Genomic DNA, 72,089 nt, shown 5'->3' on the forward strand with positions numbered 1-72,089 from the left:
CTTTTGTTTTGTAAGGAATTATGCACACTTTTGGTGCTCTTTAGTACTGTATGACTTATGCACACTTTTGGTGCTACTTTGTAATGTCTGGATTATGCACATTTGATGTGCTATTTTATAATGTCTGAGTTATGCACATTTTAGGTGTTATTATCAAATGAATGAATCATGCACACTTTTAGTACAATTATCAAATGATTAACAAGACTTGTTTGACAAAAATGAAAACCTTTCCATTAATACAAAGATGTTTCAAAATACATCATAATGCTAACATTGTTCATAAACCAAAAAAGTACAATTATTGAACCTACTTAAAATTACATAAAGTTACTGAAATTCTGGTATGACAGAACCCGAATGTCATCTATGATGTCGTGACATCTGGTCTATTATAAAACTACAAAATAGGATAGTATGATCTTTAGTATTAACACTAGCATGATAGAAGATCATAAGGATACTGGAACCATAATGATAGCACAGAGATTACAATCAGGTTTTAATATGGGTTGATTTGCTGAAGGCACATGCTTTGAAAGAATTCTTTGATGTCATAACCAATGTTATAACATCTTATACCAGATCAATAAACCAGTGCAAAAAATAGATAACACAAAGAATTTTTAACCCAATTCGGTTCAACCAACCTACTCTGAGGGCTACCAAGCCAGGGATAAATCCACTATGATAGTATCAATTCAAAGCTAAACTCCCCCGTTTACAACTTCTCACTTAATCACTACCCAAGTTAGATTTCTATCTAATACTCACCTAGATATGAGGCCCCCCTCAAATCCCTTCAATCGTAACCAGTGATAACAAACAGACGACAATAAGAACAGATTGAAGTCACACTTCAAACACACCTTGATCTTGCTTACCAGCTTCGATCAAGAGACACATATTACTCAACTCTTACCTACAGGATTCGAGTGAGGACAATACTTCTCTTACCTACAGGTTTTGAGAAGAACATGGCAACCATCCCACAGTTCGAGTGATCTACCTTAACAAACCCTAATGTTTACATCTTTTCAATACTCGGCTTGCCTAACAAACTAGGTTACAAAGCTTCCTATTTATAACCTATTCCCAACTGGACTTGGGCCTTCAGTCACAACTTTATTTGCTGTTACAAATCAGCAAAAAACTTTTGCTAAAAGAAAGGTCTTTAAATCATAAGTTTCCTAAATTGTCTCCATAATTAGAAACTACATAATTTTCAATATTCTGACTTGATTCTCTTGACCTTTAAAACTGCGCCACATATGATTGTATAATATTCCATAGAATATTCTGCATCTATTAATTACATCTGGAATCTTCATCTTTCAGCTTAGCAGGCGCGATGTCATGAGTTTCTGCATATGACATCTCATAAGACATGTTGTCACAGGACATGTCTTAACATTCCATAGAACATCTTGCTGTTGTACTTGTTTTGTTCATATTTATATTTGCAATTTCTATGTATCCTATTACATATTGTTGCTACTATATTTTAGCCAAACATAAATGCCAATCACAAAAATCAAGGTATTAATAGTTATACAATAGAACAATAAACAAGAAACACACAACAATTTCCACCTTGAGCTTCATATTAATCTTTCTCTGAGCTTCAAGCTTCATCTTCAACTTCTCCAATTTCTTTGTTATTATTTCAAAATTCACTTCAAGTATCTCACACTTTTTACAAAAATGTTTGAATAACACTATTCCCTTTCATAGAGTCTCCAATTTCATCATCCCATAAGAATAATTCACAACTATTCCCAACCTGCAATAAATATTTTATACATATGTTAACATGAATAAAAATCATATATTTCCTATCAAATTTTGCCACACATTCTTACCCCAGCATTGCGACATTTCCAGAACTTACTATTGCGGTTTTGAACTGTATTAGAGACCCACATCTTCATTGGTCTATCACAACCACATCTAGGTAAACATGGAAATCCAATAGAATCGCTGTTTCCAAAAGAGTGGCTTCCAACCATGCTTCTAATTGAAAGAATGGTGTATGAACGCAGAAGAAAGGGATGAATGGAGCAACATTGAAGACGAATCAGAAGACTGGAACAGTCGGGGAAGAAGAATTCGAAGGAAGGGGAAGAATGTGGAACGGAAGGGGAACAAAAATCCCAAAACAAGAGGATTTTATTCATGAAATACTTTTAATCAAGAATTAATACACAGTCAGCAAGAGAATTAATGCCACATGACCATAAGTTCAATACACAGTCAGCAGAACAAGTAAAAGGGTGTGGTGAAAGTGGAATCTTAATATTTATAAGGGTGCATTCAGACAAAAAAAATACTTCAGGGGGAAAACCAAATCTCACCTTAATGGTAGGGGAATCGTATATTTAACCCTATATATATTAAAAAAAATTGAAGACTTCACCTTGATATCTTGTGGTAAATACTTTCAGACTCTATTTGGTAAAATTAGTGGTTGGATGATAAGCTAGCTTATAGTTTATAGCTGATGGCTGATAGCTGATAGCTTATAGCTATTGGATGATGACTGATGGTTAATAAGCTAATGAAAATGTTTGGTAAAATTAACAATTTAACTAGCTGATAAATGTAAAATGACATAAAAAGATATTTTTTAATTACTAACTAAATGCACATTTAAAATAATTAAAATTTATAAGGGTATTAATGAAAGAAAAATGATAAGCTATAAGCTATAAATTAAAATACTATTTAAAATAGCGTCTAAAAAATAAACTATAAACTAGTAAAATTATAAGTTATAAGTCCGTGATGAAGAGTCTATTATTAAATAGGTCTTTTATTATCATACGAGCTTATAAACTATAAACTCAAATTATGGCTTGCCAAATATAACCTCAATATTATTCTTTGCTCAAAAGCTATTCAAGCTATCATCATGTTCCTCTAGTAAACTCTTTGTTAAATAAGGTAACATTTTAATCTTTTGCTTAGAAGACTAAATTGTTATCCTTAATTCAATTTATTTTCTAGTGACAAACCAATGAATATTTAGTACTTTATTTCTTGAAAAATAATTTGGATAATTTCTCTCCCAAATAAAATAAATTCAAATTTGAAAGACATTTAGCAATAATGCACAAAGTACAAATAAATAAGTTATACAGAACACACATGTACAAGTAGTGCACAACAATTTTTGTCTGGAGTACAAAGTTGTGATGCAACAAAAATAATGAATTTGTGATGCAACAAAAATGCATATCATGAGATATTTGTCTAATTTTATATACAACTAAAATTCATTTTAATAATTTTACATATTCAAAAGCAATTTTAATTCAAACTAACTAAATAGTACACCAACCAGTATTTTAAAAACCGAACTGAACGGGCCGGTCGGACCGAGAACCAGAGGGATCACCGGTTTAGTATGATTGTTGGACCATATATGCTATTGAACCGGTGAGAACCGGCCAAAAACAGTCAAAACTGGAAAAAAATCGATAAATCGACGGTTTTAAAAAACCGGTGGTTCAAATGCATATTCTTTTTTTTTTCCGCACAAGACAACGCCGTTTTCATGATTTTTTTTAATAAAAAATATAATTAAACTTTATTCAAACCTTATTTGGAACAACTTTTTTCCTGTTTGCAATTAGACTTGGTTTAAAATTTATTTAAATTTATATTTTGCATTATTTTGTTGGGAGTGATGATTATATTTAGAATTTGAATAAAAAATAAACATGTGAAATTATGATATTTTAAAATTGTAAAATTTTGTAGGTGTTGTGATATTTTTTTAAAGACTAAGTCATCCGGTTCGACCAATTTAATAAATATATAATATTGCAATAGATACCGGTTTATTTAATTGAGTTATCCGGTTTAATCCGATTTAGTCATGCGGTTCGATCAGTGACTCAGTGGTTCAACCAATAAACCAGTGATCCAGTACCCTCACCAGTTTGATGACCGATCCGGTTTTTAAAACACTGGTACCAACACATGAGAATCAATTTTACGGGAACATATTCAAATATAAATTAACTTATATTAAAATTTAATTAAATTAATAGTATAAAATAGTTTTACACCGTCAATAAATTATAACCGTTAAAATTTTATAAATATTTAACTTTTTCTTTAATTATAAAATATTTTACATAACAATTAATCTCTTTATAATAAATTCATTTTAATTAAAATTAATTATAAAAAAAATTATAAACACTTATGGTGTATTTGTTTTAAGGTGGTACAAGATATTTCCAGAAATATGATCAAGGAAATGCAACATTCCCCTATTTATTTTAAGTTTTTAAAAATTATTTCAAGAGCAATTCTTGCATGGACACGATCCTAAATCCTCGTATTTAGGAACAACCAATAAGAAGTGAGAGAATTTAAATTTGTTTAAAATTTAATCTCGTTTTTAATTGCCAACATGGAGGGTGGTTATGATAATGGAGGAGAGAGATAATTTTAATTTTATTATTTAATTAATAAAAAAATGTGATTGGTTGTGTGTAAATCCAGGTGGTATGACTGTGTCCATCTAAGTATTTTCCTTATTTCAAGGCATTTTTATTTTCAGGATTCTTATTTACCCATGATTTTTCTATTCTTATTCTAAAGTTTAAAGAGTGGGAATATAATATTCCCATAGAGTAAGTTCAACCAATTCTAACTTCCCACTATCACTAGCATTAACTATTTTTTTTATATTTTTAAATAAAATAAATTTTATCATTATTTTTAGGAAACTAAATTCTTACCCAACACGTAAGTTAAAATAATATTATCCTAAAATAAAATAATTTTTCTAACCTTAAAATAAACACACCCTTAACAAACGCGAATTTAAAGTGATTGCTTTAGATCATGTGGCTAAACTATTTAAGGAAGAATAAAGTTTGTAGAAACTACAAAATTTTCAGCCATTTTTATATAAAATTATATACTTAATTTATATAACTTTTTTAAATAAGAAAAAATGGAATAAAATAACTATTAATTCATTTATTTCCCAATTCATTTTTTAAACAAAAGAATAAGAACATGTTCCATCATAAAATTCCAAAACAATAGAAGTCTTGCTCTGTTTCACTTTATTCCGTTGCACTCTACTCCTTCATTCGTTTAAAAATATAACTTAGTTACACCATGGTAAATACTGGAATAATGGGTAATGATTTGCCAAAACAGGATTACAAAATTACAATTTAGACCCTGCTTAAGATTTGAAGTTCACAAAGCTGCTTCTGAGGTGTTCGATGAAATGCCGCAGTTAATAATCACTAATGATCATGTATTTTTGTAAGTACACCATGTACCTCTTTTTGCTTTGTTCAATTTCAATGTATTTTTAGTGCTTTTTGTATTCGTTGTAAATACCATTGGTCATTTTTATAGTTCACAAATCTGCTTTTGATGTGTTCGATGAAATGCAGCAGTTAAATAATCACTAATGATCATATGTTAGTTACATGACATGGAGAAATCACATTTATGACCTATGAAACTTAAATTGATTTAGAGTTGTATTTTATAAAATGTACCTATTCTATTGTGTATTTTCGGCTTTGGATGATTACAAGTTACTCATTTCTCTTTGATGGACATGTTTGTTTCTGAACTCATTTGTCTTACATTGACAAACAAGATTAGCATTGAGATGGTTTCAAGAAAAGGGGTAAAACAGATTATGCAAGAGATGCTCTGGCCTGTAGTGTTCTGGTGAGCTCTGATTTCTTTCAATTAGTGTGTTCAAATAGCGACAATTGTGGCACTATAGAGTCATAGCAGAATTCATAAAATTTTCTATTGTTTTGAAATACATGATTTAGTGCAAACTGTTGTCAATTTGCCGCTATAGCACTTTAGTGTAGCGGAATTTAAAGCAGATAGCAGAATTTTCCAATTTCAAATGGAAATTAGTGTGTACTGCTCAGTATAGATAATCATGATGGATTAGGTAATTATAAGAATGGAAATGGAATACGAGAAAAAAATGAATATGCCTTTTATGTAATTAACTTATTAAGTGATTTCAGATCCAAAAAACTTGATTATCCAATTACAAAATAAAATATCACTCATGAATCGTTGTAAAAATTGCATAAAATTGGATGAATGAAAACTCCTCAAGCTTGATAAGAGAAAAATAAGGATTGCTTTAGATTTAAAGTGATTTACAAGCCATACAGATTAAATACAATCAAGAAAACATGGTTAAGTTGCACAATCTTCATTTGTTTTAACTCTTATAGCTTTCAGTTTCCTCATGTGAATCTCACTTGACATTCAAAGGATGATAAACAAAAGGGATCAGTAAAAGATCATCTTTTCTTCCCACAGTAATTCCAAATTGCTCTGTCATGTCCAATTCTTCACTTTTGGTTCCGCTGGGTAGCTTCCAGTCAAAATGATACAACAACATTGCAAGGGTAAGGTCAACATTTCTCAAGCCAAATGTGCTCCCTGGGCATATTCTTCTTCCAGACCCAAAAGGAATGTACTCAAAATTACTCCCTTTATAGTCAATGTTGCTGTCAATGAATCTCTCTGGATAAAACCTCTCTGGTTCAGTCCAGTACTTTGGATCTCTTGCAATTGCCCAAGCATTGACTATCACCTTAGTCTTAATCGGTATGTGATAACCATTTATCTCACATGTCTGACCACATTCTCTTGGTAGCAAAAGTGGTACTGGCGGGTGTAACCTCAGGGTTTCTTTGACAACTGATTTCAAATAATTTAATTTGTTGATGTAATTTTCATCAACTCTTCCTTTCATTTTGAAAACCTCTCTCACCTCATCTTGTGCTTTCTTCATTATTCTTGGATCCCTTATCAATTCTGCCATTGCCCATTCTATGGTGCTTGATGATGTGTCACCTCTGTTGAAACTGCTGTTTTTAGCACTTCAGTTGGCGTAACCGGTTACGCCTGTTACCGTAACCGGTTACGAACCCGTAAAACAGATTTACTGTAGATGTTGCGTTTGCGTAACCGGTTACGCTGTTTGCCGTAACCGGTTACACTGAAGCCCAACTGTTTTTCTGTTTGTTTTAGGGTGCTTTAAATCATTCCAATCATTTTGTAACTTGTACTATATAAGGAGCTCACTACTCCTATGTTGTGGTTAATGCCAATTCACTATCTCACCCTCAATTACTCTCTCTCTATCTTTTCTCTTCATTCTTTAATCTTCATCTTCTTCAATTGATCATTTTCCCCATTAAAGAAACCTTAATTTGATTTGTATGTTCCAACATTTGGTATCAGAGCCTGGTTCTGATCCGATTCCGCTGCAACAATGAGTACCAATGATCGAATCCCATCCAATTTACCGATTCTTGATTCGAAGAATTACGACAAGTGGTCTAAGCAAATGAAGGTCTTGTTTGGATATCAAGAAGTTCTCGATATCGTCAACAATGGAGTCACACCTCTTGGGGCTGAACCTACAGCTGCACATCAAGCCACTTTCAGGGAAGAGAAGAAGAAAGATTACAAAGCTCTCTTCTTGATACACTCTTGCGTCGATGGTGATAACTTCGAAAAGGTCGGTGATTGCGAGTCCGCAAGGCAAGCTTGGTTAATTCTTGAGAAAGCATATGCTGGGGCTGCGAAGGCGAAGGTTGTGAGGTTACAAACTCACAAGAGGCAATTCGAGTTAACGCAAATGGAAGAGAAGGAAACGATCAACGATTATGTGACGCGCATTACGCGCTTAGTGAATCAAATCAAGTCGTGTGGGGAAACGATCTTAGAGCAGAATGTTGTGTCAAAAATCCTACGTTCGTTGACGTCAAGATTCGACAACATTGTGGTTGCTATTGAAGAGTCGAAGGACCTTACGTCGCTGAGCAAGGATGAGCTTCAAAGTTCCCTAGAAGCACATGAACAAAGAATGGACGAGAGAGGAAGCGATAAAGCAAAGGCGGAATTAGCTTTGCAAGCTCGTTTCAATGAAAGGAGTAAAGGTTCGAAAGGGAAATGGCCTTCGAAAGGGAAGCAAGGCGATGGTGAACCTAAACATTCGAAGGGACAAAAGGGTGAGAGCAGCAGCTCAAACGGTTATGGTGATCGAAGCAACGCGAGAGGTGGAAAACCAAGAGACATGAGCAAGGTACAATGCTGGAAATGCAGGAAACTTGGGCATTTTCAAGCAAAGTGTGGTGCTAAACAGCTTGAAACTAAAGGGGATGAAGCCAAGGTTGCTAGGCAAGAGGTGGATGATGAAGCCACACTCTTAATGATGATTACCGATGAGTGCGAAGGCATGACAGAGGTGCTGGACAGCAGCTGCAAGTCACGGGACAGCAGCTGCAGCAGTGCAGAAAAAGCGACAGTTTTGAGTTCGGAACAAAATGTGATGATTTCGGTTCGTGATGGAACTCAAGGCAAAGATGAGTGGTACTTAGACTCCGGATGTTCAACGCATATGACTGGAAGAAGAGATTGGTTTGTGCAAATCAATCAAGGGGCGAAAAACAAAGTGAAGTTTGCGGACGATTCCACTCTCATGGCCGAAGGTGTCGGTGATGTGTTGATTGAGAAAAAGGATGGTGGACATTCTATGATCAAGGATGTGCTGTATATTCCAGGTATTAAGTGTAATCTTTTGAGTATTGGTCAATTGCTCGAAAAAGGTTACAATATACGATTGGAAGATAAGATCTTGCGGGTTGTTGATGCTAGTGGAGTGCTGATCCTAAAGGCTCCCATGGCTACCAATAGGACTTTCAAAGTGGAGCTGAAAGTATTGGAGCATAGGTGCTTAGCTACAGCTGCAAGTAGAGAGGAGTGGTTATGGCATTATCGTCTCGGTCACTTGAATTTTCGTGATCTCAAAGCGTTGCAACAAGAGGGTATGGTTACCGGGCTGCCACACATTAACGTTCCAGCTGAGTTGTGTGAGGAATGTGTGAAAGGAAAACAACACAAAGGAAGTTTTAGCAAGGATGCGGGTCATAGGACCAATGCACACCTTGAGGTGGTGTATTCCGATGTTTGTGGACCTATGCAAGTGGACACATTTGGTGGCAATCGATATTTTGTCACGTTCATTGACGATTTTAGTAGAAAGTTGTGGACTTACGTCATCAAGAGAAAGGATGAGGTGTTTGATGTATTCAAAAGGTTTAAGTCCATGGCGGAGAGGCAATGCGGTCGCAAGTTGAAAGTTCTCAAAACGGACGGTGGAGGTGAGTATACCTCGGTTGCGTTTGGGAAGTATTGTGATGATGAGGGTATAGTGCGTGAGGTTGTGCCACCCTATACGCCGCAGCAAAATGGTATTGCCGAGAGGAAAAATCGTTCAATTATGAACATGGTTCGAAGCATGTTAAGCGGTAAAAGTCTACCGAAGGAACTATGGGGAGAAGCGGTCTCTACAGCCACATACTTATTGAATCGTTGTCCTACAAAGAAGCTTGAAAAGCTTACACCGGAAGAGGCTTGGTGTGGATTCAAACCGAATATAAGTCATTTGCGTGTATTCGGTTCGGTGGCTTATAAACATGTGCCGGGACAATTGAGAAAGAAGTTGGACGATAAAGGAGAAGAGATGATATTCGTTGGATATCACTCTACAGGCGGTTACAAACTGTTCGATGCGAGAAATCGGAAGATTCAAATTAGTCGAGATGTTATTTTTGAAGAAAATAACAGCAGCAGTCTCAGCGTAACCGGTTACGGCCAGCCAGTACAAACTGGCGTAACCGGTTACGGACAGGAAAAACAGAGTCAGAATTCTGCAGGGAACAGCGTAACCGGTTACGGCCAGGCAGTACATACAGGCGTAACCGGTTACGAGCAGAACAGAATCCCAACTGCTGTATTTTTTGATGATCCAGTCAGTCCCGAAACAGTTCCGCAGCCTCCGAATGATGTTCAAACTGAAGGACACCGTAGAAGATCAACAAGGCAAAGAGCGTTGCCTTCTAGACTCCAAGAATGTGAGAGATTCCAAGATAACGAAGTTAATAATGAAGGTGATTTCGTTCATTTTGCGCTTATGGCCGAATCCGAACCGGTGAATACGGAGGAGGCTCTAAGGGATCCAAAATGGATTTGTGCAATGAAAGAGGAGCTGGAATCAATCGAGAAAAACGGTACTTGGGAGTTAGTTGATCTACCTCATGGTAAGAAGCCAATTGGTGTCCGTTGGGTCTTTAAAGTGAAAGCAAATCCGAAGGGCGAGATAATCAAGTATAAGGCTCGATTAGTAGCGAAAGGGTTTTTGCAACGTGAAGGAATAGACTTTGAGGAGGTGTTTGCTCCTGTGGCTAGGCTTGAGACCATCCGATTGGTTGTTGGTATTGCAAACAACAACAATTGGAGCGTTTATCAAATGGACGTCAAATCTGCGTTTTTGAACGGTCCACTTGATGAGGAAGTTTATGTTGGACAGCCCCCTGGTTTTGAAGTAAAGAATCAAGAGATGAGATACTACAAGTTGCATAAAGCCTTGTATGGTTTGAAACAAGCTCCAAGAGCTTGGAACAAACGCATAGATGGCTTCCTTGTTGACATTGACTTCAAGCGGTGTGTGTCCGAACATGGTGTATATGTGAGATCAAATGCTAAGGATGGAGTGATAATCCTTTGCTTATATGTGGACGATCTCTTGATTACCGGCAGCTGTGAGGAGAGTATTTCAAGGTTCAAGAAGGAACTCATGAGCGAGTTTGAGATGACGGACCTTGGAATCATGAAATACTTCCTGGGCATAGAGTTCCAAAGGTCAAAAACGGGACTGCTCATGCACCAAAGGAGGTATGCACTTGAGATCTTGAAGAGGTGTGAAATGGAACATTGCAATGTTGCCATTACACCATGTGAAGCAAGGCTACAGTTGTCCAAAAGTGAGGATGAGCAAGATGTTGATCCAACTCAATATCGAAGATTGATTGGATCATTGCGGTATTTGTGCAATACGCGACCGGACTTGGCATCTAGTGTCGGTATTGCGAGTAGATTCATGGAGAGACCAAAGGTATCTCATATGGCAGCTGTCAAGAGGATCCTTAGATATATTAAAGGGACTCTTGGTTGTGGAATTCTCTTTCCGGCATCGGATACGAGCCGAAAGTGTGATTTACTTGGTTTCACCGATTCCAATTGGTGTGGTGATAAGGATGATAGAAAGTCAACAGCTGGATACATCTTTATGCTAGGTAGAACTCCAATCTCTTGGTGTTCGAAAAAGGAACCGGTGGTAGCACTCTCATCTTGTGAGGCCGAGTATATTGCGGCATCGTTGTGTGCTTGCCAAGCCATGTGGCTTATGAATCTATTGAAGGAGCTTAATAGTAGTGAGGGTGAGGCTATTACTCTCCTTGTCGACAATGTCTCCGCGATCAACCTTGCGAAGAATCCAATTGCACATGGAAGAAGCAAGCACATAGAGATGCGGTTTCATTACTTGAGGGAGTTAGTGAGCGATGGAAAGTTACGATTGGGGTATTGTCGAAGCGAAGATCAAGTAGCTGACTTATTGACCAAGGGTGTGACCAATGAGGTGTTCAAGAGGCTGAGAAGGAAGCTGAGCATGGTGGACTTGGACCAACTGAAGTGAGGTGGTGTGTTGAAACTGCTGTTTTTAGCACTTCAGTTGGCGTAACCGGTTACGCCTGTTACCGTAACCGGTTACGAACCCGTAAAACAGATTTACTGTAGATGTTGCGTTTGCGTAACCGGTTACGCTGTTTGCCGTAACCGGTTACACTGAAGCCCAACTGTTTTTCTGTTTGTTTTAGGGTGCTTTAAATCATTCCAATCATTTTGTAACTTGTACTATATAAGGAGCTCACTACTCCTATGTTGTGGTTAATGCCAATTCACTATCTCACCCTCAATTACTCTCTCTCTATCTTTTCTCTTCATTCTTTAATCTTCATCTTCTTCAATTGATCATTTTCCCCATTAAAGAAACCTTAATTTGATTTGTATGTTCCAACAACCTCCAGCACCAAACATATCCTGAAAAGTAGTTATCAATAAGGCCAAGCTAATCCAAGAATGTTTAAAGTACTTAAAAGAAAACTTGTAGATAGCACCCAATGGTACAAAATAAAAAAAATCATATGGCAAATATTTGAAGAGGTTAACACACTTACCTGGATTATGGCCTTGATATTGTTTTTTGTTAAGGAAAAATCCTTGTTGCTACCATCCTCATATTTTAAGAGAACGTCTACCAGATCTTCTTCTACATCACCTTCATCATCTTTGGCTTTTGCGTACTTTGCCTCTTTATGTTCATTGATGATATTTTCTAATATCTGATCGGTTTGGCTATGAAAACTCTCAAGCTTAGGCCTCAACCCAGTAACATGTTGTAGCCATTTAGCAGAAGGAAACAAATCTCCCAAGTCAAAACCTCCAGCAACCTTTATCGATTCTTTTATCACTGATACAAATTTTTCTTGGTCTTTGCATTTATCGCCAAAGGCAGACCTCGAAACAATAGTGTATATTGAAGAAATTAAAGCTTGAGTAAGGTTGATTGGCGATTCATTCTGCGAAGCAATCCATTTGACAAGATTGGAAAGCACATCTTCTCTAATTGGTTGGTATGAGTTGACCCTTTTTAGGCTTAAAAGCTCCAAAGTGCAGATTTTTCGTAGCTGTCTCCAGTAATTACCATATGGAGCAAAAGCTATATTTGTGGAATTGTAAGCCAATATTTCAGTAGCTAGGAGTAGAGGCCTTGTTGCAAAGTTAATATCATGGGTTTTCATCACCTCTTTGGCAAACTCGGGCGATGAAATGACAATAGTAGAAACCTCTCCAAGTTGAAGATGCATTATGGGTCCATATGTTTTAGCCAAGTCTCTTAGTTTCCGATGGGGTTGAGAGCTTAACAGATTGTGTATATTTCCTATGATAGGTAGCTCTCTAGGTCCTGGTGGTAGGGTATAAGTTGAATAAGTTTTCTTCTTTCTAATCTTTTGAACCATAAGAGTTAAGAGGACAAAGGAGAAAAGATATGCAAAGTAGAGGATTAACATAGCCATGTTTGTTTCTTCTACAAATGGTTGTAAATCTACTTTTTAAAAGGTTGAAACTGAATTATTAGTATAGATGTAAAAGTACCATTGTGTCCAATAGAATCTGTTGAGAATAATGCAAGTGTGAGTGTGGATAATAGTCCCACATTGGAAAAGTGTGTGGTGACTTGAGCATATATAAGTGGGAGAACCCACTCACCTATTACCTTAAGGTTTTAGGTGGAGAAGTGGTGTCTCTCCCACAAAGGTGTATTGCTCGAAGGAATGTCCCGTGATTATCAATGCTCCCGAACTCGACCCTCCCCCGATGTTGCGCTAACAAATGGTATCATGAGCCTTTGGTTCGAGAAAGGGACCGGCTAAAAAACTTGTAGTTGAAAGTCAACAGATACATGTAGTTGAAGTCAACGGATACAAGTGTATGTGGAAGTGGAGTTTCCACATGGAGGGGGAGCATTGTAGACTCACACTTGAGGGGGAGTGTTGAGAATAATGCAAGTGTGAGTGTGGATAATAGTCCCACATTGGAAAAGTGTGTGGTGACTTGAGCATATATAAGTGGGAGAACCCACTCACCTATTACCTTAAGGTTTTAGGTGGAGAAGTGGTGTCTCTCCCACAAAGGTGTATTGCTCGAAGGAATGTCCCGTGATTATCAATGCTCCCGAACTCGACTCCCCCGATGTTGTTCCAACAGAATCATTGTCTTATCTCTAACGAATAGTTTGGAATTGATGCCCTTGTTCATCAATAATACTGACAAAAATGGTAGGAACAAATTAGTTCTTAAAAGGCTATTATTGTTTGTGACTTCCTTATTTAGAACATCATCATATGCTGTAGTTGAAACCTTACTATCTTTACCAGATATGTTTGGTTTTTGTTTTAAAAAAAAGACTAAAAGATAAGGTGTTTGTGATTTCAATGTCAAAATAGCTAATTTTGTACACGTGCCTTCGTAAAAGTTTAAAAATATGCATATGGTAAACTACATCTGAGACTTAAACTTTAAAATTTTTAACAGATCAAAATCAAGCTTGGCAAAATTTAACTCAAGACTAATCTATTTTTATCTCTTTATGCAAACAAACAAATGCATAATTTTTAATATTTTCAACAAAAAGAAAAATACACGACTTCCCATTTAGCAGGTTCATTTATTGGTATTTATTATAGTATTATTGAGGAGATGCAGCCTAACTAAATGCTTGTCAGTGTTTGCTGTATCAACAAATTTCTTCTAAAAAAGATAACCCTTTGTCTGATCGATTTTATATTTCTTGGGATGGGGAATAAAATATATTGTCTTGAATATTCAATTAGCTCTGCATTTTCTGGTTTAAACTTCCAGAATTATGTCTAAATATGTATCTTGTTGACTTACAACATTGAAGAAAGTTTTAGATAGAGCATGATAAGTCATCTTTCCTTCTAATTGTGGCTCTAAATTCCTCAGTCATGTCCATTTCTTCCCTTCTGATTTCTCTGACAACTGATTTCGAATAATTGAGTTCATTGATTGTTGTTCTAATTGTTTTGGAAATTTATCAACATAACCAATATAGTTAGCAGTTAGTTATATTTGTTATATTAATAATATTTAGGATTAATTTGTTTAAGTTTTTTTTTAAAAAAAAATAATTTTTATAAGTAAAATATACTTTTGTTTAAAAAAAACATAATCAAAATTTTGTAACAAAAGCTTCAAATGAAAAACCGCTTCAAATAGTTTTTTTAATACGTTATTTAGATATTTCATCATTTTACTATAATATTTGTATTAAAAAATTGTAAAAAAAAATCACTTATATTTGAAATTATTTTAAATTGTTTCGCAGCTGGCAGCTAATGTAACATCCTCAATTTTAAGGATCTCAACTTTAAGATTTTTAATCTTAACAAATTATTATTATTATTATTATTATTATTATTATTATTATTATTAGTATTATTTTTATGAAAATATTAATATTATTATTATTATTATTATTATTATTATTTTATCATTATTATTAATTATCCTTATTATTATTATTATTATTATTATTATTATTATTATTATTATTATTATTATTATTATTATTATTATAAAAACTAAAAAGTAGGAGTGTGATAACATGCATATATGATACTATACATATATGAGATATCATTAGACTACTAAATTCAAAGAGAAATCTAGAACATGAATGATTTCATGCATGAGCTCGTTTCATTTTTTTTAATGAGCAAGAAAAAGAATATGTGGCATGTAGTAGAATTATCTACAAAGTAATTTTATATTGTTTTTTTAGTAGTATAAATAGGGGAGTTACTATCACTTATTCCTCACTTCATTCATCCAAAACAAACTAGTGTAATTGTTAGGCTTTGTCTAAAAAAATTTAGAAGTTGATAAGATTCCGGTAGATTTTTCTTCGTTACCAGTAAGCCGTTATAATGCGTAAATTTTAGTATTAATTTATTTTAACGATTATTTCATTATCGTTATAATGTTCAAATATTTTTATTTAATCAAAACTTCATTTTTATTATCGTTATAATGTTCAAATATTTTTATTTATTTAAAACTTTATTTTTTTATTATCGTTATAATGTTCAAATATTTTTATTTATTCAAAAATGTTATTAAGGTCATGCTCTCAGTAAATTTTAAAACCTATCAAATATAAATGATGGTATAGTCTAATTAACATTTGAATTGGATAAATATTTAAGATTTTAAAATAATATTTTATAAGTTATAATTAATTAATTATACATTATTATTTTCTAACAACTCAACGATCGTTGGAAATTATGTTATTTCCAAGATTTGAAAGCGACGCCAAGGGAAATTTTCACAACGCCTTCAACAACAAAAGGTGGGGACAAAGATTCCGTATACGTTGGGACGGTTAACGTAAAATAGCTTAATATATGTGTGTGTAATGGTGACCGAAGCCCTACTAGAGATAAATAAGTAAGGAAACCTATTCTTGGGTGATGATTTTCATGAATCACTAAACGAGGTTACGCCGACCTTAATCATTTATCATAGGAATATTCTATGAATATTTGAGGTTGTATTCTGTTTTTATTATTTGATTAATTGTCTAAATGTTTTATTTTATTTATACTTGGATGATTGTGATTGTTAGACTTAGAAAATAATCTATTACTATTTTATGGAGAGAAACGACAACATAGTTAGATATTAAGTGTTAGATTCTCAATAATATAAGGGAATTTATATACATTGAGAATTTGTATTCGGTTGGGTTCTGGCTAAGGAAAGACTTGGTCGACTATTGTTAGACGATAGGGATGGTCTAGAGGGGGGTGAATAGACCACCTTTTTCAACTTTAGATTCACCAAGCTTCAATTTTTGCTCAACTATGAATTTTTACCGAAAATGAATATTGAAAAGATAAAACTAAAGACGATAAAGAACACGATATTTGTTTAGGAAGTTCCTCTATCGTCCTCGCAAGAATACGTCTGTCCCTAATTTCAAATGAAATTAGGAAAGTTTTATTTGATTGCAAAATGTTTAACAAGGAAAAAGTTTACCAATCACCAACTACACACATGCAGTAAAATTGAATACAAATCTTTCATCCCCCTTGATTCAAGTAGAACCAAGTCAATGTCAATGATCTCTACCGATCACGACCCCGATCCTTCCTTTTCAATCCTCCGGTTGTAGCAAATTTGATGAGCGAATCTACAATCCCTCAATTCCTTATGCTCGGCTGAATTGAATCCAAAGCGAAGCGATAGTCAAAAACCTTCAAATCAAAACCTTGATGTAGAAGGAAAAAACCTAAGATTTTATACAAGAAACACCCTCAACAATCTTCACTCGAACAAGACAATAGTCCACCGTTGAACCTTATCAACGCACGTTCCTTACTACGATCGAAAAAGATTATTATGTGTGATTTTCGATCAATAAGCGAAAGGTTGAAGATGAGAAGAAGCTTGAGTATATCTTTCACGTTTCTTGTTATTTTGCTTGAGAATGATCAAAGACAATATATACCACACCCTTTTCATTAGCCACTTAGAATCAGCAAAAAACCAGTAATTTTAGCGATAGGTCGACCTGTCCATCTGTGTAGGTCGACCTATTGCAATTCTACACTTATTTTGGAAGCAAACGTGATACATGCGTCGACCTATGAGGTCGGCGTGCGCATTCCTGAGATTTCCCCAATTGTCTATGCGTCGACCTGTAGGGTCGGCGTGTGCATTCCCGAGATTTCCTCAATGTTCCCTGCGTCGACCTGAACAGGCTATGTGTCGACGCATTCTGCCCCAACATAGAATTTTTCTTAAGTCTACCAATAGGTCGACCTGTAGCATCAATGAGTCGACCTGTTGACTAATTTTTGCCAATAATATCTTTCCTTAATGCATCCACTCATTTCCTTTATTTTCACATTGATTTGGTCAAAGTCACAATGTTTTGTCATCATGAAAATACACATTGCCCTCACATACTCCCCCTTTTTGATGATGGCAAAAGTTGTCGAGTGCACTAAGCAAATTCTCCCTCTATCACGATGCCTCATCACTTTTGCTTGCTCCCCCTATCTTGGTGCACATATTTGCTGCATTGTTTGGGCTAATCCAATACCTTCTCCCCCTTTGACAACATCAAAAAGAGACAAGTGTTAGAACAAGAATTGTTCTGATCAATATTCTTAGTTTTGATGATAACAATGTATATGAATTTTGTATAAGACAATGTGGTACTCTAATCCTATGCATTTTCCATTTCAGGAAATATATGATGAGTATGCACAATTCAGCGCAAGAAGCACTGACTCAGAAGGTTCAGTATGCAACATCAGAACATGCTCTCGCAAGACATCAGAAGATGGTCAAGCAGAATCAGAACATGGTCTATTGAAGCATCAGAATAACTTGAGTTCAGAAGCAGAAGCACTGAAGTTCTTATGGTATCACGCCAGAAGCACTTCAAAGTCAGAAGACAAGAAGATGCTCTGCACCAAGCTGTTTGACTCTGATTAATTCAAACGTTGTATCTACAAAGATCAGATCAGAAGCAAGTACAAGATGGCAGGCTACGCTGACTGACAAAAGGAACGTTAGAAGCTATTAAAGGCAAAGTCAGTTAAAGCAGGAAAAGCAAGGCTCGAGGTAGTTGACAAAAGAGTGAAACATTAAATGCAATGTTGTACGGATCATGCAACACATTAAATGCTCCCAACGGTCATCTTCTCAAAACGCCTATAAATAGAAGTTCTGATGAGAAGCTGAATACACAACTCTTGCGCAAAAATACAGAAACGCTGTCAAATTCAAAAGCTCTCAAACTTCATCTTCAACCTCACATTACTGTTGTAATATCTTAGTGAGATTTAAGCTTAGAACTTAAGAGAAATATCACAGTTGTGATTATAGCTTATTAAGAAGCATTGTAATACTCTTGTAAGAATTTGTTTACATTAATTTGTAAAAGGTTCCTAGAGTGATCAAGGTGTGATCAGAATACTCTAGAAGACTTAGAAGGTATCTAAGTGAAAAACCATTGTAATCAAGGTTGATTAGTGGATTAAATCCTCAGGTGAGGTAAATCACTCTAAGGGGGGTGGACTGGAGTAGTTTCGTTAACAACTAACCAGGATAAAAATCATTGTGCAATTGTTTTTATCTTAAGAGTTTTTTAAAGTCACACTTATTCAAACCCCCCCTTTCTAAGTGTTTTTCTATCCTTCAACAAGCATTGTTATACATATATGGTGGGTACTAAATCATTCAACGTTGATCATAAACAAACCCTTTTGCAATCATGGTCAAATAGCAATCATTCACATAAAATGATACTAAAGACAATATAAAAAGGCAACAATAACATAAATACCAAACAAACCATGAGCACGTAGCTAAATGTTTCAATCTTACATAAACACACAATAGAGGTAAGAATTGTTCAGACAATAAAATAAAATAAAGTACACAAAACATAGAAATTGTTCATGGATTATGCTAATGATTCATGCATGAAAAAGACTCTAGGCATCATCATTATCATCTCTCTCTCTTGAGCAGGTGGAGGTGGTTGAGTAACATGATCTTGAGGAAACAGATAGTGTTGCATGAAGGCGTTTGTGAAGGAAGTGAACTGGTTGCTTTGCGAATCAATCATCCCATATAACGTGTTGTACCTTTGCTCTTGAATGGTTGAATATGCTGTAAATTGTTCACCTAGCTCAGTGACACGGGTGGTCAAGGTAGTAAGGCGCTCATTCATGAGGTTTTGATTCTCAATTTGCTGCAGACGCATAGCCTCAAGCAAATTTGCAACGTTTGAGCTTTCTTCACCAGCACCCACATCTTCATCTTCATCTTCACCATTATTCTCTTCGCCTTCTTCAACATCCATATCATCCTCGTCATCACTGTTTCCTCTGTTAATGCCCACATTGTTTCCCCTTAACACAACTCGGTAGGTTCCTGTGGTATGATTGTAGAAGAATCTCATCATGTTCAGAGTTTTCTTGGTGAATTATCGGTCAATTGGAATGGTCACCATGGGAAGATGATTAATCCCAATGTTTCCCTTGTTCAGCACCAATTGGATGAAAGAGGCATAGCAAAGTGCGGTGCCTCTACCGGATTCTTTCAACTCGAACATCCTCTTTGCGAAGAAATGAGGTCAATTCACTTGAATCCTGCTCCTGATCAGCCAAACAAAGTATACCTCTTGTTGATCAACACGATAGTATCCACCCTGTTTAGGTCGGATAATTCGTGCCACGATCCACTGTAAAATTCGATCAACTATTTTCAGCAATCCTGTAGTGGCAGTTATTGGAAACAGATTGCTCCGAACAAGATTATCAGCATAAGGGCGCCTTAACATGTTGTTCAAGGCAACATTGTAATCAAATTGCGCCAGCACATTTGTATCAATCACAGTCACCGCATCATCACTTAGCGAAAATAAACCAACATGCTTCCAGGTATTGTCAGTAATAGCATACGTAGTAGTGCCCATCTGAAAATTGAACGAACTTCCACTGAAGTTACCTTCCATTCCATTATAAAAAATCCTAACCAAATCTTCATTATAGTCATGACTCAACTCCAAAAACGTACTCAATTTTTGATGAACCAGCAAATCATTAATCTCTTGCAAATGTAGTCTACGTAGAGTACCACTATACAGCATAAATTGCTTAATTATCTTCCTCTTGCTAAACTTAGAAGAGTAAGATTAAACCAATTCATTGGGTACAAGAGAAAAAGCAGTTACCGGTTCAGGTTGTTGAGAAGAGGAGTCTCCCTTGTGAAGCCTCTTCCTTGAAGACTTGTGTGATGCCATGGATGGAGGATTTTGAGAGAAATTGAAGTTTGGAATTTAGGGTTTTGCTGTAGAGAGGTCGACGGCGCAAGAGAAAGAAGAGGAAATGATTTTTGCCATTCAGCCTTTTAATTTAACATATTTTGGAAAAACTGCGACCGATGCGTCGACCTATGCAGGTCTTGCATCGACGCATTAGCATTAAAACTTTAAAAAATTTCTTTTAATAGGTCGACTCATAGAAAGAGTAGGTTGACCTATTTTTGGCATTTTTTCAAAATTTGTTAAACTTAAAGTATGTATGCATGAGACTTCCAAAATATGCACAACGCATACACAACTATGAACAAGTAGCAATTTTACCATATTGATGCATTATTTTAAGAAGAGTCTAAGATTGAAACGATATTACCTTTACACATGGGAGATAGAGAAATATGCCCTCACATATCTTGAATACACACTTCAACACATTTATGAGAGCATAGATAATAATAATAATAAATAGAGCATATGCAACTACTCATAGTTGCAACCTATCCGATATATCAAGGACACCAAGTTCCCTACGAATGTGAAAGAAGGGCTCGGTAGCTAGTGGTTTTGTAAAAATATCGGCAAGTTGAATTTTGCTTTCAACATGCTCAAACACTACATCACCTTTCTCCACATGGTCTATAAGAAAATGGTGTCGAGTTTCTATATGTTTAGTGTGAGAGTGCAAGACCGGATTTTTGGTTAAATTTATAGCACTTGTGTTATCACAAAAGATGGGAATATGATCAAGCTTGACATTGAAGTCAAGTAATTTTTGCTTGAGCCATAAGATTTGAGCACAATAATTACCAGCCGCCACATATTCCGCCTCGGCGGTTGACAAAGCAACGAAAACTTGTTTCTTGCTATGCCAACTCACTAAGGAGTTTGAGAAAAAATGACATGTACCACTAGTGCTTTTCCTATCCAATTTGCAACCGGCAAAGTCGGAGTCGGAATACCCAACCAAAGAGCAATCACTACCTTTGGAGAACCATAATCCATACTTAGTTGTACCAACAAGATACCTAAGTATGCGATTAACGGCTTTTAAGTGAGACTCCTTAGGACATGATTGGTATCTTGCACACATGCATACACTAAACATAATATCAGGACGAGAAGCGGTAAGGTAAAGTAGGGAACCGATCATACCTCTATACCTTTTTACATCAACCGGCTTACCATGTTCATCCCGATCAAGATTGACCGCGGTAGGCATTGGGGTGTCAATGGCCTTTGACTTCGCCATGTCAAAACGTTTGATAAGCTCTTTACAATACTTAGTTTGACTCACAAAAGTGTCTTCCTTTAGTTGCTTTATTTGGAGTCCAAGAAAGTAGTTTAGTTCACCCATTATGCTCATCTCAAATTCTCCCTGCATAACCTTAGAAAACTCCTTGACAAGAGTCATGTTAGTAGACCCAAAAATAATATCATCAACATACACTTGAACCAATATAGAATGCTTTTCATGTCTTTTAATGAATAGAGTGGTATCTACCTTCCCTCTTGAGAAACCTTGATTGATCAAAAAATTACTAAGCCGCTCGTACCAAGCTCTTGGAGCTTATTTAAGACCGTACAAGGCACACTTAAGTTTATAAACATGACCGGGATAATCAACGTTTTCAAAACCGGGAGGTTGAGATACATAAACTTCTTCATTAATAAACCCATTTAGAAAAGCACTATTAACATCCATTTGATATAGCTTAAAGTTTTTTGAGCATGCAAATGCAATTAACAAACGTATGGCTTTGAGTCGGGCGACCGGAGCATAAGTCTCCTCATAATTGATCCCTCCTCTTGCCTATACCCTTGAGCAACAAGACGGGCCTTGTTGCAAGTAATAATCCCGTTTTCGTCTAGTTTGTTCCTAAACACCCATTTAATGCCAATTACTCGATGGTCTCGCAGAGGAGGGACAAGGTCCCAAATCTCATTTCTCTTAAACTGGTTAAGCTCTTCTTGGATAGCTAAATACCAATGCTCATCGACTAATGCATCTTTGGAGTTTTTAGGCTCAATTTGAGAGACAAAAGAATAATAATAACAAAAGTTACTTATCCTTGACCGTGTTGTTACCTCTTTTGATATGTCTCCTAGAATGTTCTCCATAGGATGGTCCTTAGAAGATTTCCATTCAAGGGGAAGATCACTTTTGTCACTTGGTTGATCTTCCACTTTCTCTTCAGGTGCTTGATCCACTTCCTCTTTAATATTCTCGGGTGAGAGGCCATCTTTATCTTTATCAAGCTTGGCATCCGGATCCTTAAGTATACTCTCAGTTGAGATACTTGCACCATTAAGAACACTACCTTTTCCGACTACTTTCGGACAAGACTCATCAAAAGAAACATGTATAGACTCTTCAATAATATGTAACCTTTTGTTGTATACTTTATAAGCTTTACTAGATTGAGCGTATCCTAGAAAGATACCTTCATCCGCTTTTGCATCAAATTTTCCAAGGTTTTCCTTTCCATTATTTAATACAAAGCATTTACATCCAAATACGTGAAAGTGGGATATGTTTGGCTTTCTTCCTTTTAAGAGTTCATACGGTGTTTTGTTTAGAATATGTCTTATCAAGATCCTATTTAAAACATAGCAAGCCATATTTATGGCATCGGCCCAAAAGTATTTTGGAAGCCCATGTCATTAATCATAGTTCTCCCAAGTTCTTCCAAAACACGGTTTTTACGTTCCATCACTCCATTTTGGTGTGGAGTCCGTGGTGCGGAGAAGTTATGATTAATGCCATGATTTCCACAAAACTCTTCAAAAAGATGATTTTCAAACTCACCCCCATGATCACTTCGGATGGTTACAATGCTAGTGTTCAACTTATTTTGAAACATTTTGGCAAATTTTTCATATGCGGAGAAAGTGTCACTTTTTCTTGCCAAGAAGATCGTCCAACAATACCTAGAGAAATCATCTACTATGACAAACCCATAATAGTTCCCACCTAGACTTTTTATTCTAGATGGTACAAAAAGGTCGATATGAAGAAGTTCAAGAGGTCTCGTTGTGGATACAACGTTTTTAGACTTAAACGAGATCCTTGTTTGCTTCCCCATTTGGCATGCATCACATAAGTGATCTTTGGAGAACTTGATTTTGGGTAGGCCAACTACTAGGTCTTTTGAAACGATTTTATTAAGCAAGTCAAAGTTGACATGAGCCAGTCGTCTATGCCAAAGCCATGAGTCTTCACTCATAGTGGCTAGACATTTGGCCTCGGTCATTGATACCTCATTTAGATCAAGCATGTATACATTGTTTACCCTCAGGCCTTTGAACACATCATTTTTCTTATCATCGTTTCTAATTGTGCAACTTTCTTTTGAAAACGATACCGAGTATCCTTTGTTGCACAATTGACTGATGCTAATAAGATTGTGTTTAAGGCCCTCAACTAGAAGGACGTCTGAGATAGTAGTAGAAGAGGGATTGCCGACACTACCTTTGCCGAGTATAGCGCCCTTGTTGTTATCAACATAGGTCACAAATCCTTTCTTCTTAGCCACAAAGTCATAGAATAAAGATAAGTCACCCGTCATATGTCTTGAGCATCCGCTATCTAGAAACCATCTTCTCTCGGATGGCTCAAGATATTCCACCTACAAATTTAAATAAGGGAAATAGGTACCCAATTTTCATTGGGTCCTTGTGTGTGAGTGAAACAAAGGTTGCTCTTGGGAATCCATTTGAAAATGCCTTTGGGAACCAAAAATCTCCTAAAGCGACATTTCCTAATGGTATGACGCCTTTTGCAACAATATAGACATGTTGAGTTTGAATGGTCATTACATTTGCTCGATTGGTCTTTTATCACATAAGTATATCGTTGATATGGATTTATCATACTATTTTTGAAATGTGATCGATCAATGGCATATGTAATCTTGGGTAGTGAAGCCTTGTCTAATTTGGATTTGATAGTTTTAACTTCTTTTTGCCAAATGTGACAAGTTTCACATCCTCCTCATCTAAACCAAGAACTCTTGTCATCTTCGCCTTTGTCTTTGATACTTTCAATCATAGATTCCTTGAGAGTTTCTACTTCCTTTTTGGAATCAGAAACTTTCTTCTCAAGGTATTTGAAAATCTTTTTATTTGAAGCTAAGAGTTGAAAGGCTTCCTTAGCTTCATGATGTAAAGTATCAAAGGCATGTTTTAACTCAAAATAAGACATAGAATCAACATTATTATATTTCTCATGACTTACAATCTTTTTCTTCTTTTGATGTGCCATGAGACATAGGTTGACCGTTTCCTCTTCATCACTCGAGCTTTCTTTGCTAGATGAGTCATTATCACTCTCCCAAGTGATATAAGCTCTTCTTCCTTTTGTGTGGTTCTTTTGAGGTTTGCTCTTTTCCTTATCTTTCTTAAGAGAAGGGAAATCCGGCTTGTAATGACCCGGCTTACCACAATTGTAACAAGATCCTTTAGGTTTAGTTTTCTTACTCTCATCTTGCTTGTTAGGCTTTGCTTGACGCCTATAGTTGACGAGATTGTTATCCGAGTGTTTGATTTCATTCTTTCGAAGATATTTATCATACCTTCTCACGAACAAACCCATATCTTCATCCGAACTATCATCTTCGTCACTAGATTCACTATCACACGTATCTTTGGTGGACGACTTTGAACTTGAAGCCTTTAAAGAAATAGACTTCTTTTCGGTGTCCTTTGACTTCTCTTTATTTTCTTTCTTTTCGTGCTTGTTTAGGTTCATGAGATCTTGCTCATGTTCTTCAAGCTTTCCAAATAGAGCCGTGAGATCCAATGTAGTAAGATTGTTGGCTTCTTTGATTGCCGTGACTTTAGGTTGCCATACCCTACTAAGACATCTCAAAAATTTATTAGTAGCAACATCATTGGGAGTAATATGTCCTAAAGTGTGTAAGCGATTGATAATATGAGAAAATCTCTTTTGCATTTCAGCAATGGTTTCACCTTGCTTCATGTGAAAGAGATCAAACTCTTGCGTCAAAGTATTGATTCTAGCTAGCTTAACATCATTTGTTCCTTCATGGGCGACTTGTAATGCATCCCACACTGCCTTAGCAGTTTGGCAATGTGATACGCGAAAGTACTCATCAACCCCTAAGGAAGCTATAATCATGTTTCTAGCTTTCCAATCATACGCGTAATTCTTTTTCATCCCATTGTGCTTCAGATTTAGGTCTGGTGACACCGACATCGTTGGTTATGGTGATAGCTATAGGACCATTGACGATGACATCCCAGATTTTTCTATCAACGGAGTTGATATGTATGCACATACAGTCTTTCCAATAACTATAGTTTTCTCCGGTGAAAACAGGCGCTTTATTATACGCTCCCTTTTTTACCGTTCTCCATTTTCTAAAAAATTATATGCGAAGCACTAGATAAACCGGCGCTCGTGATACCACTTGTTAGACGATAGGGATGGTCTAGAGGGGGGTGAATATACCACCTTTTTCAACTTAAGAAAATTTTAGCGTTTGAAAACGTGATTCCCCGTAATCAAACTTATCGTCTTGAACGATCAAGTTATCGGGGACCGGATATGTGCAATTAACAACCGGATGAAAATGGTGAATTGGAATTACTTGTTTCAACATAATTATCAATTAGTTAATATACACACTATATGAAACTTCCTCACAATAAACTGTTTCACACAAAAAATGACCAAAAATTGAATATGAAATTTTATCAAACACTTAAAGCGATTTTCACCAAGCTTCAATTTTTGCTCAACTATGAATTTTTACCGAAAATGAATATTGAAAGATAAAACTAAAGACGATAAAGAACACGATATTTGATTAGGCAGTTCCTCTATCGTCCTCGCAGGAGTACGTCTGACCCTTATTTCAAATGAAATTAGGAAAGTTTTATTTGATTGCAAAATGTTTAACAAGGAAAGAGTTTACCAATCACCAACTACACACATGCAGTAAAATTGAATACAAATCTTTACTCCCCTTGATTCAAGTAGAACCAAGTCAATGTCAATGATCTCTACCGATCACGACCCCGATCCTTCCTTTTCAATCCTCCGGTTGTAGCAAATTTAATGAGCGAATCTACAATCCCTCAATTCCTTATGCTCGACTGAATTGAATCCAAAGCGAAGCAATCGTCAAAAACCTTCAAATCAAAACCTTGATGTAGAAGGAAAAACCCTAAGATTTTATACAAGAAACACCCTCAATAATCTTCACTCGAACAAGACAATAGTCCACCGTCGAACCTTATCAACGCACGTTCCTTACTACGATCGAAAAAGATTATTATGTGTGATTTTCGATCAATAAGCGAAAGGTTGAAGATGAGAAGAAGCTTGAGTATATCTTTCACGTTTCTTGTTATTTTGCTTGAGAATGATCAAAGACAATATATACCACACCATTTTCATTAGCCACTTAGAATCAGTAAAAAACCAGTAATTTTAGCGATAGGTCGACCTGTCCATCTGTGTAGGTCGACCTATTGCAATTCTGCACTTATTTTGGAAGCAAACGTGATACATGCGTCGACCCATGAGGTCGGCGCGCGCATTCCCGAGATTTCCTCAATTGTCTATGCGTCGACCTGTAGGGTCGGCGTGCGCATTCCTGAGATTTCCTCAATGTTCCATGCGTCGACCTGAATAGGCTATGCGTCGACGCATTCTTCCCCAACATAGAATTTTTCTTAAGTCTACCAATAGGTCGACCTGTAGCATCAATGAGTCGACCTGTTGACTGATTTTTGCCAAAAATATCTTTCCTTAATGCATCCACTCGTTTCCTTTGTCTTCACATTGATTTGGTCAAAGTCACAATGTTTTGACATCATGAAAATACACATTGCCCTCACAACTATGTCCTTCACGGTCCACCTCTCTTACCTGGGAAGCCAACCATACAATGAACATTGTATTAACTGAACTGATGGTATGGAGATACGAATCATGCTTAGAAGGAGTGAAGAAATATAACAAGACATTTGATGGATTTGGCACTCAACCTAAGTATCTAGATAATAAGTATAACCTAAAAGATTGATATGAAAATTCCCGAGCATTAACTTAATACTTATGGTTGAGAGTAGCCATAAGATGATTGAGTGATCATATAGAATTGCATTGAGGAATATGTAAATCCACTGTCGTGCGGTATGGGACGTACAAGGTTGTTCGGTCGCATACAATCCTGACGAGGATTATTATTTATGCATGCTAGGAAAGACGAGGTTCTTTGCCTGAATTCTCAGGGACGATTGACTTATAACACCTGGACTCCACGTAAAGTTAGGTGGCGTAGCTCTTGATAATTGGGAGTAAGTTGGTTTCATATGGTCTTGTGATATCTGATCTTGGTAAATGGGGTAGACATCCTTGACAGCGTCTAATGGCCCGAATTAGGATATAGTTCAGGGATGCATTAGAATAAACATACATTGAGTAGAGAAATATAGAGGATAAGGATAGTTTGTTTGACTAATTGTGTTTGTTATATATACTAGTATTTTACACCTCATTTCCACTTTTAAACTTGTACGTAAATCTTAGCCCTGTGTTCTTTTTGTCTTGCATTTTTTGATTGATCTTTAACGATGAAACGACGATCACATCGTTACTATTACTTAATAGTATCCACAGTCAGTATAAGTGTCTGTCCTGTTGTTTTTAGGAAGCCTTTTGTATTATGCTTTCTTTTGATTTTCTTTATGTAATTTTCTTTTTAGGTGATACCTACGTGGCAATGCCACTAGCCTTAATTGCATCAAGATATATGTAAAATATATTGGAAGCATATATATATATATATATATATATATATATATATATATATATATATATATATATATATATATATAGGGAATGTATCAAGTAGGAGGGTTTTTAAATAAGAGATAAGAGGATTTAATGCTAACCATTGGATTAATCAAGAGAGAGAAATAAATTATTTATTAAAATATTAATATAATTATTTGTCCAATCTTGTTATTTAAAAGTTTCAAAATATTTGTATATTTTTATAAAAGTTTTATATCTTTAAAATACGATAAAGGATTCTATATGATGATTTGTAACGTTTCACAAGTAATACATTATTTAAAAATTAATAAATAGTTAAATTTAAGTGCAAAAATGTGTGAGAGAGAACAAAAGTGTTTGAATTTTAAATAAGAGGGTTAATAGTGATTGAGTTAAAATAGCGAATCATATAATTTAGTCTTTTAAACATTATTATTTTAATCGTTTTTGCCCCCGTTAAAAAAAAGTTTTTGAATTTGTCACTGACTAGAAGTACTCTTGACTGATAACGGGAACTGATATCATTCGTGTGCGTCTCTTACTTTTATGCTTTTAATTTTATGCACTTTTCATTCATATAAAAGTTACAATTAATCACTTGTTTCCGGCCAAATTTAAAGATAAGAAATTTTGCATAAAAACAACAAAAATTTAACAAATTTAATTCACCCATCTCCCCTCCCGCTCTTAAATTTTCTCTCATACTCGCATTTGGAATCATAGAAAGAGTTAGAGATAACTTGCTCCTAAAAGGAAATTGTTTTGAAATGGATTGCATTCCAAAGTGAAAAACAAGGCCTAACATTAGATGGCAAGAATAAAAGAATCAAAACATATAAAATTTGAATCATCATTGTTGGTGTCTATCACATACAATCATTATTGAAAATTAGTTGTACCAATAATTTCTTTTGAATGGTTTTTTAAACTTTGACACATATTTCAAGTGAAATTTAAAAGACAATTGTTACTACTTGCTAATTTAGTTACAAATATCAAATTAACAGGAGTGATGAAAAACAAAGAACATTTTGTTAGACTAAAGAAGAAGAAACGACGATATTTCCTGAAATGAAAGCAAATATTTTACTACCTTAGGTAAAGATACTGGAAAAGGAACAATGGTTTTTTATATATTTCAAAAATAATTAGAACAGCAATCAATGAATTGGAAAGCTAAAATTGGAGATGCAGGGGATCGAAAGCTAAAATTGGAGATGCAGGGGATCGAACCCTGTACCTCTCACATGCAAAGCGAGCGCTCTACCATTTGATCTACATCCCCAGTGATGTTATTGAATCTTACAGCATATTATAAAAATTTATTTAATTAGGCTTCACCTTTCTAAATATCATGATGAGGAACTCTTGTAAATTAACTTGTATGTTAAAGATCTTTCTCTTCAGTTTACTCCAGTTAAATCAGGTTTACAAATTATCTAAACAACCTCAATATGTTAGCCTATATTGGTAAAGGGATTGGAATGTTTCAATAAGGTAAATGAATTTTCATGCTTGCCTTCAACTCAAGGCCAATTATGTGGAACATTAGTTTCTGCCGGCTTAGGGAGGCATTGGAATCAAAAGAGCAGGTGTGACCAAATAAATACTTGTTCATAAACATTCTTTATTTTTCTTACTTCTTGATTACTCCAACCAAATACAAAAAGTTAATCAGGCGAAATTTTTTTAAGTTTTAGCTGAGGAAAGTTGTTGGTATCTATGTTAGAAACTATGATGATGTCAAAGTAAGGAAGTCAACAAACAATAATAGCCTTAAAAAAACTATTTTGTTCCTATGAATTTTGTCAGTGTTATTGATGGACAAGGACATCAATTTCAAACTATTCTTGAGAGATTAATAATTCAGGTTCAACCTTTTAAAAAGTAGATATACAACCATTTGGAGAAGAAACAAACATAGAAATAGTATAATTTATCAAACATATGACATACTGAATATGATGACAGGGTATAAAACAAAACAGAAAATGTACAAGGACAATATGTATTCTGCTGAATATATAGATACCGGCTACTACGATATGAAACATACTATACTTCTTTACCATGGCTCCATTAGTCCTCTACTTTGCATTTCTTTTCACCTTTGTCCTCTTAACCTTTATGGTTCAAAACATAAGAAAGAAGAAAAGTTATTCAACTTATAACATACCAAGAGGACCTAGAAAGCTACCTATTATAGGAAATATACATAATCTGTTAAGCTCTCATCCCCATCGAAAATTAAGAGACTTGGCCAACAAATATGGACCTGTGATGCATCTTCAACTTGGAGAGATTTCTACTATTGTCATTTCATCACCGGAGTTTGCCAAAGAGGTGATGAAAACCCATGATATTAACTTTGCAACAAGGCCTCGACTCCTAGCTACAGATATAATGGCTTACAATTCCACAAACATAGCTTTTGCTCCGTATGGTAATTACTGGAGACAGCTACGAAAAATCTGCACTTTGGAGCTTTTAAGCCTAAAAAGAGTCAACTCATACCAACCGATTAGAGAAGACGTGCTTTCCAATCTTGTCAAATGGATTGCTTCGCAGAATGGATCGCCAATCAACCTCACTGAAGCTGTAATTTCTTCAATATACACTATTGTTTCGAGGTCTGCCTTTGGCATTAAATGCAAAGGCCAGGAAAAATTTATAGCAGTGGTAAAAGAATCGATAAAGGTTGCAGCAGGTTTTGACTTGGGAGATTTATTTCCTTCTGCTAAATGGCTTCAACATATTACTGGTTTGAGGCCTAAGCTTGAGAGGTTTCATCGACAAACTGATGAGGTATTAGAAAATATCATCAATGAACATAAAGAGGCAAGGTACGCAAAAGCCAAAGATGATGAAGGTGAAGTAGAAGAAGATCTGGTAGACGTTCTCTTAAAATACGAGGATGGCAGCGACATGGATTTTTCCTTAACAAAAAACAATATTAAGGCCATAATCCAGGTAAGTGTGTTAACCTCTTCAAATATTTGGCACATGATTTCTTTACTTTGTAGCATTGGGTGCTCTCTACAAGTTGACTTTTAAGTACTTTAAACATTCTTAGATTAGCTTGGCCTTATTAATATCTACTTTTCAGGATATGTTTGGTGCTGGAGGCGAGACATCTGCAAGCGCCATAGATTGGGCAATGGCAGAAATGATAAGGGATCCAAGAATAATGAAGAAAGCACAAGATGAGGTGAGAGAGGTTTTCAAAACAAAAGGAAGGGTTGATGAAAATCACATCAACGAATTAAATTATTTGAAATCAGTTGTCAAAGAAACCCTGAGGTTACACCCTCCAGTACCACTTTTGCTACCAAGAGAATGTGGTCAAACATGTCAGATAAATGGTTATCACATACCGAGTAAAAGTAAGGTGATAGTCAATGCTTGGGCAATTGCACGAGATCCAAACTACTGGACAGAACCAGAGAGGTTTTATCCAGAGAGATTCATTGACAGCGCCATTGACAATAAAGGAAGTAACTTTGAGTACATTCCATTTGGTGCCGGAAGAAGGATATGCCCAGGGATCACATTTGGTTTGAGAAATATAGAGCTAGCTCTTGCAATGCTGTTGTATCATTTCGACTGGAAGCTACCCAGCGGAACCAAAAGTGAAGAATTGGACATGACTGAGCAATTTGGAGTCACTGTGAGAAGAAAAGATGATCTTTTAGTGCTCCCTTTTGTTTATCATCCTTTGAATGTCAAGTAAGAGTCACACGATGAAGCTGAAACCTTTAAGAGTTAAAATAATGAAGATTGTGCGACTTAACCATGTTTTATAGATTGTATACACTGCAGTACACACTTTTTTCCATTTGAAAGCAGTGGTTTTAATTGCAGATTGGAAAATTCCGCTATCTGCTTTAAATTCCGCTACACTAAAGTGCTATGCTATAGTACTGCTTTTGCGAAAAATTTGACAACAGTTTGCAATTAATTGTGTGTTGCAAAACAATAGCAGTTTCTCTAAATTCCACTATGGCGCTATAGTACCACAATTGTCACTTTACGGTTACAAAAGTTAGTTAAAAATAGTTAGTTGTAGTTGGTTATGATTTAAGAATTACTGGTGTAGTAGGGTGTAGATAGCTTATGGTGCAAGTCACTCCATTTTGTATATAACTCAGCTTGTATTTTCCTTGTTTTCCAATGAGACTCCATTTTCACTATGTTCATTCTAACTCTCTCAATATGGTATCAGCCCTATAAATGAATGAACATTCTTCTTCTTCGTCTCATTCACATTTCTTCAACAATTTAAAGCTTTTTCCATTTTCTCATCTCAGCACATTCATATGATCTTGAGATATTTTCATTTTCTAAGATATTACCATATGAGTTGACTCTAAACATCACTAAAATCGACTAACACGAAAATAGCACAACATTTAAATCTATACAACAAGTAGCATAAAAAGAAGCTATTATCAAATATAGAGTGTTTTAGGAGTTCATCACTCTTCAAGGTAGTACAACTTATACGAACCTCATTTTTTATATTACAAGCAACTGATGAGAAGTGATGGGAATCAAGTGTAGGTCGCCTTTTCTTGACATATTAATTCCAAACTCTTCTGCCATCTCCAATTCCACATTTTTCATACCATTGGGCAGCTTCCAATCAAAATGATACAATAAAAGTGCAAGAACCTGCTCAGTATTAGCCAAACCATACTTCATGCCCGGACAAATTCTCTTTCCAGCACCAAATGGAATGTACTCAAAATTATTTCCCTTGTACTCAATCAAACTATCAATAAACCTTTCAGGATAAAACTTATCTGGCTCAATCCAATAATTTGGATCCTTTCCAATGGCCCAAGCATTAACTATGACCCTACTTTTTTCAGGTATGTCATAGCCATTAATCTCAACAGCTTGACTATTTTCCCTTGGAAGAAGGAGAGGAACAGAAGGGTGTAATCTTAGTGACTCTTTGATTACTGCTTTTAAATAGTTGAATTCTTCAAACGTAGCTTCATCGATCTTTCCTCTCTTATTAATCACTTCTCTCACTTCAGCTTGTGCTTTCTTCAAAACTCTAGTATCCTTCAACATCTCAGCCATTGTCCAGTTAATAAGAGATGCTGCTGTGTCACTTCCACCAGTGAACATATCCTTCAAATATCAAAACATGTCATTTAACTTTGTTCAAACTTCGAAAACATATAATATATAGCAAAATATACAAAAAGTTAATTGTATACCAAAATTATGGCCTTGACATTATCAGAAGTTAAATGAAAATCCGTATCCCTGTCGTTGTCGTGAAATTTCAAAAGACTATCGATCAGATCTTCATCTTCTTCAGGCAGACCTTGTTTATCTCTTCTTGATCTTGTTTCTTTATGGTCATCGATGATATGTTCTAATATCCTGTCTACTTGTTGGCTTAACTTCTCAAGCTTAGGCCTCATTCCAGAGAAATTTTGAATCCATTTAGCTGAAGGAAACAAGTCACCGATATAGAACCCTCCAGCAAGTTTTATAAGTTGTTTTACAATTGATATGAATTCTTCTTGTTCTGAATATTTCTTACCAAACGCCGCCATTGAAGTGAAAGTATACATCATTGAAATAACTGCTTGAGTAAGATTGAATTCTGTTCCTTCATTTGAAGAAATCTTTCTTAAGAGAGAGTTGATCTCTTTCTCTCTTACAGGCCAAAGAGTTTTAACCCTTCTTGTGCTCAAAAGCTCAGTAGCACAAATCTTTCTGAGTTGTCTCCAGTAATCACCATAAGGGGAAAAAGCTATATCCGTTGAATTATAAGCAGCTATTTCTGTGACTAGAAGATGAGGCCTTGATGCAAAGATAATATCATGTGTTTTCAGGACCTCCCTAGCAATTTCTGGTGATGAAACAACTACGAAGAAGATCTCGCCAAGTTGGAGATGCATCAAGGGTCCATAAATTTTTGCTAAATCTCTTAATTTTCTAGGTGGGTTTGTTGTAACAAGATTGTGAATATTGCCTATAATTGGTAACTTCCATGGCCCCGGGGGTATTTTTTTAGTATTTGAATCATATTTTTTACAATGATTCTTAATTTTTAATGCAATGATCATGAACATAAAAATAGCAAAAAGGGTGAAGAAGTTGAGAATTTGAAGAGCCATGGAGATTTGACTATCACTGGAATATGGTACAATATATAATTTGTAATATTGTGCAGCATTGAAAGGTGGTGTTCATATCCATAATCATTAATCAGGTTGTGAAGTAGTATTAGTAAAATACACATAAAGCAAGGAAATGACAAAAGCAAGTAGAGTTAGTGGATTATGGATGAATATGTTATGTTTCTAAACAAAAATGGTTGCATCACGGACAAATTATCTATTTCAATATATATTTTATCCCATTAATAGTAAGCTGCAAAAGGAATAAAAAAACAAAGTACCTAAAAATGCTGCCCTTTGAAAACAGATGCTTACATTCATTTTTATTTTTAGGGTTAAATACGTTTTTAGTCCCTATAAATATGCGATCCTACATTTTTAGTCCCTATAAAATTATTATGCACCTAATTTCAGTCCCTACTGTCAAATCAATGTGTATTTTAGAATGATTATTTTGCAATCATGTTCATAATATTTTAAAAAGTTCTTGGAAGAAAAAAAAAACTCAAAATTTAATTTCTAAATTGGGATTTTCATTACTTTTATCATTATTTTTTGAAATTTGAAAAATTCATATTTAATTTTTTTCGTTTTAAAAAAATTCTAAAACTTGGTAAATAAATATTTTACAGTATTCTAAACATATGTAAAAAAAAATTATTCAAAAATTTAAAAATTAAAGGATAATTAAAAAGTTTTTAAAATTTTAGAAAATAGCCGAGACTGAAATTGCATGCATAAAAATTTTTGAAGGACTATTTATTGAAGGCAAATTTTATAGGGACAAAAAATGCAAGGTCGCATATTTATAAAGACTAAAAACGTATTTAACCCTTATTTTTATTAGTAGGACATCATCTGTGTTAATTTCATAAAAGTAAGGAGGATCATAGATGAGTTGAATTTTAAAACATTTATATAATTTTGCTTTAAATTAATGACAGTCAGATATGTGAGATATTGGATCAAACTCTATTGGGTCGAAGGGTAATTTTGTGGTTCGACAAGTTCGACATAGGTTGGTATGCAGTCGAACGTCGCTCACATGCTGGTGTCGAAGTAGTGTATGTTGTAGTCGAAGTGTGATAAAACATGCAATTATCGAAAATGTTAGGTTTGTTAGCATGACTAATTGGGCATGTTTGTTATGTCCAATTATTTAAATTAGCTTATACGCTAAGTTAGCTTGTAATGGATATTTGTGAAAAAAACCCATTAGTTTAGTATGTTAGGTTTATTATAAATAGCATAATAGTCTCTCATCATTACATACTACAAATCTTAATTTAGGGTGAGAGGATTATTTGTTATTCTTGTAACACCTGTAATCTTGATTGATAGAGAAAGTAAAGAATACCAATCATAATCGATCCTTGTTGTTCTTCTTGTTTAATCATCTTTTCTACCCTTGTGTGTTTCTTGATCACAAAGAAACACTTTATACTTTGTTTATCAAGGCATCGGTTTCACAACAAGATCCTATGAAGGTTTTTCTGTTAAAATTAATGTGTTGTAACCACCACTATCTTTAGTAAGCATTATGTGAGAATTGTAACTATCATAATATAATTATTATCTTTATTTAGATTTATGGTAGAGTTGTATCATTAAGATTGAGAGAACAAAAAAGTCCTCATCTTGATTATCAACCAGTTTGTATTCTCTATCAGTTTCTTTCAAGCCTATATAAAGGCTTTGTAATGCTAAGTTGATCGCAAGAAGTGTGTGGTGAATTAAATAAAAGCAAAGTTTTTCAATGGTCATCCACCAGTAGAAGTATAGTGCAAAAAGTGACGAAAATTAGTTTTTCTCTGCAGAATCCTGCAACACTATAATTTATCACATACCACCTCTAGAATATCACCAACATTTTCTAATCGGTTGAAGATGGTCCTCGATAAATGCATTTCAACAAACCAATCATGTTTTTTGTGTTGGGTCAATCTATTCTAGATAATGTCATGACTTCCATAGATATCTATCATACACTATATAAATCTAAAAGACGAAAAATTGGTGTGGTTGCTCTTAAGCTAGATAACCCAGTTGATAACCTTATCATTATTAACGACAATGTTGTTGGTTCCATAACACTCGACAAATGTTTGTGTCAAGGAGATCCTCTTTCTCCGTACTTGTTTATTATATCTGCATAAGGACTCTCACCCCTTATTCGAAAGGCAGAAGATCATTTCTCACCTTTTATTTGCAAATGATTGTTTTTATTTTTCAGGGCCAATACTCATGAAGCCACAACCATGAAAAACATTCTTTAGACTTACGAAGCAGTCAATTTTCAAAAAATTGAGTTCTTTTGTAGTTGTAATACTCCATATGTTGTTCGAGACTCTATTGCTGGTGATCTTGGTGTGCAACTTGTTATTGGTACAGGGATGTATTTTGAATACATTCCTTTTGATTCTGGTAGAAGAATATGCCCAGGGATCACGAATTAAGAAATTCCAGTCAGCCCCCAAATTTTCAATAACTAGCGAAGAAATCTAAACCCATAAGCCCTATTTATTATAAGGGATTGAAATTTTTCTTTCCCTCCCCTTTTAATTAATATTAGCTGCTAACCCTTATGTGGAACATGTCTTTTGATCTTCTAACTGATGATGAATTTCAATTGCAGTGGTTTCTCTAAATTGTGTATTGCAAAATAATAGCAGTTTCTCTAAATTCCACTATGATGCTATAGTGCTTCAACTGTAACCATTTGACAACACTGATTGAAAGAAATTAGGACTCACCAGAGCACTAGAGGCCAGAGCATAATTTGTTTTACCCCTTTTCCCGAAACCATCTCGATGTTGTGTTCAATCTTGCTTGTCAATATAAGAAAAAAAAGTTCTGAAACAAACATGTCTATCAAAGAGAAATGAATAACTTGTAATCATCCTAAGCCGAAAATACACAACACAATAGGTTTAAGTAAAATCTAAATTAGCAACATTTCAAATAACTTTTATAAAATACAACTCTAAATCAATTTAAGTTTCATAGCTCATAAATATGATTTCTCCATGTCATGTAACTAACATATGATCATTACTGATTCATTTAAGTGCTGCATTTCGTCGAACATATCAAAAGCAGCTTTGTGAACTATAAACATGATCATTGGTAATTACAAAAATACAAAAACACCAAAAACACATTGAAATTTAACAGAGCAACAAAATTACTGGAAATATGAACAATAATATCTAGCATGAAAAATTTCTTCAACTTTATACCATGAGTGGACACCTTGATCCTAAATAATTAAATCATATTTAAATAAAAATTAACATAATTAACAAATATTTCATATAATCTAATAATCTTATAATAATTATTTAAAGATAATACTATATTATAAAAGTAGAAAAAAAATCAAAATTGTGGGTTAGACATGACCTAAAAAGAAAAGAGAAAAAAAGAAAAAGGAATAAAATAAAATTGAAATAAATAAATAGAGAATTCAACAAATTAAATAAGTTTACTACCTTTTGATTCCGTTATGTAATTGCAACCTCTTTGACATGTTTTTCTTCATTGCCTATAAAAAGGGTTTCTTTCTTATTAATATGAGTCATATGCTTAATGTCTTAGCATTTTTATCCATCTAATTCTTCAAAATCTCCATGTCAAGAATAAAATTAGGATGCATTTTAATTGTACTATCTATTCTTCTGCTTGTTTCATTTCCTGATTCTTCACTTAATTCATAACAGTTTGAGAAGTTTGAGAATTATGAATCTCACATTTTTAAGATACTTGAGACACTTCTTCTTGAGAAGTTTGAGAATTATGAATCTCACATTTTTTAAGATACTTGAGGCACTTCTTTTTGCTCTTTCATGTGTTGACTATTAGGAAGATCCTAAAGTCCCACATTGGTTGGAGATAGAGCATTGAAAGAATATATATAGAGGGACACTCCTCACCTTATCAACCGGTTTTGTAAGAATGAATTAGGTCAAACTCTAATATGGTATCAAAGCCTATTGATCGGACCATGGGCCGCCCACCATTAATATCCACGCACCAAGCCCATAAAAAAAAGGAAAATAGTGTTGGACGTGAGGGGGTGTATTAGGAAGATCCTAAAGTCCCACATTGGTTGGAGATAAAGCATTGAAAGAATATATATAGAGGGACACTTCTCACCTTACCAACCGGTTTTGTAAGGATGAGTTAGGTCAAACTCTAATATTGACAATATTTTCTCAATATCCTGACATAAATATAATTAAGGAACATATATATGTTCAACCGGTCCACTAATATAATCTAAATTTTTTTGTATAGCCACATCCTCAAGCAGATATTTCTCCATAATTATTGTATCCTTTCTTGGTAGATCATCCAATATTGTTGCAATAACATTTTTTACATGATGGTTAGATTTTTGTTGGGTTATAAAGTGTCATCTTTGTCATCCTTTTCTTCCTCGACTTTGCAACATTTTTTACGCGACAATATTCTTACGAGTGGTCCATAATATGAAAAAAAGAACACAATGAATGGATTTTTTCGTACTCAACATCAATATTAAAAGCATAATGTTCCCTTTCAACAAGAAGGAAATTGTACAAGAATTCTAGCAAGTCAAGATCCACCAAAATTCAAACATAATATCCAAAAAAATTATCGCTAGTTGCTTCATTGAAGGGAAGAGGGACACCAATACCTCTTTCGATTAAAAAAAATTGTGGTTTCCAATATTCAATAAGACCAAGTACTCTAATTCAACATTGTAAATTAATATTTTTAACCAAATCAAGATTGAAGACTTATGGCAAGGTGAATACACGAAAGATAAGATCCTCAATGATATCCTCAGTAGGTGAAAACGAAAAGAAAAAAAACCTTACTAATAGGAATGAGAGATCATTTTTCCAGAATATTGCAAAGAGCATTTAAATTTCCATGCATTGCATCAATTGTTGGAGAAGATTCTATTTACCTCAAAATTATCCTTCCATGGAGGAAATTTTTGCAGCTATCAAGACCATCGAAATATTCGTCTTCCAAAAGTTTTATAACTACTGCATCCCCTTTAAAACAAGGTATTGATAGTTGGCTTAGAGATTTCACAAGTGTTCTTTAGAACTTTTGTGAATGCCTTCAAAACCGAATCAGAAGTCTTGACCAAAATTGAATTAGAAATATTTAGTTCAGTTTGTAAGCAAGACTGCGAAAGGTTGTGAGTTGCACTTCCCATTAACGTGATATCTCACATTGTCACTCTGAAGCATGTTGGTTTGAAAAGAATTTGAGAATGATAAATATCCAAAAAAAAAACTAATTCAATGCATACGTGATATCTCTCTACTCAAACCTTGTTTCAACGATTCGTACCATAAAAGTGTTGTGAGTGTCCTTGCCCACTAATGTTTTGCATGACGTCAAAACTTAGGAAAACTTTAGCATTTATGTGCATTGGAAGGTATCTCCAAGTCGTCAAGTGTACCTTTTCAGTAGGGATCTTAGAATGTACTTAGAACATGTTTGGAAAAGGTATCATGCATAAAAAATCAGTTGCAAGCTTTAAAAATCAAATTTTGCTCAAACAGAGGTGCATGTGTCGACACATACGTGTTTCAGGTCGACACATGTACTTCAATAATGAAACCTATAACTTATGTTTGCATGTGTCGACACATACAACTTTTTAGGTCGACACATACAACTTTTTAGGTTGACACATGCTCTCAAAATTATTATTATGTGTCGACACGTACGTGTTTTAGGTCGACACATGTGCTGCAGTTTTAAAGCCTGGAGCCTCTGTTACATACAGGTCGACACATGGCCTGAAATGTGTTGACACATGCTATTAAATGAGTCGACACATGACGTATCTGTGTTGACACATGTAGCCGATTTCTTTTGAAAAATGGCATATTTTTCAATTTCTAAGCATTCCTTTTGCCTCCAACTTGCACTACTATATATACATCATACATGCATCATTTCAAAGTTGATGAAACTATAAACACATACAAAGATTATTCTTCATCTTCAACCTTCCATCTATGCATACACACAAGCAAACTACACATAATCATTTTTTGCTTGGGTGCCATCTAGACTAGGTTGATAACGTCCAATTCAGGTAGGTGTACCGAGTAATTAGGTTGAGGATCTTTGGGGGTTTCATTGGAAAACTGTGAGGGTTTCTCCTCCAAGATCAAGGTGTTGATTTGGGGATTTTGACAAGAGTTACGCAATTGGATTCGATCGAGTGAAAGCTTTGAAGAACGGGAAGTTCTTGCAAAGGAGTAGCGTGAGACGGTGAATTAATTGGTAATCTTGGGTGACAATAATTTGTAATTTGGATTCTACCAAGTGAAAGCTTTGAAGAACGGTATTTTCTTACAAAGAAGTATCGCGAGACGGTGAATCAATTGGCTTTATTGGGTGACTTGATCAAACTCAGATCAAGGTAATATAAGTGCAAGGACCAACATCAAACATAGGATTTGTAGAGTTGGATTGCTACATTTCTCTTGTACATTTTTTTGCATAGTAAGATTGATATCTCAATTTCACATTGAAAGTGGAGGCAAACGTAGCCGTAGCAAAGACAGTCGGTGAACTGCCTAAATAACTCCTTGTGTTCTCTCTTTCTCTCTCATTTACTTTTCATAATCAAATTGTTAAATGCATTGGTAAAGTAATCAATCCGTAGAGAATTTTCTTAGATTGTTTGAAAGCTAAATTGGTTTGTTGATTGCCTTACAATCTAAGTGATTGTAAGAGGTTTTTGACATCAACAAACTTGAAGGTAAAATCTGAAAAATCGATCGCTCGTCAAGTGTTCGATAATTTGTTAGTTTACGTTTTTTCTTAATATTTTTATTGGAGATAGGTTACGTACCATAGTAAGCCTATTAAAACAATTGATTGAAAATTTTGTGTATCAACTCGCTTATCGTTGTTATCCATTTCTTATAATTGTGCGCATATCCGATTTTCGGTAATCGGTTCGATTTAGACAACTTAATTGATCTAGTCCAAACCTTCCGCTTTCCATAGCTTTTATAATTTTTAAAAACTGTTTTAAAAGGTCATTTTTTAATTAGGGGATCTATTCACCCCCTAGATAATTTATCATCCTTCAACAAGTGTGGCACTATGTCTCACGAGTTGTGTTAAAAAATAGCTCCATATAACAGTTAACAATTTTACAATCTCTATTATTTTTAAACTGATTTGCGAAAAACGCAAATAGGATTTCGCTATTCGAGAGACATGAACCGTAGGTTTTTCGCATAAATAGGTTAACCCTTTACTAATTTCTCTCAAAACAGGCACACATAGAAATGAACAAAGATTAGATTGTTTGTTGATGCAACCTTAGTTAAGCATCTTGACAAATGGTAATACTCTATTTAATGATATTCTGTTTGATGTAATGTTTGTTTGTAGTGCCTGGCCTATTACCTATATCATCTTCATCTATGTTAATTAATAAAAATGTAAGACAAGTTGCCATTAAATGTAACGTTTCAAGAGAATAATGTTTTTCTTTTAAAAATACTTTGGTAAACCATAAAGAAAAATAATCAATTGAAGATGCAACCAAGGTGATGTTACTTGTTGTAACACATCGTTTGACAATAGCTTCTTCCAAAATAAGAACATCAGAAAGATCTAAAAATATAATTTCTTACCTTTAATTTTAAAATATTAACTTTTACCAACCAAAATTAAGGATGACATTTAACTTAATATGCAAACCTATTACTTTTATTACACTTTCTTCAAATATAACAGTCTCTCGGTTCTTATTACTTTTACATGAATATGGAGTGATAGTAATCATTATAAATAATTATAATCGGAATAAAAAATGGCATTCATTTTTGTGTGAAAATTGGATCGAATTCTACTGTGTCAAATGGTAGTTTCTGGTCCGACAGAGATCGTGTCGAAAACCTACATACTATAATCGAAGTGTGTTCTAGTATGTGGGTGTTGAAATGCTAAGGTTGTTAATATTTTGAATTGGGTATGTTTGTTATGTCCAATAGTTTAAGTTAACTTGTACTCTAAGTTGGCTTGTAATGGGTATTTATGAAAAAGCCCATTAGTTTAGTATGTTAGGTTTTATTATAAATAGCATATTAGTCTCTCATAATTGCATACTGCAAATCCTAATTTATGGTGAGAGGGTTATTTGTTATTCTTATAATTTGTAATCGTGTTTAAAAAGAAAGGAAAGAATAACAGTTATAACTAATCCTTGTTGAAAGAGGAAAAGAAATGAAAGGGGAAATTCTATTCTAATATTGTCATGTTAGAGTCTAACCTAATGTTTTTGGGGTTTTTAGAAATGGGGAATGCTACCTAATGTTATCATGCAAAAGACTTAGTTAAAGACCTAAAAAACTACATTTTAGTTCAATTTAATCAAGCGAAGCACTCAATTTAATTTACCTAAAATCACCTGAGGGAACATGCAATTATAATTCACAAATCAACCAAAAAATCAAGCAACACACTCATATGAAAATTGGTACCAAAGCATATAAGAAACAATCCAAAATTAGGACAAAATTTAACCTAAAAAGATTACTATTTTCATGAGATTTTTTTATGTTAACAATTAATACTAAAACCTAAAGTCTAATAAGGGAAATTAGTATTTTATTGTTTTTATACTAATCTTAAATAAGGCCTAAAAATTGAAAAAGAAGGCTTAAATTTAACTAGCCAAAATGTGAGTTCGGGGGGTGTAAGTTGAATGTGGGCGTATAATGTAACACCCTTCTAAGCCCCGCGGCAATTTTAAATAAATATATCAGAGTAACATGGAACAAGGGTATCACAATTTCAAATTTTAAAACAAATATCATACGTCATAGTCATGCAAACACTAAGGAGTTTCATCATAATTCATAGTAACTCATGTTAACACAGCGGAAAAACAATTATACGGAATAGTTCAACACCTTCGAAACTATATCCATCAAAACTCAAAATAAAGCAATAAAGTCATAAGACATAAACGATCAAAACTCGCGTCCCCAGTGTTACAATATCAGAGCATGACACCTGACGCTAAACTAGACATACTGACTCATGAGCTAATCCTCACCAAGTCGTAAAGTTGCTATCCTCAATCTGAAAATGACAACATGTAAGGGTGAGTCTCATTCTCAGTTAGTAAATATTATGCAATTTATAAGCAACAAGCATCATAATATATCGTTCACCCAATCATACATATTCAGATTCACAACTATTATTCATCAATTTGTACAACAATAGATTACACCACATAACACTGAAATCCATTCAATCATGTTATGACAAAATGCATATGACTCAACTGACACTATGCATGTGGTACCAATAAACCGTGGAATTAATCCACCTGACCGATCTACGCCTCACCGAGATACGGCCCACCGACACAAATTCCGCACAATGGGAATTATGTCCACCATCGATCCAAACATCACCGGGATCCATCACCGAATGCATATGAATGAATGAACACACATAACATACTTAAAAACATCACCGATCACGATGAACAACTCATCTCAACACCACATCACCGAATAAGTATGTACATGTTTTCAACATTATTTAAATAGCCATGCATTCATCACAATCATAATAATAATCACAGCCAATTCACCACCACATCAAATACATTGTCACACCTATTTCATATGCACACATTGCTTAATTCTCACCAAGTAATTAAATCAAGTTAAAAAAATGAAGTCAGGCCACTGCCCATATTCATCATTCATCATATAAAACATTTAATTACCTTTACAACGCCCAAAACGTCACTAAGAAGGGATACACGGTTCAAAAGTTATGATTTTTCAAAGTTTGGAAAAGTTTTGTATAACAGGGTCCGCCGAGCGACCCTCTAGCGCGGTTTCCAGTAGCGAACTATCTTGGACCGTCGCTTAGCGGACTAGATCCGCTTAGCGAGCCTAAACGACGCACACAACCTCCGCTTAGCGAGCCTAGCTCTGCTTAGCGGACGTGCGATTTCTCAGAATCTCAGGTCTGCGACAGACCTGCGATTTCACACATCCATCATCCCAAATCGGTTCCAGACCTCATATACAGGCATACAATCATCATACATTCAATCATACACCATCAAACATCAATTAAACTCATTATTAACCAATAGTTCGTGCAAAATTCATCAATTCAATCTAAATTATAACACCCTAACCTAACAATCCCAATATCTAATTGAACCAAACCATACATCAATCTACCTATTACTTAAGATCACATAAGAGATACTAAAAGAAAAAGTCTCCCCTTACCTTGATGGAGGTTCTTGAATTGATCCTTGAACTTTGGGGTTTTTCCTCCTTCCTTTGCTCTTCTCACTTCTACGATAAAATCTTTTCTCCCAACTCTTCTCTTGTCCCTTTCTTTTCTACTTTTCTCAATAATAAAATAATAATATAATTAGGACTAAGTGTAAGGCTTTTTACTCCATACACCCACTAATTACACCTCACACCCCCAACAGTCCAATATTCTCTTCTTATTCATTTATTTCATTATTTTAAAAAATATTCATAAACTAAATTTTAATTAAATAATTAACCAAAATTCAATTTATCTAATAATTTAAAAATACGGGTGTTATATATGACATAATATTGGCTCAGGGCCCAACGAAACAAAGGCCCAAAGAATATTTTTTGTTTGTTTCAGGGAAACATGGTGTGGGCTCAGCAAAGGGTTAAGCTAGCGGTAAAGGGCCCAATAGTTTGATCCTTGAAATGGTCTTTTGTTTTTATTATCAGAGTTGTTAATCTTATATTTACTTCTAATTCCCAATTAATCAACTTTTAATGAATCAATTAATCATTAGATTTTGCCTAATGATCTTAATAATCAAAATTAAAATTAAACAAAAGAGAAAGGGCTAGGGTTCTGAACGCGTAACCATTCAACTCAATTGAAATCGCCTCCTCCTTTGCACAAAACGCAGACGGCGGCGATTCTCAAGCTCACTGATCGATCTCGCCGCTGTCCCTATCTCTCCGTCTCACTCTCTTCTCTCCTCTCTTCTTTCTCTTGTTTTCGATTTCTCAATTCTCTCTGTCCCAGCTTTGCTCAAATTTGGAGACGGTTGAAGAAATAACAACAACACATACAAAAATGAAGAGTGAATGATATGGGAGCTTACCTGGGATGAAGATCGAGAACGATGAAACAGAAGACCAGAGAGGAGATTTCAATCAAGAAATTGGCGAAATAAATGCAATGGAGTTCTTCGAGTCAGGTATCGTTCTTGATTCCTCAGCTTCTTCCTTTTCTACGAATCATCTTTCTTCCTCTTCTTCTGTTTTGAACTTCTTACGTGTGTGAGTGATGTTGTGTTGCTGAAGGGTTTTATTTTTGCTGTCAGTCAATAAAAGGCCTGTAGAATAGGTCTCAAATGTAACGTTCATTTTGTTTCCATAATTTTAGCTAGCTGATTTGTTTCCTTAGTTTTAGGAGTATTCCGTTGCAATTCTGTTTTGTAAAGGCTATTTAAAAGCCTAGTTTCCAATGAATAAAGCATCGAAGTATTTCCTTTGCATTGTCAATAATTGGCATCAGAGCATAGGTTAAGAGTCTGACTTTGAAAACACATAAAAGAGTGAAGAGAGATGGGGAAGGAAGGGCAAAACCTACTGAGCATTCCAAAATTTGACGGTGATTATGATCACTGGGGTATGCTGATGGAAAATCTACTTCGATCAAAAGAGTGGTGGCATCTCATTGATCCAGGTTACAGTGAACAAGAGGCAGGGGTAGAACAAACCGAGGCACAAGTAGCTGTGAGAGCAGATCTAAAACTAAAATATTTGAAGGTTAAAAATTACTTATTCGCAGCCATCGACAAGAGCATTTTGAAGACAATCCTTCAGAAGGAGACTGCTCAACAACTATGGGATCCAATGAATAGGAAGTATCAAGGAATTAAAAGGGTGCAGAGATCACAAATGCAAGCTCTTCGAAGGGAGTTTGAGGTCTTGGAGATGAAGGAAGATGAGACGGTCACAAAATACTTTGCACGGGTAATGTTGGTTGTAAACAACATGCGTAACAATGGAGAGGCCATGCAAGACATTAAGATTATGGAAAAAGATACTGCGAACTCTCACCGAGAGATTCAATTACATTGTAGTATCTATTGAAGAGGCAAATGACATAGATTGCCTAACTATTGATGAGCTACAAAGCTCGTCGGTCGTACATGAACAAAAGTTTTGAAGGAAGGAAATAGGAGAAGAGCAAGTATTAAAGGTGACATATGAAGAGAGAAACACTCGAGGCAGAGGCAGAGGCATGGCTGGAAGCGGTCGAGGCATGGTTGGAAGCGGTCGAGGCATGGCTAGAAGTGGTCGAGGCAGAGGTTGAGGGAGACAACCCACCAACAGAGCATTGATTGAATGCTATTGATGTCATAGGATAGGACACTATCAGTATGAGTGTCCTGAGTGGGATAAAAAAGCAAAATTTGTAGAGTTTGATAATGATGAGGAGCTTCTACTCATGGCTTACGTAGAAAAATACAAAGCTACTAGAGATGAAATTTGGTTTCTCGTTTCAGGGTGTAGCAACCATATGAGTGGAAATCGAGAATGGTTTTCAGAATTGAATGAAAGTTTCAAACAAACTGTAAAGCTGGGTAATGATAGTCGTATTGTTGTTATGGGAAAAGGAAGTGTGCGAATGCAAGTCAATGGAATTGTTCAAGTAATATCAAACGTGTATTACATTCCTGAATTAAAGAATAACCTACTTAGTATAAGTCAACTACAATAAAAGGGGTTAGCAGTGCTAATCCAAAATGGCACATGCAGGGTGTATCATGAAAGAAAGGGAGTGATTATGCACTCAAACATGAGTGGGAATAGAATGTTCTACTTTCTAGCTGGTATGGTCTTAAATGCTCCAAGGTGTATGCAGATTCATTCCATGGATGAGTCACACTTGTGGCACTGTCGATTTGGGCATTTAAGCTACAAAGGTTTACATGCCTTATCACACAAAGGAATGGTGGAAGGGCTGCCGGCCACCATTACATCTCCATAGAAATCGTGCTCAAATTGTTTGGTAGGTAAACAACACCGGGAGAACATCCCAAAGAAGAGCTTATGGAAAGCAGCACATAAACTGCAGCTGATACACTCAGATATATATATGGTCCGATTACGCCGACATCGAATAGCAACAAAAGGTACATATTGAGTTTTATTGATGATTTCTCACGAAAGACATGGATATTCTTTCTAAACCAAAAACCAGAAGCATTTGTCATGTTCAAAAGTTTTAAAGCATGTGTGGTGAAGGAGGCTGGAGCAAGCATTCATTGCCTTAGAATAGATAGGGGTGGTTGTTACGATCGACTTTTAAATTTTAAGTTTATAACTTAAACTACAGAGTCGCCACCTATGTTTTTATTACATGGGAGAAAAAACCTATTATTAGAGAAATTGGGTAAGTTGAGAAATTAGGGTTAAGGGAAGGTGTTAGGCACTTTTCTAAATGTCTCTGGGATAAGAACTTTATGGTAAGGTTTATGGTTTATGTCAAGGAAATATGATACAGTTATAGCAAATAGGATAAAGGATAAAACCTTAAACCTATTTAGGTTTGGGGAAAGGGGACTCGTTTCGGTTGCCCGAATGTCTACGTACCTCCTTAATGGAGGATCAGAGTCAACGTAGTTCGTGGGGTTTGTTGGTGTTTTTATGGGATTATATGCGAAGTATTAAATTTGTTAGTGTGTTTTTTAGTGAATGACGCAGGTCGTAGTTTTCGTAGATTGGTAGTATAAGTTATTTCTAAATATAACATATAATCCCTATTTTTTGTATTTTTATGGGTGTTAAATAATTAATGAATGTGTTAAATTGAATTAGAATAATTATGTTTAAATAAATTGAATTTTTAAGTTGACTCACGCATTCTTAGCGACATGCATTTGATTATCACTCAAGGCGTTAATCGATTGCGCATGTTTTTTTGTGGGGCTTCAGATATTTGATAGGTGCGACATTGAGAGTCAACTAATTCAAAGGCGGGATGAAATAGATATTAACCTATCATTTATCCGTTAAATTGGGGAATTAGAATTGATAAAAATCTAGGGTTTGTAAATTAGACTTATATACAATTAAGAATGATTTAATCCAAGAGTTTTAAGACACATCCTTAGATTTTTAATAATAAAATAAATTGATACATGTTTTTTTTTTATAATAATTATAGAGAGTAATCTAAAGAAAATTAACAACCAAATTAATATAAAAAAGAGTCAATCTAAATTAATTTTTTTAAAAAAAAGTAAATTTGATAATCTAAATTATTCAACTAAAACTAATTAAATGAAATAGATATTTTTTGTTTTTTTTTGTTTTAATTTTAAACCACCAGCCACACATTAGTTGACATGTGGCAACTATTTTATAAAATAAACAAAAAATGAAACAAGTGGAAAAACGGTACAGAGGTGAGAAATGTTAGAACAAGATTTGTTCTGATCAATTATCTTAGTTTTGATGATAACAATAATATGAATTTTGCTTAAGATAATATGGTACTCTAATCCAATGCAATTTCCTTTTCAGGAAATATTTAAAGAGTACGCATAATTCAGCGCTCAGAAGCTTTGTCTCAAAGGGTTCAGCATGCAACATCAGAACATGGTCTAGCAAGACATCAGAAGATGGTCGAAGCAGAATCAGAACATGGGTCTATGGAAGCATCAGAAGAACAAGAGAACAGAAGCACTGAAGTACTGATGGTATCACGCTCAGAAGCACTTCAAAGTCAGAAGATCAGAAGATGCTATGCACCAAGCTGTTTGACTCTGATGATATTCAAACGTTGTATTCACAAACATCAGATCAGAAGAAAGTACAAGTGGCAAGCTACGCTGACTGACAAAAGGAACGTTAAAAGCTATTCTAGGCTACGTCAGTAGACACAGCGTGAACAAGGCTCGAGGTAGTTGACAAAAGCGTATAACATTAAATGCGATGCTGTACGGAACACGCAAAGCATTAAATGCACTCAACGGTCATCTTCTCCAACGCCTATAAATATGAAGTTCTGATGAGAAGCAAGGTTAACGAATTCTACACCTATTCTGTGAATATCAACTTGTTGAAACGCTGTTCAAATCAAAACTCAGAATCTTCATCTTCATCAAAGCTCACTACATTGCTGTTGTAATATTTTAGTGAGATTAAGCTTAAACGTTAAGAGAAATATCACAGTTTGTGATTATCGCTTTTAAGAAGCAATTGTAATACTCTTAGAATTACATTAAGTTGTAAGGAACTAGAGTGATCGTGTGGATCAGAATACTCTAGGAAGTCTTAGAGGTTATCTAAGCAGGTTGTAACTAGAGTGATCGTGTGGATCAGTATACTCTAGAAAAGTCTTAGAGGGTATCTAAGCAGTTGTTCCTGGAGTGATCAGTGTGTGATCAGAAGACTCTGGAAGACTTAGTTGCTGACTAAGTGGAGAACCATTGTAATCCGTGCGATTAGTGGATTAAATCCTCAGTTGAGGTAAATCATCTCTGCGGGGGTGGACTGGAGTAGTTTAGTTAACAACGAACCAGGATAAAAATAACTGTGCAATTTATTTTTATCTGTCAAGTTTTTAAAGCTACACTTATTCAAACCCCCCCTTTCTAAGTGTTTTTCTATCCTTCAATTGGTATCAGAGCGCCGGTTCTAAGGTGCAAGCACTTAACCGTGTTTAGAAAAGATTCAGGAAGAGAAAAACGCTTCAGTAAAAGATGGTTGATGAAAGTGAAAAGTCTACACCTGTATCTACATCTGGCTCTGCTGAGCAATACAACGGTAACAATGGTTATACTAGACCGCCGGTATTTGATGGTGAAAACTTTGAATACTGGAAAGATAAACTGGAAAGTTACTTTCTTGGTCTAGATGGTGATCTATGGGATCTTCTGATGGATGGTTACAAACATCCAGTAAATGCCAGAGGCGTAAAGCTGACAAGGCAAGAAATGAATGATGATCAGAAGAAGCTTTTCAGGAATCATCATAAATGCAGAACTGTTTTGCTGAATGCTATCTCTCATGCTGAGTATGAGAAGATATCTAACAGGGAAACGGCCTATGACATATATGAGTCCTTGAAAATGACTCATGAAGGAAATGCTCAAGTCAAGGAGACTAAAGCTCTAGCTTTAATCCAGAAGTATGAAGCCTTCAAGATGGAGGATGATGAAGACATTGAAAAGATGTTTTCAAGATTTCAAACTCTTACTGCTGGATTGAGAGTTCTTGACAAGGGATACACCAAGGCTGATCATGTAAAGAAGATCATCAGAAGCTTACCCAGAAGATGGGGTCCTATGGTGACTGCATTCAAGATTGCAAAGAATCTGAATGAAGTTTCTCTGGAAGAGCTTATCAGTGCCTTGAGAAGTCATGAAATAGAGCTGGACGCAAATGAGCCTCAAAAGAAAGGTAAGTCTATTGCATTAAAATCAAATATCAAGAAATGCACTAACGCTTTTCAGGCTAGAGAAGAAGATCCTGAAGAATCAGAATCTGAAGAAGAAGATGAACTGTCTTTGATCTCCAGAAGGCTAAATCAACTCTGGAAGACCAAGAAAAGGAAGTTCAGAGGCTTCAGAAGTTCAAAGAAATTTGAACGTGGAGAATCATCTGATGACAGAAGATTTGACAAGAAGAAGGTCATGTGCTATGAATGCAATGAGCCTGGACACTTCAAGAATGAATGTCCAAATCTTCAGAAGGAAAATCCCAAGAAGAAGTTTCATAAGAAGAAAGGTCTTATGGCAACCTGGGATGAGTCAGAAGATGATTCAGACTCTGAAGATGAGCAGGCTAACTGTGCGCTGATGGCGACAGAAGATGACGGATCAGAATCTACATCAGAATCAGATTCTGAAGAGGTATTTTCTGAACTTAATAGAGATGAGTTAGTTTCCGGTCTAACTGAACTTCTGGAACTCAAGTCTCAGATCAGTCTCAAATACAAAAAGCTGAAAAAGCTATTTGAATTTGAAACAAAGAAGCTTGAGTTGGAAAATTCTGAATTAAAAGAAAAACTTTTAAAATTATCCAATAATGTTGGATCTCCTTCTGATTCAGAAAAATCCACTCCTAGTCTAAACCATATTCTGAAAGAATATGATTTAAGTTTCAGGAAGTTCTTATCTAGAAGTATTGGCAGAAGTCAGCTAGCTTCTATGATATATGCTGTGTCTGGAAACAAAAGAGTTGGCATTGGTTTTGAGGGTGAAACCCCATACAAACTTGAACCTGTTGATGAAATGAAACTCACATACAAGCCATTGTATGATCAGTTCAAGTATGGCCACTCCCATGATATTAGGCACACTTCACATGCCCAAAGCTTTCACATAACACACACCAAAAAGCATGTGACACAACCTAGGAAATATCATGAAACTCACATTAAAAATTATCATGCTGTTCCTCCTATTGCTTACAATGTTAAACCCAAGTTCAATCAGAACTTGAGAAAATCTAACAAGAAAGGACCCAAAAAGATGTGGGTACCTAAGGATAAGATTATTCCTATTGCAGATATCCTTGACTGCAAAAAGGACAAAGCACAACATGTCATGGTACCTGGACTCTGGATGCTCACGACACATGACAGGAAGAAGGTCTATGTTCCAAGACCTGGTGCTTAAGTCTGGAGGAGAAGTCAAGTTTGGAGGAGATCAGAAGGGCAAGATAATTGGCTCTGGAACTATAAAGTCTGGTAACTCTCCTTCCATTTCTAATGTTCTTCTTGTAGAAGGATTAACACATAACTGTCGCGGGCGAAAAATCGTTTTGTTCCTCTTTTTTGTGGATGAGACACCTGATGCCTTCTTTGGGCTCGAGTGCTCAAAAAAATGATTTTTCTTTTGTACCGACCAAACTTTTTATTGTTTCCAAAGTAGGAAAAGGAAAAAAGCTGCAATAACCTAAAAAGTGGGGGAGAGATTCCGGGTAAGAGGGTTGGTTATACGAAGGGAAGGTATTAGCACCCAACGTATCTATAGTACTCTATAGGTTTCTTTGTTTTGTTTATTCCATTCTTGTTGTGGTGGAGGTTCTTGTGAAATAGGTGGGACCTAAGGTATTTGTTTGATTATGCTCGCAAAGATCATCGCGATCCTCTGCATACATATCCCTTAGAGGGAATCAGAGCATCTGTAGCTCGGGTCTACGGGTGCTAAGGTTTGAATGGTTTTTTTTTGTTTTGTTTTGCTCGCCAAGGATCGACCTTGTGCCTACGTATTCTCAAAGGGATGTTGAGAAAGTCAGAGCAATCGTAGTTCCCACTTATGCTAGTGGAAGCAAAGGAAAATAGACAAATGTCGTCTAAATGCTAGATGTATCTAATCTATATCATCACATACATCTGTTTGTTTTTGTTTGAAAATCTTTTCATTATAAGCCCGGGGCCATGCCACTTAGGGTGCTTAGAATGATAAAGATGTTTTTTGTTGTTTAACCAGCCTTGTGGCAAAAGTTTCAATGAAGTCAGCCTTGTGACAAAAACTTTGATTAATCAGCCAGCCTTGTGGCAAAAGTTTCAATGAAGTCAGCCTTGTGACAAAAACTTTGATTAATCATCCAGTACGGTGGTAAAACAGTTTGATTGATTAGCCAGCCTTGTGGCAAAAAAGTTTGATTGATTGATTGATTGTTTGTGATGATATATAAGAGATACTCCTAGCATAGAGATGAAAAATGTCTAATCTCCTAGGGTATTTGATTTGGATATTGGGGATGCTTATAAGAAGCCCGTGGGTCCTTGTACGAAGCCCAAGAGGAGGCTATCCGAGGGTCCTTGCATTGTAAGCCCAAGAGGAGGCTATGGGAGGGACAATCCAGGGTCCTTGCATTGTAAGCCCAAGAGGAGGCTATGGGAGGGACACTCGTTTGTACAAAGCCCAAGGGGAGGCATGGTATAGTTGGTTTGAGCTCTTAGAGCGATTTCACCGGGAAACCATACTCTATGTCCTAACCTAAACTAGGGAGATTCTTTGCACGAAGCCCAATAGGAGGCTATGGGGAACCTAGTGTTGTACTAAGTTGAACAAGTATATAACACAATCACAAGTATGAACAAGTACGAACAAATATGAACAAGTACATGAACAGATATGAACAGTTATACATATATGACAAAGTGTGTGTATATAATGGAGTTTATGAAGGAAATATACCTGTAAGCATGATCCATTTGTATACACAGGGCTCGGGACTCACACTCGGAGAGAAGTCCACTTGAGTTTATTCAAAGCTATGTAAACAAGTATTTACAAAAGGGCTTGGGACTTATACCTACATGGAGGCCCATGGTATTTTTTGGGAAGATTTAAAGAAACCTTCATTTTTGGTTTGTTATTCAAAGTTTAAAAATCAAACTGATCGAGATATGTACAAAAGGCGTACAATGAAATACCTAATTTCATGTACTTGAGTGGGTATGTACAAAGGGCTTGGGACTTATACCTACATGGAGGCCCGTGTTTATTTACAAAACATGGTTGATTGTTTATTTACAGACGCGTCGTTTGTTGTTTTGAAAACAGTTTGAAAAGTATTGTTTTGAAAGAGTTTTCTGTACAAAGAAAAACTGTATAAAAGAAAAAAAGGAGTGGGTCTTATACTCTCTAATATTCGAGAGGCCCCTGTTTTATTTTCATAAAACAGGGTGGATGGTTTTGAAAATGATTTGAATGTTTTTGAAAGTGAATTGATTACTGTTGTGAAAACAGTTGATTGAGTTTTAGGCTTACCTCGAAGAATGAGAAAATTGGATTTCTGAGTTTGAGGTGTTACCGTGATCTTCAGATGTTAGGCATCCACACCAGCAAAAAAGAACGTCAGATAAGTTCACAGCTTACAGCATTCTTTGATCATCCAGTAATTGTTTATGAAATTCTACAGCAAATGGAAGACCAAACAAAACAGACAAATCCAAAAGACAACAGAGAAATAATCTCGAAGTCTCGGATGAAGTTAGAAAATTCAAGTGATGTGCAACAGTAATCAATTAGAAATTAACTATACAAAAATAATATGAAAATATCAAATTCAAATTAATTCTAAAAGAAGATATTTTTGTGATTTTTTTATGAAAAGAGAAAATAATTAGAAAACATAAACTAAAATATGCATATAATATATATATCTTTTTGTGATTTTTTGGATGAAGTTAAGTTAATTAATAAGCTAATTAAACTAATAATTATACAAACAATTAAACTTAACAAGAAAAATGATTCTTTTTTTTTAGGTCAAAAAATTAGATTATAAACCTAAATATAAAAAAGAAAATATTTTTGTAGTTTTTTGATTGGTTGAAAACTAATTAAAGTTGTAAAAAAAATGGTAAAAAATAGTGATAAAAAGAATGTTTTGGTCCCATAGGGACTTGAACTCATGACCTTAGTTTGAAAGGTGAAAAATAATACCACTGGGCCACCTGCGTGGCTCAGTTATATTATATCTTCATTTGTTTTTATTTGGAAAAAAGTTTGTAATAACAGTTTTGAAAAACAAGTGAAAATGAGAGTTTTGAGAAAATATTGAAAAAATGGTCCCAGGGGGACTCGAACCTGGGATTTTGAGGCAAGTGAGAGACTTAGAGGCAAGCTGGCAACCACTGGGGCGGTGATACATCCATTATCCTAACTCATTTCATTTTATTATATAATAAACAGAAATTTGAATTTTTGAAATTCCCACTTCATCTTCAACCTCAAGACAACCATCCATGGTTGATTTTCGGGTTTCTTTGTTTCTCAACCAATTTGAACAATATAAAAAGCAAACTTGTTTAAATTTTCACCACGAATTCAACCATGTCAATTATTATAATTATAAATCAAAGATGAAGGAGAATTTTGAGAAATCCCAATTGAAAACCTAACCAAAAAAACTCACGTATCTCATGGCACGATTGATGTTAATTGGAATTAAGGATTCAGAAAGCTTGAGTAACATGATATCTACATCTTCCTTTTCAAAATTTATGTTAAAGAGGCATGTATTAGGATATCAAAGATTTGAAAACTTACCTCTTTATGTGAAAAAACCAGTTCGTGTTTGAGGACTTCCAGGTGCAAAGTAACGATCAAAAAAGCTTACCTGGACCTCACTGAGTTTGCTCCAACTCTTGGCTTGCTTCGAAACTCTTTGATTCACTCCAACCAAGTCAAGTTGCAGCCACTGTTTTTTTTTAATGGAGGATGAAGATAATGATGTTACAGTAGTTATTATAAGGTTTGTTTCAACTCTAATTGATGTATGGAAGGTGTTGGAAGTGTTAGTTTTGGCTATGCAAGAGTTGTTTTTGGTTTTGGAAGTTAAGGCTCAATTTTATGCAACAATGGAGGTTGAATGGTGATTTTGAGATTTGGGTGTTCTTGAGAGGTGTGAATGGTTCAAACAACTTCTATATGATGTTTAGGAAGTGTTAGAACCAAGAGTTTGGTTAGAACTTGCAAGGTTTGGAATTTTGCAATTTTACCTCTTTTGGAACTTATGAAACTTAACACTTAAGAAAGAAAGAAAAACCATTCTTTTGGGAGGTTTTTGGTGTCCTCTTGAATGTGATTTCCATCTCTATTTATAGGCAAGGAGTACTGAATTGAAGGGCAAGCAAGTGGAAAAGTTATGATTGAATTTTGTGGAAAAAGATGGCATGGAATATTTTTTTCAATGATTACAAAGCTTAACCATGGTTAAGGAACTCAAGTGCCATAATATTCTCTCCAATCTGATCTTTTATGATAAGAATCTGACTTGCATAATTTCATTTGATCATTTCTTGCATTATTGGTCACATAGTGTAAGAACTTTGTGAGAAAATGGTGAAAATTCAAGCATAAGGACCTCTAATGACAAAATTCAAAACCATAGCTATGCTCCATGTTTTTTCATGCTCTTTGACATTTTGGAAAGCTCATATTACACACTTCAAAAGCCTAGTTGAAAGTTTCTTCAAGATCTTTAAGGAAGTGGGTGAAAAAGATCCATGAACTTTGAAGAAAATGAAGTTTTAAGTGAAATTTTCAAAAGATACCAACTTTGAAGCTTCATATCTCTTAAATGGTTGATCTTATGGAAAAAAATTATATGTGTCAAAGTTGTTTATTGGATCAAAATCTACAACTTTCATGTTGGAAGTTTTTTTCAGTTTGTAGGTGAAATTTTGAGTTATTCCCTTTCAAAGTTTGGAAAAAACCATGAAAAACACTTAGAAAAATTTTCTAAGTATGAAAGTCAAACTTTTGACTTTTTGATTCTTGATTGATTTTCTTGATTTTTCTTGATCAAATGACTTCTCATATCATATATTGATGATTTAAAACTTCAAAAGTCATGGTTGACCAAAATTCCCCAAAAGTCAATGGCAATCTTGTACAGTTGACTTTTTCAGACGAATCGCGTTTCTGGAGATTTCAAATGAAACAGGCTACCCTCACCAAATGAATGGTATGAATGGATCATATTGAAGCATTAGAGGATATTGAGCCATGGTTTGAGTTGTGACACCATGTCCTGATTAAAAAGTCAGTTATTCAATGAATTAGGTCAAAAACCCTAATTGTCGACCAGATGAAATTGATGACTGTGGATCTTGAATTGAGATGTAATTTCCATTGGATGTTGTCATAGGGATTATTTGAAGATGATTGAAACCTTTGATTGACTCCCTGGGGATTTTTAGGGTTTCCCAAATGTGATCCCTGATTTCAGTCCCTGATAGTTCAAAAACCCTATTCTGATGATTTGAGATTTCACTGTTAATCAATCTTTGTGTAGGAGATGTTCTGAGCCAATGGATTAAGCCAAAATGATGTACTTGGGGTCTTGAGGTCATGTCCCAAGTCATTAGGTCAAATTCTGAGCAAAAGTCAGGAGTGTGTTGTCTTCAGTCAAAACCCTAATTCAGTCGATTCAAAGCTGTTGAGCTTGTTGAAATGAATCTTTGAGGACCAAATGTTGATTATTGATGAAGATGATTCATTTGAGATGAAGGGAGAACAAAACCCTAGTTGATTGTTGCTTGTACTGATGAGTGATTTCTTTATTAAACCCTGCTGAGCACAAGTAGCAAACACAAGCTATGCAATTTGTTAGAGATGCAAATGATGCATATGCAAATGATATGAGGTGGTATCTTAGGTCAAAAATTGGGGTATGACAGATGCCCCTATTTAAGTTTCTTCAACCTGAGACATGAAGATTGAAAATCTTCGTTTTGATAGGGTGGAAGAGACTTAAATATCAGAAGACGCGAATTTTGGACCTAAGATACCAAAATTGCGAATGATGCAAGGATATCTTTACCGAGGGAATATCAAGAACTGACTCCGCTGGGGAAAAGAGATCGGGAAGGATGTCTCAATCCGTTTTAGGAAGAGAATCCGTTTTATCTTTTCGAGAAAGCAAGTGTATGCTTCACTGGGGAATGATAGCTTTGTAAGAAAAGCTTTCCTATCGACATTACCGACTATCTGCATGGGGATAGACTTGTTTAATAATGCGAAGGTGAAGGTATGAAACTGCATTACCGACTATCAGCATGGTGACAGACTTGACAAGGTAAAAAGAGTTTCAAAGGTTCGGTTAATATTACCGACTATCAGCCTTGTGATAGACATGTTAAATAATATAACCAAAACAAAAGGTTACCGACTACCAGCCTTGTGATAGTGGTTTTGAAGACTTGATCAATTATCAGCCGAGTGATAAAATGATCTCGGAGACTTTGCTAGGGAAATTACTGGATATTCAGCCTTGTGAACAGTAATAAGGCCCTGATCGTCAAATGGTCTTCATGATTGATCTCCTTGAGAGGAAAAATCTTTTGAAAGAAACATAAACTGCTCAGATGATGAGGCTATCGTTTATGGTTCGTTTTTCTCACGACTCTGTTTGGTGGAATCGGAATTTGGATCTTTGGTAAAGACAAGGTTCTAACCAAGAATGAATTGGAAAGAGACAGTCAAACAAGACTTTGTACCCATGAGGAATGAACTCGAATGGGTATTTTCTCCTTTGTTTTGAGAGGAGAAACTAAAGCAACCTTCTTCCACGAGGAATGATCTCAGTGGGGAACTGGAGAAAGAAGATGTTCTTTCTGCTTATGGGTGACAACCTACTTGGAGAGATGACACGCCCATATTTGTTTCTTTTTCTTTTTTTTTTTTCTTTTCTCTTTTTTTTTTTTTTTTTTTTTTTTTTTTTTGGGATAGGTATCCTGAACAAGTGATTTTATAGCAAACATTGAAAAATGCAAGAATGCATAAATGATGCAAATATGTATGAATGATGAATGTCATGAATGTAGCATGCATACTGACAATACTGACAGACAATGAAGTATATACTGGAGAAGGACCGACGTCGCAATACAACCAGATACTTGGCAAATGTTCTTCAACACGGTGTAGATAAACACGAGTGATGAATGATGTTGTGTGCTTTAAACTTCTCTGGGGAAGATAAGCATCTTTTCTTATTGAGATGGAAGAACTTCTTCACTGGAGATGGAAAATCTTCGTCACCGGGGATAACAGATCTTCTTCACTGGGGATAAAAGACCTTCTTCACTGGGGATAGAAGAGCTTCTTTACCTCGAGGGATAATTGCTTCAAGAATTCTCTTCTGGGACCAGAATACCGTTGTCTCAACAATTTTTCCGGGAGAATCCTTTTGTTCATCCTATGGAGACGACTGCTGATGTTCCTTCCGTTGCTCACAACTCAAAGGAAAATTTCGCTTTTATTTTGAAAAAGTGAAGTAAATTCATTTAAAACTTATTTTTTTCTTTTTTTCAAAAGTGAATAACACAATTAAAGCGTCATTTTGCAAGCTGAAAGAAATTAAAGATTGCAAACAAATGGGCACAAGGCTCAAATTTATTTAATAGGATGGTAATCAGCTAAAGGCGTGATTCCATAGAGTATTTACAAAAGTTGGAAATGGTAATTATGCGGAAAAGGCTACATTGAAAGCAATAACCACTATTCCCCCTAAACAACTTTGAGTTCCAACTGTGCTTGTTGCTTCAGATTGGCGATAATTTGATTGAAGATCCTCTGATGAAGTACAGACTCTTCAGGTGACGAAGTACAGACTGATGCAGTTACTTTGTCATAATTCCTTAATTTTTGCCTAGATTGCCCTTTCAGGTTTTCAATCTACCAGGATGAATTTTTTCTGTTTATTGTCTCTAATTTTTGCCTGGACCGCCCTTTCAGGTTTTCAGTCCACCGAGACGCTCATTTTTGCCTAAGTCGCCCTTTGCGGGTTTTCGACTTACCGAGCTGTTCTTTTGTATTTTTTAGACAAAGTATTTCTTGACTGCATCAGCATTCACAGGATGTGGGAGTTCATCACCATCCATGGTTGTAAGAGTCATGGCGCCGCCAGAAAATGTTCTTTTGACAACATACGGGCCTTCATAATTAGGAGACCATTTGCCCCTAGAATCTGGTTGAAAAGACAAGATCTTTTTAAGCACGAGGTCGCCTTCTTGAAATTCACGAGGTCGAACCTTTTTGTTAAAAGCTTGTTTCATCCTTGCTTGGTATAACTGTCCATGGCATAGAGCAGTCATACGTTTATCTTCGATTAAATTCAACTGATCGTATCTGCTTTGACACCATTCAGCCTCTGATAACTTAGTCTCCATGAGGACTCTCATTGATGGGATTTCAACTTCTACGGGGAGCACAGCTTCCATGCCGTATACTAGAGAGAAAGGGGTTGCCCCTGTTGAAGTACGCACTGAAGTACGGTACCCATGTAAAGCAAATGGCAGCATTTCATGCCAGTCTTTGTAAGTGACGACCATTTTCTGGACGATCTTCTTAATGTTCTTGTTGGCAGCTTCAACGGCGCCGTTCATTTTTGGTCTGTAAGGAGAAGAGTTATGATGCTCAATCTTGAATTCCTCACACAATTCCTTCATCATCTTGTTGTTCAAGTTAGAACCATTGTCAGTAATGATTTTGCTGGGAATACCATATCGGCAAATGATGTTATTCTTGATAAACCTCACAACCACTTGTCTTGTAACATTGGCGTAAGATGCTGCTTCGACCCATTTGGTGAAGTAATCAATAGCTACCAAGATGAAACGATGACCGTTTGAAGCTTTTGGTTCGATCATCCCAATCATCTCGATACCCCACATGGAGAAAGGCCATGGAGATGAGAGAACGTTGAGTAGAGTCGGTGGCACATGGATCTTATCTGCGTAGATCTGGCACTTGTGACATCTCTTCACGTGTTTGTAACAGTCTGATTCCATTGTCAACCAATAGTATCCTGCTCTTAACATTTTCTTGGACATTGCATGCCCGTTTGAATGAGTTCCAAAGGACCCTTCATGCACCTCATGCATTAACATGTCTGCTTCGTGTCTATCCACGCATCTGAGCAAAACCATGTCGAAGTTTCTTTTGTATAGCACATCTCCGTTCAGGAAGAAACTGCCAGAAAGTCTCCTTAGAGTTTTCTTATCTTTGTTTGATGCCCCAAGCGGGTACTCTTGAGTTTGAAGGAAGCGTTTGATGTCATGGAACCACGGTTTATCATCGATGACTACTTCGGTTGCAAACACATAGGCGGGCCTTTCAAGGCGCGTGATTCTGACTGTAGGCGCATCATTCCAGTGATTGACTTTGAACATGGAAGATAGAGTAGCCAAGGCGTCTGCCATTCGATTCTGATCTCGAGGTATATGATGCAATTCAACCTTGTTGAAGAAAGTCAACAGACGTCTTGCATAATCTCTGTAGGGAATCAAGCCAGGGTGGTAAGTTTCCCATTTGTCTTTGATTTGGTTGATCACGAGGGCTGAATCTCCATATATGTCGAGGATCTTGATCCTTAAGTCAATGGCTTCTTCGAGACCCATGATACAAGCTTCATATTCTGCGATGTTGTTGGTGCAATCAAATAGTAGTCTGGCAGAGAACGGGATATGAGTACCCTTGGGAGTGATGATGATTGCCCCAATTCCATTGCCAAAAGCGTTTACTGCTCCATCGAAAATTAAGCCCCATCTTGATCCAGGCTCAGGACCTTCTTCAGGTAACGGTTCGTCACAATCTTTCATCTTCAAGTACAAGACATCTTCATCAGGAAAGTCAAACTTGAGAGATTGATATTCATTAATTGGTTGATGCGCCAAATGATCGGCGAGAATGCTTCCTTTGACTGCTTTTTGAGCACGGTACTCGATATCATATTCAGATAACAACATTTGCCATCGGGCAATCCTTCCTGTTAATGCAGGCTTTTCAAAGACATACTTGATCGGATCCATTTTGGAGATTAACCAAGTAGTATTGTTGATCATGTATTGGCGGAGACGTTTTGAAGCCCAGGCCAAAGCACAACATGTTTTTTCGAGCATGGAGTAACGAGACTCACAGTCTGTGAATTTCTTACTCAAGTAATAGATGGCATGCTCCTTCTTACCGGTCTCATCTTGCTGTCCAAGCATACAGCCCATGGATTCTTCCAACACAGTAAGGTACATGATTAATGGTCTTCCTTCAACTGGAGGAATCAATATTGGTGGTTCTAACAGGTACTCTTTGATACTGTCAAACGCTTTTTGGCAATCTTCAGTCCATACAACCCCTTGATCTTTGTGGAGAAGCTTGAAAATTGGCCCACAAGTAGCAGTCATTTGAGATATAAATCTGGAGATATAGTTCAATCGTCCGAGAAATCCTCTTACTTGCTTTTCAGTTTTTGGTGCAGGCATCTCTTGAATAGCTCTGACTTTGTCGGGATCTACTTCAATACCTCTTTGGCTGACAATGAAACCCAAGAGTTTTCCAGATCTAACCCCAAAAGTACATTTGTTAGGATTCAAGCGAAGCTGATATTTCCTTAGTCGTTGAAACAACTTCAAAAGGTATTCAATATGTTCTTCTTCTGTGCTGGACTTGGCTATCATGTCGTCCACATAAACTTCTATTTCTTTATGCATCATGTCATGAAAGAGAGTAGTCATCGCCCTTTGGTAAGTTGCGCCTGCATTCTTTAATCCAAACGGCATCACTTTGTAGCAAAAGGTACCCCATGGGGTGATGAAAGATGTCTTCTCCATGTCTTCGGGAGCCATCTTGATCTGATTATAACCGGAGAACCCGTCCATGAAGGAAAAGACGTTGAACTTAGCAGTGTTATCAACCAGCATGTCAATATGTGGTAATGGAAAGTCATCTTTTGGACTGGCCTTGTTCAAGTCACGGTAGTCAACACACATTCGGACTTTGCCATCTTTCTTCGGAACTGGCACAATGTTAGCCAACCATTGAGGATACTCAGAGGTGACAAGAAAACCTGCGTCGAGCTGTTTTTGAACTTCCACTTTGATCTTGTTAGCCATATCAGGGTGAGTCCTTCGCAATTTCTGCTTAACTGGCGGACATTCTGGCTTCAATGGCAAGTAATGCTGAACAATATTGGTATCCAACCCAGGCATGTCTTGGTAGGACCAGGCAAACACGTCAACATATTCTTTGAGAAGGTCTGTCAACTTACTCTTGACATCAGCATCAAGCAGCGATCCAATGGTCACTTCTTTTTTGTCTTCTTCAGAACCCAAGTTGATCTTTTCTAAAGGCTCTTTGTGAGGTAGAATGGTTCTTTCCTCGTGCTTAAGTAATCGAGAGATCTCGTCCGGGATCTCCTCTTCTTCCTCTTCTTCGGCTTCGAACACAGGAAACTCAAAGTTGGGAGAGGGCATAGGGTTATTGCATTCAATGGGTTTATCAATAGTAAATCTGCACATGTGATTTATATCTATTTCAGAAAATTTATGAATGCAAGAGTGTATGCAGATTTTTTTTTTGAAAAAAGGTTTTTATTTTGGTTTTTTAGGATTACCATTTCCAGAAAAAAGCAAAAATAAAACATATAATGTAGGGAATTCAAAATGACGCTTTATTTATGATTCATTTTTGAAACAAAGCCCTAAACACAAACTCATTTGTCTTGGGCAGGACAAAGAGGGAAACTTTTAAAACAAAGCCCTATACACAAAGTTATTTGGGCGGAATATTTAAAAGCAAAGCCCTATAAAACATCTCTCTGCTTTGGGCTAGGCAGGAGGTCAAAATAACAGCGAGGTGATTACTTTGAGCGGCGAACAACATTCGGAACGTCGACAGCCTTCCAGTAGCAACGAACTCCTCTGTGTATTATGTATTCAGGAAAATTCTCCCCAGAGTGATCTTCAGTATTGACATTGACCGCTGGTCGAGAAGGATTTGAAGGTCCTGGTTTGTCAACCTTGTTCTTTGTAGAGTTGAAACGGTCTTCTTCCACCTCTTGAAGAGCATAAGACGAGTCACAATCTTCAGAATTTTCAGGATGTATTTCCCAGTCTTCAGGATGAAGAGACTCATTGTCAGCGACACTTTCTGAGTCAGTTGCGGGACCATTTTCCCCTTCATCTTCAAAAATGGCATTTATGTGATAGTAACCATCTTCAGGATTGTGAATCTTGGTAGATGCATTAAATCCGAAATCTTCAGTAATTTCAGGCTGCTGAGAAAATTGACATGGCTGATAGGCCTCTTCTGGTTGACCATTATATTCAAAGGAATCTCCCCATCCAGTTGGTTGGATATCCTCAATCGCAACCTTGTAACTTTCAGGTGCAGTGTATTTCACCATATAATCAAATTTTCCACTTGGTTGTCCCAAGGTGTCCCAAACCTCTGCAGGAATAGGCGGAATTTCTTTGCCTTTGGGTTTCTCCGAAGGAGGATATGGTTCTTCCTGAGATATGTATCCCGAGTCATTGAGATAACATTTCCATTCTTCTTCAGTATCGGAGAGACCTTCTTCGATGCATTCTTCGATAAGGACATTAACCTCTTGAGAAATTGGGTTAAGGAACCCTCCACTATGGAACGTTTCTTTGATCGGACGAAGGGTTTCATCCTTCTTGGTGCAGTTTGAGAATGTTGGTGAACATCCGAGTCCTGCTCTAGTTTCATTCTTGGTCGGGATCACAACTTGCCCCCAGCCAGTAGTAGTTTCATCTTTCACTACTTTTACTGCTTCTTTGTAAGAAGAGATTGATGCTTTCTTCTTGGAAGATTCGTCTTCTAAAGAGAGACCTTGGAACTGAGTTCCTTCCACATCATCAGCACTGATGAAAGAGAAATTGGATAAATGGCTCACCATCAAGGCTTGTTCTCCACTTATTGTTACCAATTTTCCATTTGTTACAAATTTTAACTTTTGATGGAGCGTAGAAGTTACTGCCCCTGCTTCGTGGATCCATGGCCGTCCCAACAGACAGCTATAAGCAGCTTGAATGTCCATGACCTGGAAGGTAATTTGAAATGTATGTGGACCAATTGTCATGGGAAGGTTAACTTCGCCGATAACAGACTTTCGCGATCCATCAAATGCTTTGACTACCACACCACTGAATTTCATAGGCATTCCTTGGTAAGACAAGCGAGCAAGAGTCGTCTTTGGCATCACATTCAAGGAAGATCCGGTGTCTACCAACACATTGGACAAAGAGTCTGACTGACAGTTCATAGAAATGTGCAAAGCAAGATTGTGATTTCTGCCCTCCTCGGGGAGTTCTTCATCACAGAAGCTTAAATTGTTACAAGCTGTTATGTTGGCTATTATCCCATCAAAATGGTCAACAGTCACATCATGATCTACAAAAGCCTGATCTAAGACCTTCATCAGGGCTTCCCTGTGGGCTTCTGAGTTTAACAGTAATGAAAGTATTGAGATTTTTGAAGGAGTCTGCATAAGCTGATCCACAATCTTGTATTCACTTCTTTTGATAAGCTTCAAAATTTCATCAAAATCTGGATTGACATTGGTTCCACTGGATTGACCAACATCAGTGTTTGTATTACTGACAGGAGTTTCCTCAGGATTCCCCACTGGTATATTAACAGGATTTTGCCCAGTTACAGGAGCAACAGGCTGTTTTGGAGGTAGTGGAGTATACACACGTCCACTTCTTGTTACTCGACTCACATCAGCGATGTTCACGACAGATGAAAGAGTTGGTAAAGGAACTTCTTGTCCATCCTTTATCATTGTTGCATTGTAGTTGTATGGAACTGCCTTGTCAGAGTCATAAGGAACAGGTCCAGGTAGACAAATGATCAAAGGAGCAATAGGAACCTTTGGCTTATTGTAGGTAACTTCTATGCGCTCAGGCATGTTGAAATGAGGAACGATGACGTTAACTGTAGGCATTTCCGAGTTGATATCTGAGACTAAAAGCTCATGCGGATAACATCCTATCATGTTAACTTCATTTTCATCCCTATTTCTGTAGATCTCAATAGTACCATTATCTAGCAAAACTTGGAGATCTCTTCTCACAATCGAACACCCGTGAGGATCCACACAACATATTCTACAGGAACCGTATTGATGCTGGCGAAAATTCGGCCCCCGACAAAGAGTGGCGTGCATTTGTACCAAATCAGCTCTTGAGAAATTGATATTATAGACTCGGTATTGGCCAGGACATCCATATACCATGTTTACAACATGCCCTCCATGATTGGGCAGCGGATTTGCTTGCACATTAGGATTCAAATTTCTGAAAGAGAGAAGATTAGATCTAACCAACCTCTGAACTTCATATTTCAAAGCTATGCAATGCTTAAGATCATGGCCAGGTGCTCCTTGATGATAAGGGCATGAGACCTCAGCTTTGTACCACCATGGGAGTCTCTCAGGTACTGGTGGTGGTGCTCTAGTTTGAACGAGACCTTTTTCAATCAAAGCGGGGTACAATTCTGTATAGGTCATTGGAATCGGATCAAACTGTGGAGCTCTTTGCACACGATTCTGATTGTTGTTAAGTTGTTGAGCCTGTTGTCGAGGCTGTTGTTGCTGAAACTGCGGGGTAAATCCCGGATTTGGTGCTGTATTGACGACTGGTGTGATAGCAGCAACCTGTCGTTGACGATTGACGTTTCCTCTTGGCTTCCCTTGGGATACCATGTCAACACTTTGTTCCTTCTTCTTTGGGAAACCACTTCCGAACTTTTTGGTTCCACTCGAAGATCCACCTTCTTTAGTCAGACGTCCGGTTCGGACTCCTTCTTCTAGACGCATCCCCATGTTTACCATTTCGGTGAAATCACTTGGAGCACTAGCAATCATGCGTTCATAATAAAACGGACTGAGAGTATTCAAGAAGATCTTTGTCATCTCTTTCTCTTTTAATGGTGGATTAATCTGAGCAGCAGTTTCTCTCCATCGTTGGGCATACTCTTTGAAAGCTTCATGATCTTTCTGAGCCATGGATCGAAGCTGATCTCTGTCTGGAGCCATATCCGAGTTATACTTGTATTGTCGGACAAAGGCCTCGCCTAAGTCATTGAATGTTCGAATATTAGTGCTATCCAAGCCTGTGTACCACTTCAGTGCGGCACCAGTCAAACTGTCTTGAAAGTAATGGATAAGCAACTGATGATTATCTGCATAAGTAGACATCTTTCTGGCATACATCACAAGATGGCTTTGTGGACAAGAACTACCTTTGTATTTCTCAAAGTCAGGGACCTTGAACTTAGCAGGTATTTGTACACTGGGAACCAAACATAGCTCCTGGGCATTCTTTCCAAACAAATCTTTGCCACGAATAGCTTTGACTTCCAATTGAATCTTGTTGAACTGTTCTTGGAGATCTTCCACAAGATTACGCGGATTTGTGCTATCACCTTGATCATGATAAATCTCATTGCCATCATAAGGAACAGTGTGAACCGTAGGGGTCAGAACTGTCATAGTGGGTTGAGAAAGTGCCATAGTGATTTGGGAAAAAGTTACCCCTGAATGTGGAATAAACGCCGAACCTTGTGCAGCAGGCGCTTCAGTTGTGGTTGTTTGAACCCCAGAGAAATTATGGCGGAAACCTGTACCAAAACTGAAAGGCGGGCCCCAACCTTCTGGCATAGAGAAAGATGGAATGTTGAATGCAACTGTAGAAACTGGAGTAGTGACTTCAGATGTTACTGTTGCTTGACTGTTGGGTGGCGGCGGCTGATTCTGTGCGGCCATTAAAGAGTCAACCAGAGTAGTGAGACTTTCCAACTTTTCCTGAAGGGTGGTCACTGTACCACGGAGCTCAATATTCTCTTGTTCAGAGTGTTCCATTACTCTTCTTCTGCTTGAACGAGTATTGTATCTGTGATCTGATTGCGAGCGCGGTCGTGAAACTTTGAGACGCGACAGCTTGACGATCTAATGGAGAAAGATCCAAAAGATGAGACTCTATACAACAGACTCGATATGCAGAATGATGTATGCAAAAAGAAATTTATGATTTTTCCAAACATTTTAAAGATTATTTCCTTGCAAACATTTGAACACAAACAATTCTTTTATTAAAATAATGGGAAAATGTTACAACATTGGAGCATAGCTCCTTACAAAAGCAAATGATAAATGAAAATCTAAACAAATCCTAAACATCTTCATCAGACGAAGAACCAAATGCGTTGTGCAGCTTGAGCTTCATGATTTCTTTCCCATAGTAAGCTTTCAACTCGGCCTTTTCAGCCCTCAGTTTGTCAACAACATTCTTCCAATTGTCAGGCATCGGAGCGTTGCTTGTTGAGGCTTCAAGATTCTTCTTGCTTTCTTTGATGTATCTTCTGATTGCAGCATCTTTCTGACGGATCTTCTCATCTTTACTCATGAGCCAACCATCTTGATAATAGAGAGTTTCTTCGTGATCTTTCACCCTTTTCTTCAACTTTCTATTTTCCTCATCAGTTTTACGAAACTTTTCTTCCCAAGCGTCTTTTTCTAACCTCATCTTGGCTAAAATCTCTTGGTATTCTTCCGTAGTGTCAATGGGAATGTTGGGTAGTCGAGACACCACAGGGAACATGGGTTTTTCATAATCATAAGGCATTTGAAACTCCTTTGCTCTTTTCTTCACCCAGCTGGTGTAGGCGTTCGTAGCAATGCAGTTTCTTTCCCCACCTTTTTCTTTTCTTCGGACGTCGTACCAAGCTCTCACCATTCTTGTCTTCAACCTTTGAGGATCCTCCCCTTCTCGGTAAAAGTAGCATTCCACTGCGAGACCCATTGGTTTAACTGAATTTGCATACCCGAGTTGTCGTCGGGCTAGGACCGGATTATAGTTAATTCCTCCTTGGGTGCCAATGAGAGGTACGTTGGCGAACTCTCCACAACTATCAATGGTTTCTGTACCACAGCGAGCCAAGGTATACCAATGAATATCATTATTAGCAAGAGACATAAGTCTTCGAGGCCAACGCAAACCTTCTCGGTTTTCCGTGAAAATAGGAGACTTAGGTAAGTGTGAAACAATCCATTTGTACAAAAGAGGTGCACAACATACAATGATTCCACCGCCTTGGCGATTCCTATGATGGATAGAGAAATACGTGTCACCAAGCAAAGTCGGAACAGGATTTCCAATCAGAAAGATCTTTATGGCGTTGATATCAACAAAGTCGTTGATGTTGGGAAACAGAACCAACCCATAGATGAGCAAGGCTAATACAGCTTCAAATGCTATCATGCTACCAGTTTCAATGAAATCAAAGGCTTTCTTTATTAGAAACTGCGAAGTCAAACCCGGAAGATTTCCTTTGGTAGTCCAATTACTTTCTATTTCAGATTTCTTCAAGTGAATACCTGCTGCAATGGCTGGTGACTTAGGAATGGCTTCCAAACCATTGAAAGGTATTTTGTCAGACACAGGAATACCCAAAAGATTGGCATATTCTTCCAAGGTTGGTACCAACTGATAGTCTGGAAAGGTGAAACACCGGTAGACGGGATCATAGAACTGAACCAGAGTTTTGAGAAGTCCTTCATCAACATGAGTGTTCAAGATAGGCAAAAGCTTTCCATGGCTTTTCCTAAAATCGGAAGGATCTTGTACAAAAGATGCTAACTCTTTCAGTCTTTCTACATTAGGAGCTTTGAAACCGTACTTCTTGGTATGCCTTTTTACCCACTCCATAACTTAATCCTATAATGTTTGCAAGGAAAATTTCTAATTTTTTTTTGGAAAAATCATGTTTTTATGGAAAAAGATGGGTCTTTTAATGAATGTATGAATGCATGGATGCGTGGATGCCACATATTCAAACATGGTAAAGCAAACATGGTAGTTCAAACATGGTAACGCAAACATGGTACTACAAACATGGTAACACAAACATGGTACACACAAGTTCAACGGTCCAGCGTCACGAGCATGAGGTCAGAGAACCAAACATGGGATAGTACTAGGGTTTATCACCTGCAAAACATGTTCTACTGATACGTCAGAGTCCACATTTTTCTTTCGGATATTACCGGCTTGCACAACTGAACTTGTGAGCCAGCAATATTCTCAAGAAAAACTCGTCTGAGTGTGGTTCTCCGCATGACAACTAATCCAAGTCTACACCTGAATAGTTTCTGCACCACGTCCTAATAAGGCCAGGATGGGTTGGGGTTCTACAGCCAACTCAGCTTCTACAGTTCAATGAAAGCAATAATGTCTTCGCAACTGAACTTGCTAAACATATACTACCAACAAGGAACCTCCACTGAGCGGAAGGATTCTCATGCTGACTTTTTAAGGACTGAACTCCTTGTATGCCATACATGACTATACCCTCCACCTAATTCTTATGTGTACTTAATCCAGGTTAGGATTTGTCCATAATGTATCACTTGTAACAGAACCACACAAGTAACAGAACCAAGGAACCACACATGTAACAAAAATAAAATAAAAACAAAATAAATAGAAATAACCCTTTCTTTGGAAACAATAAAAAGATGGTCCCCAGTGAAGTCGCCATTTTTCTGTCGCGGGCGAAAAATCGTTTTGTTCCTCTTTTTTGTGGATGAGACACCTGATGCCTTCTTTGGGCTCGAGTGCTCAAAAAAATGATTTTTCTTTTGTACCGACCAAACTTTTTATTGTTTCCAAAGTAGGAAAAGGAAAAAAGCTGCAATAACCTAAAAAGTGGGGGAGAGATTCCGGGTAAGAGGGTTGGTTATACGAAGGGAAGGTATTAGCACCCAACGTATCTATAGTACTCTATAGGTTTCTTTGTTTTGTTTATTCCATTCTTGTTGTGGTGGAGGTTCTTGTGAAATAGGTGGGACCTAAGGTATTTGTTTGATTATGCTCGCAAAGATCATCGCGATCCTCTGCATACATATCCCTTAGAGGGAATCAGAGCATCTGTAGCTCGGGTCTACGGGTGCTAAGGTTTGAATGGTTTTTTTTTGTTTTGTTTTGCTCGCCAAGGATCGACCTTGTGCCTACGTATTCTCAAAGGGATGTTGAGAAAGTCAGAGCAATCGTAGTTCCCACTTATGCTAGTGGAAGCAAAGGAAAATAGACAAATGTCGTCTAAATGCTAGATGTATCTAATCTATATCATCACATACATCTGTTTGTTTTTGTTTGAAAATCTTTTCATTATAAGCCCGGGGCCATGCCACTTAGGGTGCTTAGAATGATAAAGATGTTTTTTGTTGTTTAACCAGCCTTGTGGCAAAAGTTTCAATGAAGTCAGCCTTGTGACAAAAACTTTGATTAATCAGCCAGCCTTGTGGCAAAAGTTTCAATGAAGTCAGCCTTGTGACAAAAACTTTGATTAATCATCCAGTACGGTGGTAAAACAGTTTGATTGATTAGCCAGCCTTGTGGCAAAAAAGTTTGATTGATTGATTGATTGTTTGTGATGATATATAAGAGATACTCCTAGCATAGAGATGAAAAATGTCTAATCTCCTAGGGTATTTGATTTGGATATTGGGGATGCTTATAAGAAGCCCGTGGGTCCTTGTACGAAGCCCAAGAGGAGGCTATCCGAGGGTCCTTGCATTGTAAGCCCAAGAGGAGGCTATGGGAGGGACAATCCAGGGTCCTTGCATTGTAAGCCCAAGAGGAGGCTATGGGAGGGACACTCGTTTGTACAAAGCCCAAGGGGAGGCATGGTATAGTTGGTTTGAGCTCTTAGAGCGATTTCACCGGGAAACCATACTCTATGTCCTAACCTAAACTAGGGAGATTCTTTGCACGAAGCCCAATAGGAGGCTATGGGGAACCTAGTGTTGTACTAAGTTGAACAAGTATATAACACAATCACAAGTATGAACAAGTACGAACAAATATGAACAAGTACATGAACAGATATGAACAGTTATACATATATGACAAAGTGTGTGTATATAATGGAGTTTATGAAGGAAATATACCTGTAAGCATGATCCATTTGTATACACAGGGCTCGGGACTCACACTCGGGGAGAAGTCCACTTGAGTTTATTCAAAGCTATGTAAACAAGTATTTACAAAAGGGCTTGGGACTTATACCTACATGGAGGCCCATGGTATTTTTTGGGAAGATTTAAAGAAACCTTCATTTTTGGTTTGTTATTCAAAGTTTAAAAATCAAACTGATCGAGATATGTACAAAAGGCGTACAATGAAATACCTAATTTCATGTACTTGAGTGGGTATGTACAAAGGGCTTGGGACTTATACCTACATGGAGGCCCGTGTTTATTTACAAAACATGGTTGATTGTTTATTTACAGACGCGTCGTTTGTTGTTTTGAAAACAGTTTGAAAAGTATTGTTTTGAAAGAGTTTTCTGTACAAAGAAAAACTGTATAAAAGAAAAAAGGAGTGGGTCTTATACTCTCTAATATTCGAGAGGCCC

General features: G+C 36.3%; 3 protein-coding genes across 3 annotated transcripts; 1 reads left to right on the forward strand and 2 right to left on the reverse strand.

Annotated features, from left to right (window-relative positions):
• Nucleotides 1-6,128: 6,128 nt before the first annotated feature.
• Nucleotides 6,129-13,096, reverse strand: LOC131662293 (cytochrome P450 71D9-like). The gene is made up of 3 exons (XM_058932034.1): nucleotides 12,108-13,096; nucleotides 11,952-11,970; nucleotides 6,129-6,876 (listed from the first exon to the last, which is right to left on the reverse strand). Exons 1-3 carry the CDS (start codon nucleotides 13,005-13,007, stop codon nucleotides 6,272-6,274), a joined length of 1,524 nt encoding a protein of 507 aa, XP_058788017.1. The 5' UTR covers nucleotides 13,008-13,096; the 3' UTR covers nucleotides 6,129-6,271.
• A 17,080-nt stretch (nucleotides 13,097-30,176) lies between these two features.
• Nucleotides 30,177-32,416, forward strand: LOC131662294 (cytochrome P450 71D9-like). Its single transcript, XM_058932035.1, has 2 exons — nucleotides 30,177-31,133; nucleotides 31,270-32,416. Exons 1-2 carry the CDS (start codon nucleotides 30,234-30,236, stop codon nucleotides 31,891-31,893), a joined length of 1,524 nt encoding a protein of 507 aa, XP_058788018.1. The 5' UTR covers nucleotides 30,177-30,233; the 3' UTR covers nucleotides 31,894-32,416.
• LOC131662292 (cytochrome P450 71D11-like) lies at nucleotides 31,966-34,384 on the reverse strand. Its single transcript, XM_058932033.1, has 2 exons — nucleotides 33,392-34,384; nucleotides 31,966-33,302 (listed from the first exon to the last, which is right to left on the reverse strand). The coding sequence occupies exons 1-2, from the start codon at nucleotides 34,301-34,303 to the stop codon at nucleotides 32,679-32,681; spliced, it is 1,536 nt and encodes a 511-aa protein (XP_058788016.1). The 5' UTR covers nucleotides 34,304-34,384; the 3' UTR covers nucleotides 31,966-32,678.
• Nucleotides 34,385-72,089: the final 37,705 nt, after the last annotated feature.

The sequence above is a fragment of the Vicia villosa genome, linkage group LG3, assembly GCF_029867415.1.
Source record: "Vicia villosa cultivar HV-30 ecotype Madison, WI linkage group LG3, Vvil1.0, whole genome shotgun sequence".
NCBI lineage: Eukaryota > Viridiplantae > Streptophyta > Magnoliopsida > Fabales > Fabaceae > Vicia > Vicia villosa.

Coding starts and splice junctions, on each gene's coding strand:
- LOC131662294 (XM_058932035.1), top strand. CDS start 30,234: ATGGCTCCATTAGTCCTCTACTTTGCATTTCTTTTCACCTTTGTCCTC. Junction 31,134..31,269: donor ATATTAAGGCCATAATCCAG/GTAAGTGTGTTA, acceptor TCTACTTTTCAG/GATATGTTTGGTGCTGGAGG.
- LOC131662293 (XM_058932034.1), bottom strand. CDS start 13,007: ATGGCTATGTTAATCCTCTACTTTGCATATCTTTTCTCCTTTGTCCTC.
- LOC131662292 (XM_058932033.1), bottom strand. CDS start 34,303: ATGGCTCTTCAAATTCTCAACTTCTTCACCCTTTTTGCTATTTTTATG. Junction 33,303..33,391: donor ATGTCAAGGCCATAATTTTG/GTATACAATTAA, acceptor TGATATTTGAAG/GATATGTTCACTGGTGGAAG.